Source organism: Bos indicus x Bos taurus, chromosome 23, assembly GCF_003369695.1.
Source record: "Bos indicus x Bos taurus breed Angus x Brahman F1 hybrid chromosome 23, Bos_hybrid_MaternalHap_v2.0, whole genome shotgun sequence".
In the NCBI taxonomy this organism is placed as follows: domain Eukaryota; kingdom Metazoa; phylum Chordata; class Mammalia; order Artiodactyla; family Bovidae; genus Bos; species Bos indicus x Bos taurus.
Window position 1 is genome coordinate 34,082,559 of NC_040098.1, and position 54,320 is coordinate 34,136,878.

The 54,320-nt window shown below is 40.3% G+C and overlaps 3 protein-coding genes across 4 annotated transcripts; 2 read left to right on the forward strand and 1 right to left on the reverse strand.

Moving 5' to 3' along the window:
• The first annotated feature begins 10,526 nt into the window (after positions 1-10,526).
• Positions 10,527-24,522, forward strand: C23H6orf62 (chromosome 23 C6orf62 homolog). Of its 2 annotated transcripts, none has more exons than XM_027524924.1 (5): positions 10,527-12,943; positions 14,628-14,804; positions 15,973-16,095; positions 20,015-20,149; positions 23,137-24,522. In XM_027524924.1, exons 1-5 carry the CDS (start codon positions 12,815-12,817, stop codon positions 23,260-23,262), a joined length of 690 nt encoding a protein of 229 aa, XP_027380725.1. In that variant the 5' UTR covers positions 10,527-12,814; the 3' UTR covers positions 23,263-24,522. The 2 variants fall into 2 exon arrangements, with proteins under 2 accessions (XP_027380725.1, XP_027380726.1); XM_027524925.1 differs by having other exon boundaries at positions 10,549-11,594.
• Positions 23,310-39,139, reverse strand: ACOT13 (acyl-CoA thioesterase 13). Its single transcript, XM_027524923.1, has 3 exons — positions 38,795-39,139; positions 28,993-29,177; positions 23,310-26,698 (listed from the first exon to the last, which is right to left on the reverse strand). The coding sequence occupies exons 1-3, from the start codon at positions 39,122-39,124 to the stop codon at positions 26,503-26,505; spliced, it is 711 nt and encodes a 236-aa protein (XP_027380724.1). The 5' UTR covers positions 39,125-39,139; the 3' UTR covers positions 23,310-26,502.
• A 5-nt stretch (positions 39,140-39,144) lies between these two features.
• TDP2 (tyrosyl-DNA phosphodiesterase 2) lies at positions 39,145-51,372 on the forward strand. The gene is made up of 7 exons (XM_027524922.1): positions 39,145-39,492; positions 39,577-39,662; positions 43,452-43,631; positions 44,373-44,464; positions 46,178-46,296; positions 47,624-47,794; positions 49,612-51,372. Exons 1-7 carry the CDS (start codon positions 39,328-39,330, stop codon positions 49,891-49,893), a joined length of 1,095 nt encoding a protein of 364 aa, XP_027380723.1. The 5' UTR covers positions 39,145-39,327; the 3' UTR covers positions 49,894-51,372.
• The last annotated feature ends 2,948 nt before the right edge of the window (positions 51,373-54,320 follow it).

Here is a 54,320-nt window from a genome sequence, read left to right on the forward strand (position 1 = left end):
TGAACTGATTTCTTATTGACGTCCACTAAATTTGTAATCTCTCTAACAGACCTTTCCTCAAGCTCCCTCTCCACTCAAGGCAGTGGCTATTCATTGACTTCCTAGTAACCCTCAAGCTCCTACAACTATTCTAATCCTTATTTCCTGTAGTTCTTCACAGCCATCTTCCCTCCTAGCTCCCTGGATGTCTAATCCACATTCCTTTCTGAAATAAATTCATCCACAGTGCTCACACCCTGTCGATACAACCCTAGAGGACTTCACGTCTGCACAGGCTTTCTGGTTTTACTGCTTCATTGGTTCCTTTCCCCTTTCATCTTGAACTGTGTGACACCCACTCTGTGGGTGATCAATTCCCACTCCCTCCTCGCTATTCCTCCCTAGGGCAATCTAACCCTTAAACTTGGGATATGTGCCCTGGGGTTCTTTTCTCTCTCGTCCTCGATCTTACCCACTGCATACTTGGCAGTCTGGTTTCTTTCCCCACAGCTACACTGAAACTGTTCCCTTAAAGATCAACAATGACCTCTTTTCAGCTAAATCCATGATTCTTTTCTGGTTCCTCATTCTCTTGACCTCTGTATTGCATTTTTAGAAGACAATTACTCCTACCCTCAAATGCTCTCTTCCTTGGCTTCGTTCTATTTGCTAGCAGTTCCTTCTCTTTTTCTGTCGGGAGATAGTGAAGGAAGGGAAGCCTGCTGTGCTACAGTCTGTGCTGGTGGCAGCATCGGACTCGACTGAGCGACTGAACAACAGCAACCTTCTCTTTTTATTGCCTTTGGTTCCTCCTGCTGTCCCTTCACTGGATATTCCCCTTCCCCAGTCCCTGACTCCCTAAGTTCTTTATTCTTTCAAGGTCACATCAGCTTCTGAACGCAGGATTGGAAAAGAATTTCCAGACACAGAGTATTTCAGAAGGGAGTGAGTTGATAAAGAACGAAGAACAGAGATTAAGTGGGCACTGGGAGCACAGCGAGCTGACAACTCCTGACAGACCAAGGAGAGTTGACAGTTTTCATGGGTTAATAGCCAATTTTTACAGTCTCAAGACAAAGAAAATTTCTGCTGGAAGGTTAGCATTAGGTGATTGCTTGGGACGTTATAGCGTTGGGAGCCAAGAAGCTTGTTAAGTTATTCTCAGGTGCTTTTGGCAAGGTTACAAAGGGGCTCGTCAGCTTCGGAGGTGACCTTGGTTCTGGGCTCCACTTCTGAGGCCTTGGTGCGAGGCCTCGCATCTGTGGCCTTGGGGCAGGACTCAACAATTACTTCTGTGCTAACAAAGGTCTGTGTTACTTTCTCACAGGAATTGTAGTCCTCTACTGTATAGTGTTCAGTCACTTCAGTTGTGTCCAACTCTTTGCAACCCTATGGACTGTAGCCCTCTAGGCTTCTCTGTCTGTGGGTTTCTCCAGGCAAGAATACCGGGAATGGGTTGTCACGCCCTCCTTCAGGGAACCTTCCTGACTCAGAGATTGAACCCAAATCTCCTGTGTCTCCTGCATTGCAGGCAGATTCTTTATTGCTGAGCCTCCAGGGAAGCCCAAAGGCCCCCATGGCTTACTGCTTATTTACTCCTGGATATTTCACTGGTACTTCAATTTGAGCACATCTCTTGTCTCAAACTGGCCTTCCTTCCCATTTTCCTGCTTCTGGTCATGCCACCATCATTTTCTTAGTCTCTGCTGTTTGCCAGAAACAACAGAAATTTAAGGTGGCTTAAACAGCGGTAGTTAATTTTCTTAACTGCTCTGGAGGCTAGGAGTCTGAAATCAAGGTTTTGACAGGTTTGTTTCTCTTGAGGGCTCTCTCCTTGGCTGGCAGACAGCTGCCTTCTTGTTGTGTCTTCATATGGTCTTCTCTGTATCCACACACATCCCTGTGTCTCCCCCTTTTTAGGATATCAGTCCTATCTGATTAGGGCTTACCATAATGACCTCATTTAACCTTAAAAACCATCTTTAAAGGCTTTACCTCCAAATGCAGTCACATTCTGAAGTGTGCTGGGAGTTAGGACTTCCATATGTGAATTTGGAAAGAACATAATTTAATTCATTATAGTCACCCAGGCGATAAAACTTTGTTGTCTTCTTGACTTATCTCCATTATCTTTTATCCAGACATTTAGTCTTCTAGACTTTTCCTATTAAATGTCTCAATCTATTTCTTTACCACCATTCTCAGTGCCATTCTCAGATCCTAATTAATCTAAATTTCCTTGCCTTGTTTTTATCCTTATAATGACTCACCTTATCTTTTCTTTTGGTATTTTTATCAAAGCCATTCATGTGTGTAAGAAACATGAAAGTGAAGTGAAGTCGTTCAGTCGTGTTTGACTCTTTGTGACCCGTGGACTGTAGCCCACCAGGCGCCTCCGTCCATGGGATTCTCCACGCAAAAATACTGGAGTGGGTTGCCATTTCCTTCTCCAGGGGATCTTCCCAACCCAGGGATCGAACCCAGGTCTCCCTCATTGCAGGCAGAAGCTTTAACTTCTGCGCCACCAGGGAAGCCCACGTGAAAAATATAAATACTACTAACAAAAAGGAACAGTCCTCTGCCCAACCCCAGGCCAATCAGCCAGGTGTAGCCTCCATGTTGAGCCAAAGATTGTAACAAGAGTGCATTTTTTCCTTAAGATCCACTATTCTTAGAGACTAGAAGCAAGATAGTTTGTGACACATACGTGTTCCAAAAACTAGGATAGATTTTTTTTTACTGAATAGTGGTATATTCTTGGCATATGTTCGGTATATATTCATCATATATGTTTCTTAAAGGTCCATATGTAATTTTTAAAAAGTGGGGGAAAGGAGCCACTGTTAACAGTCCCTGGGCCATCCGAAATAAAGCGCTCTTAACAGCCATACAAATGCACCCTCTTCTCTGTCACTGCAAAAATCTGCCATACTTTAGTTCACTCCATATTTGGACACTTTCTAATTATTCTTACAGCTCCTAGTGATTATTTTTTCTTTTTTAGGAGGTATACTAGTTTCCTAGGGCTGTCATAACAAATCACCACCAACTAGATGGTGTAAAACAGCGTACATTTATTCCCTCACAGTTCTGGAAGTCTGAAATCAAGGTGTGGGGAAGGGCATGCTTTCTCTGATCTCTAGGGAAGAAGCCTTTCTTTTTTTCTTCCTTTGAAGGTGACCTATTTTCCCTCATCTCTGAGTGCTTTCTGCATCTTCTCTTTTCCTTAGTACATCTAATGTTATCTTGCTTATCTTTCAGTATACCTTTTCAGTCTGAAGATTCATGGCTATCATTGCTTTGGCACATTTTCTTCAATGATTTCTATGGCAACTTCTATGGTTCACTTTCTCTGAGCTTTCTTTCTGGAACTCCCATTGGTTAGATCTTGGATCAATATTGGACTTCTACTTCTTCATTTTTCACTTTATTTTTTGTCTTTTTTTTTTTTTTTTTCTAATGACATTTCTTTCTAGAAAACTTTTCAGTTCGGCAGCATATTTTTAATTTCCAAGTCATTGTTCTTGACTTTCTTGTTTTCCATTGGTTTCTTATTTATAGCACCCTGTTTTTTTTTACATTAGGTATTCATTGTCGTCTAGAATACCTCTGAGAATATTAATTGGAGGTTTGAAAAAAACAATCTTCTCCTGTTAACTAAATTGGTTCTTGTGAGGTCAGCTTTTATTTTTGCTTAGTTAGTTTTTTTTTAAAATCCTAGTTTATGCAGCTAATTTCCCTTGTGTGTCCAGTGATGTGGGGTGCTTTTGTAAAAATATTTGAAAAAGAGGAAATAGGCTGACTTTTTTTCTCTACTGTTATATATCAGGCTGTTAGTTAATTGCCCAGAAAACAGAAGAGATTAACAGGAAGTTCTGTGTTCATGAGCACAGCTTGCTAACCAGTTCAAGGAAAGGATAAGGAAGGAGCCAGAGACAGCAGGGTTTACTTGGTGTCTGCTACTCACCTTAGCATTAGTTCATCAGTATTTACACATATTTCTGTTTATTGTCTTGTTCTCATTTCTCTTAGCTTTTATAGCTTTATTCACTTGAAAAAATTCTTTACTGGTCTTTCAAATTGTGTTTTATAAGGGAGGGGAGACAAAATGTGCTCAGGCTGCTATTTTGAACCAAAGCATCTATCTACTGGGGCTTCCTTGATAGCTCGGTTGATAAAGAATCTGCCTGCAATGCAGGAGACCCCAATTTGATTCCTAGGTCAGGAAGATCTCCTGGAATAGGGACAGGCTACCCACTCCAGTATTCTTGGGCTTCCCTTGTGGCTCAGCTGGCACAGAATCCGCCTACAATGCAGGAGACCTGGGTTTGATCCCTGGGTTGGGAAGATCCCCTGGAGAAGGAATAGGCTACCCACTCCAGTATTCTGGCCTGGAGAATTCCATGCTCTGTATAGTCCATGGGGTCACAAAGAGTCAGACATGATTGAGTGACTTTCACATCTATCTTTTAAAAATTATTTCCTTCTCTTTCTAAGTGGGCATCTTCCATTATATTTAGGTCAATATCCTTACTGTCTCATGGATACACCAATCTAGTATCAACCTTCATGCCCTCAGTTGTGTTTCTTTTCCAGAAACTTCCTTCTTCTCATCCCTCTCTTCTCCCATCTAAGCCTAATGAAATTCCTCCCCATTTTGAAGCTAATTTGAGTACACTTCCTCCATGAATCCCATCTGTTTAATCCAGCTTTCATGTACCCCCACCCCCTCATCTTTCTATTATCCAACTCTGTACCTGTCACTCACAATTCAGCTTTAACTGTAAGTATAAACAAACAGAAGGGGGCTCAGTAATACTTTTGGTTAAAACCTGTAGGCATAAAGCATGAGAAGTGGAAAAGAAAGAGCAAAGTTAGGATAGAGAAAGAAAGAAACTGGGGGAGGAAGAAGAGGTTAAACAATAAAGAAAACCTGTGGTGCAGTATAGGTACTTTCTAACTTATTCCCCTGGTTCTTAACTGTGTTCCCAAAATAAGGATAATGATGGTTACCTGGTCAAATCTTCTTTTCCAAACTTGTAACTCACTTTAGGCCTTCAGTAAATATTCAACTATTAGGCCGCAAATAAGTACCAGCCTCCACAGAGTCGAGCCTACGTGAAATTAAGGTAAGAGGTAGCTCAGACGATAAAGAATCTACCTGCAATGCGGGAGGCCTGGGTTTGATTCCTGGGTGGGGAAGATTGCCTGGAGAAGAGAATGACTACTCACTCCAATATTCTTGCCGGAGAATTCCATAGACAGAGGAGAAGGGCTGTAATCCATTGGACAGCAGAGTCAGATATGACTGAGTAACTAATTCTTTCTTTTCAGGGGAGAAATTAACTATTTCCTTATGCTCCTCTCCACCCCCTGAAAAGGCCTCAAAACGAATAGAATTTCTCCTTTCTATATCATTTCTGTTTAAAACTTATGTAAACATGACACTCTTGTGGATGGGAGAGTTGTATGTACCAAAGTGGGTGCTGTGAATAAATCCTACTGAACTGTGGAATATTATTGCCCCATATTATCAGTTAGCTTAGATGGTACACCTGTAATGTCGAAATCTGGAGACAGACCCATGGTGTGCTGCTTTTAGGATCACACTGGAGAGCTTCAGAACTAGATCTCTAGGCATGGACTGACTTAAGTCTAAACTGGTTCTATATAGATGCTTATCATGCATATTAAACTATCAGTCATACAAATGACCCATACACAATGAAGGCCCATGTCTGATAGACTTAACAGCATTGATGAAGGAAGACAAAATATTTGAGAATTCCTGAAACAGGTAGTATGCTTTCCAGCCATGATTGTAGTTATAGAGAAAACCAAGCCAGAAGTGCTTCCTTCCTCCAGGACACATTGTTGATGTTTCTTGGTCCATCTCAGGGAGACCTAACACAGACCCACAGCACACAGTGTCTGAGGATTTGTTCAGCTTGTGACCAGGTGCCTCCAATTCTATTTCATGGTACCAGAAACGAAAACTTCATTTTTTTTACCTCAACATCTGCTCCATCTTATTTTTTTCATGATTATAATCAGTTCAGTTCAGTTCAGTCACTCAGTCGTGTCCAGCTCTTTGTGACCCCACAGACCACAGCACGCCAGGTCTCCTTGTCCATCACCAACTCCCGGAGTTTACTCAAACTCATGTCTATTGAGTTGGTGATGCCATCCAGCCTTCTCATCCTCTGTCGTCCCCTTCTCCTCCTGCCCTCAATCTTTCCCAGCATCAGGGTCTTTTCCAATGAGTCAGCTCTTCGAATCAGGTGGCCAAAGTATTGGAGTTTCAGCTTCAACATCAGTCCTTCCAGTGAACACTCAGGACTGCTCTCCTTTAGGATGGACTGGTTGGATCTCCTTGCAGTCCAAGGGACTCTTAAAAGAGTCTTCTCCAACACCACAGTTCAAAAGCATCAATTCTTTGGTGCTCAGCTTTCTTTATAGTCCAACTCTCACATCCATACATGACTACTGGAAAAACCATAGCCTTGACTAGACGGTCCTTTGTTGGCAAAGTAATGTCTCTGCTTTTTAGTATGCTGTCTAGATTGGTCATAACTTTTCTTCCAAGGAGTAATTTTTTAATTTCATGGTGAAATGAAATTAAAGTAAGTAGTGGTTGGGCTTACTCCTTGGAAGGAAACGATTATCATAGTAGTATAAAAAAATTTCAGTGGTTTCATAGTTAGGACACGAAAAGCACAAGTAGCAAAATTGAAACCAGATAAAATGGATTTCAACAAAATTTAAAACTTCTGTGTTTCAAAGACCATCATCAAGAAAGGGAAAACCCACAACCTGTAGAATGGGAGCAAATATTGGCAAATTATATATCTGATAAGGGACTTGTAGCTAGAATAAAGAACTCCTGCTGCTGCTGCTGCTGCTAAGTCGATTCAGTCGTGTCCGACTCTGTGTGACCCCAGAGACGGCAGCCCACCAGGCTCCTCTGTCCCTGGGATTCTCCAGGCAAGAATACTGGAGTGGGTTGCCATTTCCTTCTCCAATGCATGAAAGTGAAAAGAACTCCTACATCTCAATAATAAAAAGATAAGAAACCCAACTCCCAAAATGGACAAAATCTCTGATTAGAAATTTCTCCAAAGGAGACAGAAGAATGGTCAAAAAGATGTTCAACACCATTGATCGTTGCTGCTGCTGCTATGTCGCTTCAGTCGTGTCCCGACTCTGTGTGACCCCATAGATGGAAGCCCATCAGGCTCCCCTGTCCCTGGGATTCTCCAGCCAAGAACAGTGGAGTGTGTTGACATTTCCTTCTCCAATGCATGAAAGTGAAAAGTGAAAGTGAAGTTGCTCAGTCGTGTCCGACTTTTAGAGACCCCATGGACAGCAGCCTACCCAGCTCCTACATCCGTGGGATTTTCTAGGCAAGAGTACTGGAGTGGGGTGCCATTGCCTTCTCTGATGATCGTTAAGGAAAGGCAAATGGAAATCAACATTGAGATACCCACTTCACACCCAGTAGGATGACTATAATAAAAAAGACAGATAATAACAATGATGTGGTGAAATTAGAGCCCTTATACACTGCTATCCAAAATGTAAAATGGTGTCATCACTTTGTAAAAATAGTTCGGCAGTTTCTCAACTGATTAAAGTTAACATCTGCCCCTATAATTTTACCCAAGGGAACGGAAAATAAATGTCTACACAAAAACATTTACATAAATGCTCATAGCAAGATTATTCTTAATAGTCAAAAAGCAGAATAACCTAAAAGTCCCTAAACTGATGAATGGATAAACAGAATATGGAAGAGCCATACAATGGAATGTTATTAAGCAATAAAAAAAAGTATTGAGACATGCTACAACATGGATGAACCTTGAAAACATTAGGCCAAGTAAAGAAGCCAGTCACAAGGACCATGTATTGTATGATTCCATTTATATGAAATTTCCAAAACAGGAAAAGCTATGGAGACAGAACATAGAGTAGTGGTTGGGCTGGAAGAGGAAGGAGCCGAGTGACTGCTACTGGGTATGGGGGTTTTTGTTTGAGTGATGAAAATGTTCGAAATTTCTGGTGATGGCTGTACAATTCTGTGAATATAGTGAAATCAATTGAAATGTATAGTTTAAGTCAGTACATTTTGTGGTATGTGAATTATATTTCAAATAAAGCTGTTATTAAAAAAAAAAAAAACTCTTCTAAGGAGCTGATCTTCTAAGGAGCTTTATTTTTGGGGGCTCCAAAATCACTGCAGATGGTGATTGCAGCCATGAAATTAAAAGATGCTTACTCCTTGGAAGGAAAGTTATGACCAACCTAGATAGTATATTCAAAAGCAGAGACATTACTTTGCCAACAAAGGACCGTCTAGTCAAGGCTATGGTTTTTCCAGTAGTCATTATGGATGTGAGAGTTGGACTATAAAGAAAGCTGAGTGTGAAGAATTGATGCTTTTGAACTGTGGTGTTGCAGAAGACTCTTAAGAGTCCCTTGGACTGCAAGGAGATCCAACCAGTCCATTCTGAAGGAGATCAGTCCTAGGTGTTCTTTGGAAGGACTGATGCTAAAGCTGAAACTCCAGTACTTTGGCCACCTCATGCGAAGAGTTGACTCATTGGAAAAGATTCTGATGCTGGGAGGGATTGGGGGCAGGAGGAGAAGGGGACGACAGAGGATGAAATGGCTGGATGGCATCACCGACTCAATGGACTTGAGTTTGAATAAACTCCAGGAGTTGGTGATGGACAGCAAGGCCTGGTGTGCTGCACTTCATGGGGTCGCAAAGAGTCAGACAGGAGAAGGAGCTGATCATGGATACAAATCAAGCCCAGATCAAGAAGACATGAACCTTTGCTATTTTTAAAATGTCTTTCTTTAAAACCAGTGTCCTAAACTACCTGAAATCCTGTTTTATCCTTGTGAGTTTTCTGTAGTTATTACTACAGAAAAATTGTGAAAATCAATTGTGAAAATCAAAAAAATTGTGATTGTGAAAATCAATCAGGGAAGCACTAGCAAAATGCTGTGTTTATTGTTAAGGCTTCTCTAGTAGCTCAGACGGTAAAGAGTCTGCCTACAATGCAGGAGACCCGGGTTTGGTCCCTGGGTCAGGAAGATTACCTGGAGAAGGAAATGGCAACCCACTCCAGTATTCTTGCCTCAAAAATCACATGGATTGACAGCCTGGTGGGCAACACCCCATGGGGTCGCGAAGAGTCCAACATGACTGATCGACTAAAACACACAGTAATAATTTGGAAATCCAGAAATATCATCTTTTAGTTGCAATTTATTTTTAAGGGTGGGTATAATTAATCTTTTGGTTCATGGGTTAAAAGGGGGGGGGGAGTCATTACAGGTAATCTATTTTGATTTTACCAAGTGAAGAGCAATAATTTGGGGAACCAACAGAGTTCTAAAATTTCATCACAGAGTAGTGCATAAAAGAGTATTTTGCTTTTGCTTTCATTGAATGTTGACCTTTGCGGATTTCTTATTTATATAGCTTCGTTTTATAGGTACATTAGAGCTCTGAAAAATGGGACTAATTGCTCTTTGGAGCCAAAGAGGTGTGATTCGAAGACGTGTGGGTCCGTCCAACACATACGCTCTTCATATTTTGCGGAACCACCTAAGGGACAGGTCCCAGGGTCTAAGGTCCTGAGTGGCGAACTGTCATAGAAATTGTGTTCTCCAAGTAGGGTTAAAATGATGCACGGGGCAGGTTCCGCAGTTTTCCTCCTAAGCCACAAGACCAACGCTCCAACGGCGTCTTTGACCTTCTTCGGAGCTTGAGGACCCTCCCCCTCCCTTCTCTGCGCACGTGGAAAGGTGAAAAACAGACAGCCACGTGAGACCAACATAAGCCATTTTCGGCGGCTTAGCCGTTTCAAGTCCAGGTATTGGAAACGAACGCTCAGCTGCAGGAAACCGCGGGGCAGACCCACAAAAAGCCTGCCAATCAGTGGTTGAGAAACAAAACCGCGACGAACTGAAATGAGCGTCTCCACCTCCCCTCGGCACAAACACTTCCCTTTTCCTCCTCCACCCCGCCCCACCTTCGCATTCTCTCCGCCCACCGGCTCCGCCTCTCCCGCGCCCCAGTAGAGTCAGGGAGCACGAAATGAGGGCAGGGCGATTCCATCCGGGTGCTCCGTCGGGGAGGGCGTAAGGGCGTGGCTTTATGACGACTGCGGGGGCGGGGCGAGGAGCCCGCTCGAGAGCCGGGCCCTCCTGACAGAAAGGGCGGAGGGAGATTGGGTCGGCCCTTTCACGCCCCATAGAAACTGCATTCTGGACAAGAGGGGGAGATGTCTAGTCTCAAACTCCTCTTTTGAGGCAGGAGTGTTAACCAAGAAGCTTCAGCTCGGAGAGTCACCCATTTCAAAGCTTGCGTACACCCTTTGCCCCTGCTCTTCCTTTCTCCCTCCTTGAGAACCATGTAAACCTTCCCCCCAGCCCGTTTTCTCTCCCCCTTCGCCCCTGCGCAGATGGTGGCGGCCCGCGCGGTGCGCAGCCGCAGAGCGTTCGGGGCGGTGCCGGTGAGGGGCGGGTGACGCAGCGGCCGTCGCTGCCATTTTAAGTTGTTTGTTCTCGCTTCTCGTCTCAAACGCGACTCTGCCCCGGACCTGGGAGGCGCCGAGGCCGCCGCTGTCGCTTCCGCAGCCACCGGTGGGGGGGAAACCAGGCTGTGCCACCGCGGACGCTCACCCTCCGCTTCGGCTTCTCCCCCCTCCGGGTCTCCTCGACCTTCTTTCCGAGAGCCGGAACTCGATCCGTGCGGAGAAGAAAGACTCCAGAGCAGATGCTTGAACTGAAATAACTTTTTATTTTGGGGGGTTTTCTTCGCTGACAGACCCCCTTTAGCGCAGGGCTCCCCTCCCCTTCCTCTCATCCCTCTCCGCCGCCAGTACAAATCCAACCCCCCCTCCCCCTTCCTCCTCGTTTTTCCTCCTCTCTTTTTCTCTCGCCGTCGCCGCCGTCCCCGCGTTCTTCCCGTCCGCCGCCGCCCGGGGCGCCGAGCCAGACTATGGGTCCCAGGTGGGGGCTGAGCGGCGGCAGCAGCGCGGGCGGCCCGGTCACAGTGCGCACTGCAGCGGGGATGGAGGGGTTCAGTTGGCTGGTGGTTTTCTCTTGACATGGCTCCTGCCCGTGCTGCGAGCAGCGCCCCCACCGCCGCCGCCACCGCTCCGCCCGCAGGCTGCGGCTAGAGGGCCCGAACCCCGCCCGAGAGTCGGTCCGCCAGTCCCGGTCTCCGCGGGGACAGGGAGGGGACTTCCCCGTCACCCACCCCGCCCCAGCCGCCTCCAGTCCATCCCCCCCTGTTCCTTCGGGAAGCCAACTAACGACCCCGCCCTAAACCATCCAAACTCGGGAAACATGGTCTGTTCAACGTGAGAGCTGAATCCGGAATCCGGGAACTTAGTTTTTCTTTTTTTCTTTTTTCTTTTCTTGGGTGGGGTGGGGTGGGCATACTTTAAAAAGTAATTAATATTAACGCAATTATTTTCTTTTCTTCCCATTGATCCTTCCCCTTTACCCTCTCCCGCCTCCTCTACCTGGGCGGGGATTGTTTCCACGATGAAATGAGTGAAAACCCGAGTGATCCAGTGTCTCCCGTGGTGCGAGTGAGTCGCTGCCGCTGAAGGCAAAGGGTGGGGGTGGGACCTCCGGGGGGTGGAAGGCAGGTGGTCCCCGGGCACTGCCTGGGCTTTGGGAGAAAGAACCCGCCACCTTTGCCTCAGCAATGCTTACAAGAAGATAAGTCTCACTCCCCACGATCTTGCACGCGGGCAGATTCATAGGGAACGGTCCCTCGTCGGGGAATGTAGGACTCATTGCAGGACTTGGGGTGTTGGGATCCCGGGCATTAATCAGGTCTAACCACAGAGCCGGAATCATTATTATATCGTGTTATATATACCCCTTTTTCTTCTGCCATCATGATTCTCCTTGGCAGCAGCATTAGCAGCCGCCTGATGGTGAAAATGTGGGTGATGGGGAAATTGGTAATGACTCCGCTGTTTTTTCTTATGGCTCCTTTGGGCAACAGCTGCCCGCCCCCGGTATACACTGTAGTTGATTGCAGGGAAACCCTGAACCTCTCCCCTTCTTTCTCTACCGATTTTGCACTTTTCTCTTTGCTCACCACCAAGTGTAATCAATAACACGCACTGATAATACATAGCAATAGTGAAATCTGAAATAACTAAGAATTAATTAGGTACTACAGCCATGAATCTGGCTGGGTAAAGTTCAATTGGATATTTCAGTTTCATTCACCTACCCTGTTTGGTTTTGGGGGGAGGTTATTTTGGTGGCTTTTTTTTTTTTTTTTTTTTCCTTTTTGATATTTGGAAAGTAAGGATCACAGTCCCCCTCATTTCTTTTCATTATTCCTTTTCTAAAAAGAGGGAAAAAAAGATCCGGATGGATTTTAAGGATTGGACTGGTGTCAACTGTGTTTCATTGCACACCTAAATCCTACTAATAGGTTTATCCGTTCCCCCACCTTTATTTTGGCAGTTAAGCCAAATGTGTTTTCCAAAAAGTTAGTTCAAGTATTTTCTCTTTCCTTCCTTCCTTCCCTTCCCTTTTCCCCATCTGACCCCAAACCATTCTTGTCCAAACATGACTGGACAGCAGCTTTTGTTTCTTGACCCTGTAATATGACAGTCTCCTAATATTGCCAGAAGGTGCAGTTTTTGGGTTGCAGTCGTGATTTTAGCTATACAATCATATTAGCAGGAAAAAAAATGACTTGTTTCTGTTGTACTTGAGTCTTAAGAAAAAGTGCCCATAGTTTAGTGACAATTTCCAAAGGCTTTAGTACCACCTGTATTTCAAAATGGGGGACCCAAACTCCCGGAAGAAACAAGCTCTGAACAGACTACGTGCTCAGCTTAGAAAGAAAAAAGAATCTCTAGCTGACCAGTTTGACTTCAAGATGTATATTGCCTTTGTATTCAAGGAGAAGGTAATTTAAAGTTCTTAATGTGATTTAGCACAAGGTTTTTTGTAAGTGTATATTACATGGTTAGGGTTAAAGAGTGGTGAACAAAAGTCTCCATTTGTGTGCTTTAACTTTGGCACTTTAACCTCAGTCAAAGGAGTTAGGGTGTAACCATGAATGAAAGGCTTGTGTGCTCATTGGTTTGGAAATAACGTAATTCTAAAGCTGAGTATCAGGATCCACTTTTAGTTAACATGGGGTGAGTAGCATTGTAAAACTCGCATTTTTGTTTTATAATAAATTTTATTTACGTGGAGTTATATAGAGAACTTGGTTACTGAATTTAAAGATTAGGTATATAGAATGTTTGAAAGTAGTAATTGAAATCAAAATGTTTACTTGCTGAAAGCTTTCTGGTCAAGCTACATGCTGTAGTTTACCTTTTCTCACAGTACATTTAGTGAAATAGAATGCACTTTTATTTTTAGGAGCAGTTAATTACTGTAACGGTTAATTTGTCTTTAGAAGTACAGCATGACCAAAAGAAGTGTACAGTTTTTTTGGTGTTAGAATTAATCCCACAGTAAAACAGCAAATAATGAGTTGTGAGCAGTCACGGAAAACATGATAAAAACTTCTGGCAACTTAAAATAATGGACAGTTTCTTAGATAATCAATTTCTATTAAACATGAGGTTAGGTTTTGAATATTAAGGAAACACTGCTTTGATTTTGTGCTTAAGTTGTGAGCTAATTTCACATCAAAAACACCATCTTGGCATGGTATATCTTTAATTTGAAAGTTTCTCACGTATTTATTCCCAGTATTAAAGTTATTAGTATTTAAGAACTCTTGTAGCTGCTAGGTACAGCATAAAAAGTGGTTTCGAAAGTGGTTTGTTTTGAAATGATTGTCTCAAGATTGAATATCACAGATTAGCTTTTTTCTTTTTTCGTTAATTGCAGAATTGATAAAGACTAGATTTTAATAGACACTATTACAATGTAGGTTCACTAGAAACATGAGATAAAAATAGACTAGAGCTCTGAATTTAATTTATCAGATGCTGAAAATTATATCATCTAGCTCTTCTCACACCTATGGAAATCTTTGACTGGACCAGTATCCAGACAGTTGTCTTGAGCAGTTCATGAATTTTATAACCTAAATTGATGAGTTCTTGATCTTAACTAAGTTTGAAGGTTTGGTGGACATTTTTTCCTTTCCTTTTGAATATTGACATTTGTAGTTACATAATACCCAGAAGGGATAATGGAAATGGACCCTAGAGCCTTGATTTTAAGCTGCTGAGAGTTTGATTTTGCTGTACGTAGAACCAGTTAAGTGAACTTGGATCAGGAGTAAATCACTGTTTTATTTTTTTAACCACAGGGGTGTCTGGTGTTTGTTTCTCATTGTTTAAGGAATACTGTGCAAAACAAGTTCTTGGTATGGTTACCGTAATGCTAAAAAAACGCAGTTAAACATTCTGATAATAGCCTGTTTGTGTGTGGTTGGGAAGTAAGGGGGTTGAGGGAAGAACAGAGGGATCCACCTAGTTTGAAAATCTGTTTTCTGTATGGAAATGGCTTCAGTTAAGAATTTTGCTGTGTTAGAATAATGCTACAAAACATTGTATTATGAACTCTGGGTGTTAAGAGACAATGTGCTACCAGTAGGTTAATACACTTTTTTTTTTTCCTTTTAGAAGAAAAAATCAGCACTTTTTGAAGTGTCTGAGGTTATACCAGTTATGACAAATAATTATGAAGAAAATATCCTGAAAGGGGTGCGAGATTCCAGTTATTCTTTGGAAAGTTCCATAGAGCTTTTACAGAAAGATGTGGTGCAGCTCCATGCTCCTCGATACCAGTCTATGAGAAGGGTGAGTTCTGTTTTTAGGTCTTGATTGGGTAGGCTTTTGTGAGTTAAACTTGCCTTTTTTTTTTTTCCCTCCTGAGAATGGGTACTGAACGGTGATCGTAAGTCTCTTTAAAAACGGAATTTAAATAAAGCCATGTTTAACTTTTTTAGGCATTACTCTGTTGGTAATGGTGTACATTGTTGTGATTCATGTATGATATTACTTTTGTAATATGTATGATATACATATTGAGAGATTTCCTTTTTCAGGGGAGAATAAAATATCTTGCCCCTTGTAAATAAGGAACTTTTGAGGCGGTTTGTCTAAACTTCTCCAGCTCATTGAAAGTTACTGTGGGCAAAGTAACTTGAACAAGAGGGCCCCATCATTAGTATGCTTGGGGGGCAGCTGGAGATAACCATGTAATGGTCTGGAAGAGGTTAATTGGCCTCAATAATTGGCATATGATAAAAATTGCATTTCACCTGTAATACGGTGAGTTAGAAGTTCCAGGACACCTTTTATTAATTAGGGTCTGATTTTAAGAGTGGAAATAATGGTACAAGAACTTAAAAGACAAAAAATGAGAGGTTCAGTTGGCAGTTTTCACTGTGCACTGATGAGTTTAGATCTCAGTATGATGAATATTGGACTGATTGACTATATGTGAACTCTAAAAAATAAAAATTAAGATTAGGTCATAAACTATTCAGATTGTATACTAGATCTCAATATGATGAATATTGGACTGATTGACTATATGTGAACTCTAAAAAATAAAAATTAAGATTAGGTCATAAACTATTCAGATTGTATACAGTCCTATTACTGTCACCTCTTAAAAGACATAATATGTGGTAGACCCTTAACATGGATTTGCAGCAACTGTCAGGGCCCACTTATAAGTGGGTTTTTTAAAATAAATAATTTACAGTACTACTCAGTGTACAGTTGGTTGAATCCACAGGTAAAGAACTACAGATATGGGGGGCTGGCTATAAAGTTACATGCACAGTTTTCGACTCTGATCGGTGTCTCATTCCTGCCCAGGTTGTTAAAGGGTCAGCTGTATAGTGGACCTTTTGCACTTGAAAATGTTTTTGTAGTCAGACCCTGTAATTTGTGATATTGCTTGTTATGGCTTTGTTTATTTGAAAGTAATGTTTTTTTTGTGTGTGGCATTTTACAGGATGTAATTGGCTGTACTCAGGAGATGGATTTCATTCTTTGGCCTCGGAATGATATTGAAAAAATTGTCTGTCTCCTGTTCTCTAGGTGGAAGGAATCTGATGAGCCTTTTAGGCCTGTTCAGGTATTTTATTCTAAAATAACTGTGGTGAACACATAAATAAGTTGAAAACTCAGAGAATAGGGTCCAATTTAAGAAATTCCTTAGGAATATGCTTTCTGATAGGTTCTCCTTCACAAGTCCCTCCTGGCCTTTCGACTGTTGTAAGAATGGACAGCATTTGGATTATAGAATCGCATGAGATTGAGGTGGTTCTGACTACCCAGTGTGTCTTTGAAATTATGGTCAGAGCAAATGTTTTAAGGTAGACATGGCTTCCCTGGTGGCTCAGACGGTAAAGCGTCTGCCTGCAATGCGGGATACCCAGGTTCGATTCCTGGGTCGGGAAGATTGCCTGGAGAAGGAAATGGCAATCCACTCTAGCACTCTTGCCTGGAAAATCCCACGGACGGAGGAGCCTGATAGGCTACAGTCCATGGGGTCGCAAAGAGTCGGACACGACTAAGCAACTTCACTTTCACTTTCTTTGTTTATAGTGGGGCCCATAGATAAACTTTAGGAAATCTCTTCCCCTCCACCACACTCGCTTCTAAAATACTTTGTATTTAACTCTGGTTCTTAAAGGAATCTCATCTAAGAAATGAATGAAGAAACCCTTTCCTAGGAGTTGATTTGCATATAAAGCTTCATAGGAGAAAAGAATTTAGTAGTGGTTCTTAACTAACTTTCCTTGACATTTGGCTATGTTTGACTTGTCATTTAATGTGCTTGACAATTTCTAATGTTTTGTTTAAGGGAATTTATCTGTGTGTTGATGTAATTTGTCTGTGTGTGCATGGTTGTAAGTACAAGATCCACCAAAATGTTAATTGTGGTTAGTTTTAGGTCAGATATAGGTAACTTTTCTTTTTTTACTTAAATATATTTATGTTTAATAAATTTCTATGAACATACTTACAATCAGACAAACTAAGAAGTAATTAACGTTTATTTAAAGACTAAGTATACCAAGCTAAATTTTACAAGGCTTATTTTGAACTGATTGCTTAGGACAGTGAAAATTGTCATTGAAAAAATTTTGCTTTTATCCAGTCTAACGAAGTGTCTTTATAGTGCTTTTGGGTGTAATAGACTAATTGGTATCCTCCTTCTGTCCCCATGGTAATGTTGCTACACATTAGCTCAAATAAGTTGTCATTTTTCTAAGGTTCATTTGCCGATAGGCTAGAGGTGAACGTCCTCTGTTTGCGTTGTTTTAATTGATGACATCTGACTAAGATGAATGTGCTGGAGAATTTAAGCTGAATATAGAAGACAGAAATGGAAAAGGCATGTTATCAGGGCAGGTCTTACACCTTAATGGTGCTGCTCTCCAGAGCCCTGTTAGGTTTTTGTTTTTGTTTTTTTCAGTTCAGAATTTCCCATTTGAAAAACTTAGATCTGCTTATCGCAGTACGTTTAATTTCTAGTACCGTGTCTTTCTCTCAGACCTTGTTTTTAAAAAATAGTTGTATTAAAATAGTCTTCTCAAGTGTTACTTTTCTTTAAAATCATGGCTGTTATGTTGAGTGTTGACTGCTAGGCTGTCTTTCAAATAAAATTTGATGTATGTTGAATCTCAGTCCTTAAACTAGGTAGATAGGAACCTCCTTTTGCTAAGAAACTGTCATATAGGTAAAAAATCCAAGGTCATGCAGTTAAGTGGTAGTCAAGACTTAAGTCTAGACTGACTATAAAGCCTATGCTCTTAACTCACTACCGTGTACTGTGGAAAGTTCCCTGAATGATAAAACCTTAAATTATGGACTGAATATAAGCAGTAGGATATAGGATTATCTAGGATTTAGATAATATTTTTATAATTAGCAGTGTAAAAACAAACATACTTCTTTGAAGTAATTTTAATATAAATATCCTGAATGAGAAACCTTAAATAAAAATAACAGAGTTTATTCTCTCAAGATAGGTGAAGGAAAGGCAAACTTTAACTCACACACCTTTTTTTCTGACTCAAAAGCATTTTAAAATCAGAATACTTCAGTAGTGAGATTTAATAGAAACCACAGTAAAGATTGTTTTAAAATATTGAGTTCCACTATATTCATAGTACTGTGAAGCACAGGGAGGAACTATTAAAGTTGGTCTGGTCTACTCTTTTCTCTTCATTCCTAATGCTTTTGCTCAGGTTAGCTCTTCATCACGCTCTTATACCATTCATTACTTTCCTTCCAGGAATTGTTTCTTACATGCTGCCTATTAGTTTTCTTTTTCGTGTGGACCATTCTTCCCAAAACTCTGGGAACTCTATTCAAGCAGGATAGAATTGATTTGCCACAGAAACACATGCAGAGCCTTTTTCAGTCTCACTTAAATTTCTTGTCAGTGTGGTATCTACTGGCCTCTTCCATCCACCTTGATATATGCCATAGTGAAACACTTGAAGCTGTCTTTTTTGAGCATCGTTTTGATTTTGACACACTTGTGTTTGTGTAGGTTGTTTCCTAGAATGGCATTTTCCCAATTGCTTACCATTTTTATTTTCCCCAGGGAAAATTACTGTCATCTTTCAAGGCCCAATCCAAAATCATCTGCTAATACTGCCCTCATTGTCTACTGTTAAGTTATTCTTTCTTCTCATGGTGCTTTTAACAGTAAGAACCCATTTTAAGGTTTTTTTTTTTTTTTTTTTTACAAATAACCACATCGTATTCTGGGAAAGGTTTGAAGTAAGTTAGGATTTACGTTTTTATGTTGCTTTTCCTCTTCAGTGTATGTGAGTCCCTTAAGAATGAGATTATCTTATTTATATTTGTCACTATCTAATAACATGCTTTTCGTATTGAGTTCAATAACTATTTGAATTGTGCAAAAGTATAATTCAATATTTTATGTAGAGTCATGTGTAGGGGATACCATATTTTATGTTATAGCTTATGAGAAAAACTGCTGGGTAGTAAAACCCTAGACAGCAAGGTCTGACTTTTTTTCCATGTTAGTATTTTCTACTGTCTTTGACATAATGGGAGAATAAAGATTGTTTGAACCAAATGGGCTAATAATCATTTTTACAATTCACTATTCTAAAATATCAGATTGTGTAAGGTTTCCAGGTTTCTTGAATTCCCTGTTAGCCTGGTCTTTTCACCTGTCATTTGGCTTCTCCATAGACATTTTGTTGGATAATCTTCCTCATGTTAAAAAATCAAAAAAATGTTATGAGTGACTTGATAACTGTTTTTCATAATGTAAAAAACTTTACTAATATGAAAAAAATGTGTATAAAAACATTTTTTTTTAAATTTGAGGGGTTCCTGTATCCTTAGATACTCACCTTTGTGAGGCCTGGAAGTACATTTCAGGTGTGGGTTTTATGTTTCATTTACTCCTCTTAACTGATGGGTTAGAGCCCTTTTATTTTATAGGTGAGGAAGTTGAAATTTAGAAAAGTTAAGGGATTTGCACAGGTCACGTAAGTAGTGAGGTGTGCACCTGGGATTGGAATATAAATAGATTTCTTTCCAAGAGCCATCTGTAGCATTCTTTGTTATATAAGAGAAAGATGGATGGTGTTATTGGACTAAGTACTAAAGTAGGAGTCTTGAGCTGAGTAGGTCTGAACATCTCATTTAATGATATTTGGCTTAAAAGGAGTATTAAAATTTAGTCACTTTGGTATAGTTTTTCTAGAAGGTCAAATTACGAAGTGCTACGCAGTAGAATTTTCTGTGATCAAGGAAATCTTGTGTATCCCAAGAGATTATTTAGAATGGTGGCCACCAGCCACCAAATGAGACTATTGATCATTTGAAATGTGGGCAGTACAATTAAAGAACTGAGTTTTCAATTCCATTTCATTAATATGAATGTAAGTAGCCTCTATTGGTTACCATATTGGAGAGCACACCTGTATGCGTGTGGGTGCAGTAGATGTTTTCGGTAGTGTAACATGCTTGTGGTTACATGTGAATGTCTTATTTCGTAGGCCAAATTTGAGTTTCATCACGGTGACTATGAAAAACAGTTTCTGCATGTACTGAGCCGAAAGGACAAGACTGGAATTGTTGTCAACAATCCTAACCAGTCGGTGTTTCTCTTCATTGACAGACAGCACTTGCAGGTAAACTTTTTTTTTTTTTTTGGTAAACCACACAAGGGCGCATTTTAAAAGTTTACTGGTTAGTAAATTGTTTTCTGTACGTTACTTAATTCTGATTTGCCCCTTCAGTATTGCATTATTTTTGAAGTTACTTAAAAACCAAGAAACAGATGTCCTGATCTTAACCTGGAACACTGGTTCCCAAACTGCTGCATGTTAGATCTACATGGGGAGCTTTTCTAAAAGTCATGAATTCAGTTTGCAATAATCAGAATCTGTATTTTGAATAAAATCCTCAAGAGATTGATAACACATTTATGTTTTGAGAAGTACTGGCCTAGATCTTTTAAATATCTAAAAGGATGAAAGCGTATCTGTATTTTAAAGGTCCACATGTATTTTAAATTAAGTATTTCCAATTTAAGTAGCAGTCCAAGTATTCCAAATTGATTTTTATTGGGTAAAATGTTTATTCTTATGGACCTAAGCCTAATAAATGTCATCACTTAGAATTTATAGTGGGTAATAGATACTTTGTTAATTGTTAAAAATAGCATCATTGTAATTTATTTAGCATTCATTCAACAGATAAGTGCTAAGTGTCAGATATTGTATATCAGTGAACAAGTTAGAAATTCCTGCTCTATGGGTTGGCATTTCATTGTGGGGAACCTAGAAGTAGGTAAGTAATAAATACTAAGAGAAAAGAGGGAATTACACTGTTTGGTGTGAATTCTTAGATAATGTCACCAGAGAAAGCCTCATTGAGAAGGTGATTTTAAATACTTTTTTTTTTTTAAGTACAATATTAACTGCATTGTGCAGAACATTTTTGTTTTTATTTGAGCAAGTCTGTGCAAGGTACTAGAGAATTAGAATTGGGAGTCATACTGCTACCTTCAAGGAGCTGATAGGCTATTTGGGAAGATTGTACATTTTGTGCCTTATAGAAAGTAATTTTATGGTGTAGTTATAAGTAAAAGAAACTGGGAGTTAAGAAAATTAATTTCACTGGAAGCATGTGATAAAGCTGATAGAAAAGCATACAATTTAGGTGGGGTGTTTTTTGTTTTGGGCCTTTTTTGTTTTTAGTTTCTTATTTACCTAAGTGCTCCTGTGGTGAATATTTTTTGGTTGACTCTTTTATCCTTTTTAATTGCTTATAGTATACTTTCATTTGAGTTACTTAGAAAATACTGTAGAGCAGGATATTCAACTAGTGTCTACAGTGACCCTTGAATGACACAGGTTTCAACTGCACTCGTCCACTTATACATGACATTTTTTCAATAAATACATAACTGCTCAGTCCAGTTGGCTGAATTCATGGTTTAGTTAGCTGATGTGGAACTGTATATATGGAGGGAAGACTAAATTATACATGGAGATTTTCAACTGCATTTAGGGTCTGTGTTCCAATCCCTGTGTCTAAGTGTCATGTCATCTGTACGTAATATTTTACGCATTCATGATACAACCTTTTTCTTTTTTTGATACTTTAAGGCTATGTGGTTTATCTGTGAATCTCTTCAAATTTTCACAAATCTCAAATTTTTTCCAATATGTTTATTGAAAAAATTTACTTATGTGTGGGCCCTGAGCAGCCCAAACCCATGTTGTTTAGGGGTCAACTGTATTATGCACGAAACTCAATACTTTCTGTGTATGAGCTCATTTAATCCTCATAATAGTTTTTTGATGTATAGATCTTACTACTCCTATTTTATAGTTAAGGAAATTAAGAAATTTGATTGGAATCATCTAGCAGAGATCTCCCCTTTATGTTCTAACATAATGTATATGATAAGGGCTAGACCAAAAAAATTTTGAATGGGTGGTGGTATAGAAGCTCATGCCTAGAATTCGGATTCTAACATACACGCAGTAACTTACTGGCCATGAGACCTTGGACAAATAACTTCTGTGATCATGTTCTTTTCTATAAAAGTAGTAAATGAAAGTCCTAGGTTTTAAAAGTTAAAATGAAAAAATATATGTATTGGGTTCATTTATGTACATAGGTATATAGACTGCTTCAGACATTGGCAAAGTCCACCTTCTGTTCCTTTTGCCTTTTTTTAAAGAGGTGCTATAGTGAAAAGATGCAAAACTTTGAAGGCAGTTCTGGGTTCAGACTTCATCTTCCACTTACTGCTGCTGCTGCTAAGTCACTTCAGTCGTGTCCAACTCTGTGTGACCCCATAGATGGCAGCCCACCAGGCTCCTCCGTCCCTGGGATTCTCCAGGCAAGAACACTGGAGTGGGCTGCCATTTCCTTCTCCAATGCATGAAAGTGAAAAGTAAAAGTGAAGTCACTCAGTCGTGTCCGACTCTTAGCAACCCCATGGACTTCAGCCCACCAGGCTTCTCTGTCCATGGGATTTTCCAGGCAAGAGTACTGGAGTGGGGTGCCATTGCCTTCTCCGCTTCCACTTACTAGCCATAGTTTTTTGTGACTAGCCATAGTTTTTTGTGGAAGTACCTTGCACTTGTTTATCAGAAGTTAGATGTTAAAATGGTAACTGCTTTTTAAAAATACTCAACGAGTGTGATTTATCTGTTAATACTTTGGCCTTGTCCTTTACCCCAGGATATGCTTAAATCTCTTAACCTATTTCTGATTTCTCTACCTCCTGCTCTCACCACATCTGCTGTCTTTCTGTATACAAATGTGATTGCAAATCTCTATTCAAATCTATCTCCATGATATGCCTTTAATCCTAATTTCTTTTAGCTAGTCTGATTTTCATAACTTTTTAAAGTCTGCATAAATTTCTGTAAACATTTAGTATCATGTTGACTCTTTTTCTGTATTTCGTGTGTCAAGGTTCTGTCCCAACTAGACCAAGTTCCCTATGAATAGGGACCATAATTTCTTGCCTTACTCTATATGCTTTGTTACTGTGTTCTTAAGTGCTTAATAAATTGTGGGAGATTTTCATGTGATAATTGGCCAGTTATGTTGAGGTCCTTCTTAAGAATATTCTAAAAATTTTTTCCCCTTCCAGACTCCAAAAAACAAAGCTACGATCTTCAAGTTATGCAGCATCTGCCTCTACCTGCCACAGGAACAGCTTACCCACTGGGCAGTTGGCACCATTGAGGATCACCTCCATCCCTACATGCCAGAATAGAGTGCTGACCAGCAAAATGGAGAAGATCAGAGAGTGCAGCAGCAATATTTTTTTTTTTTTTTTTCTTACCACTTGATTCTTTCAGAGTTTAAAGAAAAATGGACTCATGCACAGAACACTATGCATTTTGAAACTTGTTCATCCTGGATTTTTTTTTTTAATCATTTGTATCTCAGAACTTAAATTAGATGTCTTCTGCACAGACTGTGTGAAAGAAGATGCTTTGCATATTTGCTGTACTGCATCAGCATCTTACTAAAAATGTGAAATGAAAGGACTATTGTACACTGAAATGCTTAAATGTTTCTGAAAGCACAAGGTGATACTCATTTTTGATGGTCTTTCCATTTGTGCTGGTGTTGGCCTCTTTGACACCTGTCATCAGTATTTGGAGGGTGAGAAGTGAATGTAACAGGTATAAACGTTTTTAAAACTTATAGCTTTGCTATAATCACCGTTGTTCAGAGCAGTGTCAGATTCATTCTAATGGCCAAAAGTGGTTGTTTAAAAAAGAAAAAGAAGATACAACCATGGGAAAGAAATCTTTAAAGAGCATCTCATTGTAGGCAGTCTTGCCTCATATATTACTGGGTCATGTTTGTTTCCTGGTACTCATAAATGTATGTGTTTTATTTCCAGATCTCTTTCCCCAAGTTGCTGTTATGAAAGAGTATTCTGCCGAGTGTGCACAGTTACACACGTAAAAGCAGATCTGGAGTCTGAAGTAGCTAAACGGCTATGAAACTGAGAAATACATTCATAGCTGCAGAAACCACAATAGGTAGAGGACTTTTGGTTTTTGTTTTTTGGTTTTGAAAAGAAGAGATTTTTATTATAAAGAAAAACAATTCCAGTGAATTGTGCAGAAATACTGGTTTTTACACCATCCTAAAGGAAAACTTAGGGTTTTTTTGATGTAGAAAAGTTATTAAAGTTGGGATCTTAAATTGTGCGGGGAGGAAAAAAAACACCATTGAGTGTCAAAGTTCTAAAAGCAGAACTCATTTTGTGCAATGAACATAAGGAAAGACTACTGGATAGTTTTTTTTTGTTTGTTTTATTTTTCTTTAAATGAAGAAAAGCTTTGCTTAAGGGTTGCATACTTTTATTGGAGTAAATCTGAATGATCCTACTCCTTTGGAGTAAAACTTAGTGCTTACCGGTTTCCAATTGTATTTAGCTTCTGGTTGGAATTTGAATAAATGAAAACCTAAATAAAATAGGTGAAAGTTCCCTGACTATTCAGGTGAATACACAAAACTCGAAGTGGTAACTTTTCTTATAAGTCACTTGGGTACCTATTATTGAGACCTTCAGTTCAGTTCGGTTCTGTCGCTCAGTCGTGTCTGACTCTTCGCGACCCCGTGAATCTCAGCTCGCCAGGCCTCCCTGTCCATCACCAACTCCCGGAGTTCACTCAGACTCTTAGCCCATGGCTAAACCGTAAACTCAGAAGAGAAGTTGGGTTTGTAATTTCAACAGGAATGGGAATCAAAGACATTTTGTCAGCTTTTAACAGTTACCATCCTGACCTTATACCTGGCTTCGTGGAAAGGCAAAAATACTCGTAATTCACAGTGCACTTCCATGTTTTCTATCAATTGACAATTGGAATCTATTTGAAATGAACACTTTCTCATGGTCAGGGACTGTTCTAAACTCTTTATCTAACCACCCTGAGTGGAACTAGGTGCAAAGGTTTAGGAACTTGCCCCCATACTCAAGTTTTAAAGGGTTCAGGCCAATTTTTTTAAAAAAACAACGTCCTTATTTGGTATTTGAGTGATTTCCTTTGTGGTTAAATTTGGATTAGGTATCCTGGCCATTGCCCATTGTGAGTGATGTTACACCCCCTGAAGTTAATATCCAGAAACACTGCTCGTGTGCTCTTTATTGATGTCCACGTTCATTGGTGAAGGTGGTGTCCTATTTCCCCATTTGATAGTTACTGTTTTATATTTACTCCTCTACATGTGCCAGCATTCTGTTAACAAGAAAGAGCTCTCCTGTCTCAGCCATTTATTGTTACCTAAACAGTATGGACTCATTTCTTTTCAGTGCTATATAGTTTATTTGTAATTGGAAGATAACTGCTTTACAAGTGTGGGTTCTGCCATACATTAGCACGAATCACCCCTAGGTATACATGTTCCCTCCCTCATGAACTCCCACCTCCCACCCCTCTAGGTTATCACAGAGCACTGGGTTTGAGCTCTCTGCGTCATACACTGCTATTGTTTTTCATGCCTTGTTTCACGCCTTGTTTTATTGAGCACTTACTTTCAAATACAAGATAGTTTCATCTTGTTATTTCCCTATCCCACCCCCAGCTCTGAAATCAGCTCTTTCTCCAAGGATCCCAAGTTACTTTTCATGGGCAATACTAGATGGGTTTCCTATGTGTACACTGCTATTTTCAAGTCTGCTTCTGCCCTTCAGCAAACAGAGCTATGTGTATTCTGATGTGTATACTGTATTCTAATACAACCAAATGATCATCAGCCTTTAACTATTAACTGTTTTCCAACTTCCAAAGGAAATTACTTCCTTTCTTTATGATCATCAGTTGTGAAATATTAGAACTAAGACCCTGATGACAGAAACCAATTATAAATACCACAGTTGACAGAAATTTGAGAAACTGACTAAACAATGTGTGAACTTGGTCTTTCTAATAGCAAGCATTAGGAGATTGAAGATCTGCATGGTTTTATTCTAGGTACTGGAAAAGGTAATTCTGTGCTCTCCCTACTACCACCACTATAAAATATACTAATCATGAACTGGGCTATTTATCCCACTGGGCTGTTTATCACTAATCTGCTTTGCCTTAAAGTTTATTGAGGACTGCTCACTCTTATTTTTCAGTGTGGCCTGTGGTTCATCTGCTTTGAAGTTCCATAATCTTGGAATTGGGTTTTTAAAAAAATGTAGCATTTTAGAGCTGAGAATGACCTACAATTTAAGGATTAATCATTAATTTGTCCTTCAGCTCAATACTAGGTTTTAGTTGTAAGGTAATCTTACCTCAAATGGCCCTGTGAGCTTTGCTTTACCTGTTTTCAAAACACACTGAGCTAAGAGTGTTTTCATCCAAGTATTACGTATGATTACAGACTAAAACTTTTACGAGGCTCGAAATCAAAGAATATAGACAACCCCCGTCCTGCATTCCACTTGATCTTTGGCATTTCCCCAAAGACTATTTCTTGGCTACTTCTAGTTGTGCTACTTTGAAAATTACTCATTGTTGGACTTCTTCACGGAGCCTTCGGGTGGTCTGTTTCCCATGTGTTTGGTATGTCTGCCCTGTGCTATTAATTTTCCCGTGGCCTTGTTCATCAGATCCACAGAAGCAAATGAAAGGGATCTTCCTTCCTTCAAAACGTGTGCTGTAATCAGTATGTCTTCTCCCACTTTAGCAGGTGACATGTACCTTGAAAGGAAATATTTAAATTTAGTTAACAGTAGTTTTTAAGTGCATCTCATAACAGCCTTATGTTTTTTTCCTAGATAGTTCAAGAATAATAGTAAACTTTCTGTCCTTTCTCATTTGAATGGCAGATCCTGACCCAAGTTCTCTCTTACTGATTCCTTACATGCACACAAGTTTGTTTTCCCATAAACAGGAGTTTTCAACTGCTCCCCAGCCCTGCGGCCCTTCTTTGTTTTTAGGTTTCCTACTTCATATTTATCTGGGGCTAGTGAAAGATTCCCCCAAGCTTTCATTTAATTTGCTTAACTTCCAACATGAGGTAATACTTGCTGTTTGGTTATCAATATTCAGAAGTTACTCAGCTCTAAAATGATTTAAAAACAACTATAAGGAATTAATTGAGGCCCTCTTGGATCTCAGGCAGCTCCTGATGGTGGCCAAAACTTCGGCCACACAGACTTTGAAAGGCCAAAATTATGTTTGGCTTATTAAAGATGCTTTATGGTTGTAATAGCAGTATCTTGGAAGATCATGACGTGCAGTGCCAGGTTGGAAGATCTCTGCTCCTAATAGTCTTGAGGCAAAGCAGGGTCGTCAGACGGTCTTAACCCTCATCACATGGAATAAGGGAAGAACTGCTGAATACATGCCTCAATGCCCTAGCAGTTCTTTTTGTTCATCTTAATCTCAAAAGACCCTTTGCATTTTAATCTTGTGATTTGCTTACTGCATGCTCATTTCCATAGTAAAGACAGACTAAATGTTAAGTTAGCCTAAGGAAAGATTTAGATTGAAACCTGATGACTGACATGGTTTACACTGACCTCATGTCAAATAACGTTGGCTTTCCCACCCTAACTTCTGCCTCACCTGCCAACAAAAATCATATCTTCTGTAGCTTAGGTGGAAAAATTGTCTTTTTCAACACCACATTTCAAAAGCATCAATTCTTCCAGTGCTCAGCTTTCTTTATGGTCCAACGCTCATCCATACATGACTACTGGGAAAACCAGAGCTTTGACTAGACGGACCTTTGTCGGCAAAGTGATGTCTCTGCTTTTTAGTATGCTGTCTAGGTTGGTCATAGCTTTTCTTCCAAGGAGCAAGCTGTGGCTGCAGTCACCATCTGCAGTGACTTTGGAGCCCAAGAAAATAAAGCCTGTCACTGTTTCCATTGTTTCCCCATCTATTTGCCATGAAGTGATGGGACTGGATGCAATGATCTTAGTTTTTTGAATGTTGAGTGTCAAGCCAGCTTTTTCACTCTCCTCTTTCACCAGGAGACTCTAGTTCATCTACGCTTTCTGCCATAAGGGTGGTGGTATCTGCATATCTGAGGTTACTGATATTTCTCCCAGCAATCTGATTCCAGCTTGACCTTCATGCAGGCTGGCATTTCACATGATGTACTCTGCATATAAGTTAAATAAACAGGGTGACAATATACAGCCTTGACGTGCTCCTTTCCCAATTTGAAACCAATCTGTTGTTCTATGTCCAGTTCTAACTGTTGCTTTTCGACCTGCATGAAGATTTCTCAGGAGACAGATGAGGTGTTCTGGTATTCCCATCTCTTGCAGAATCTTCCATAGTTCATTGTGAACCACACAAAGGCTTTGGCGTAGTCAATACAGCAGAAGTAGGTGTTTTTCTGGAATTCTCTAGCTTTTTCTGTGATCCAGTGGATGTTGGCAATTTGATCTCTGGTTCCTCTACCTTTTCTAACACCAGCTTGAACATCTGGAAGTTCTCGGTCCATATATTGTTGAAGCCTGGATTTGAATTTTCAGCATTACTTTGCTATTGTGTGAGATGAATGCAATTGTGTGGTAGTTTGAGCACTCTTTGGCATTGCCTTTCTGGGATTGGGATGAAAACCGACCTTTTCCAGTCCTGTGGCCATTGCTGAGTTTTCCAGATTTGCTGGCATATTGAGTGCAGCACTTTCACAGCATCTTTTAGGATTTGAAATAGCTCAGCTGGAATTTCATCACCTCCACTAGCTTTGTTCATAGTGATGCTTCCTAAGGTCTACTTGACTTCCCTTTATCACTGATTATATATCCCTGATTATTTATATTATTATTACTAATATATATTGTACTTAGAAATCCTTTTAGTTCTAGATTCTAAAACCATGGAATGTTTTTAAGGCAAATCTGTAGCTGCACTTAAGGATGACCAGCTAAGGGCAACTCCTGCTTTATTTCTGTTATAAATGTGTGTAGTCTCAGTTGTTTGAAATGAGTTATCACATTGAAAAAAGTTATTTGGGGTACAGTTTGTATACGTACGTTATGTTCATATCAACACTGACTCCGGATATACCCCTTTCTGTGCACAGCAGAGCAAGCGATGATATGACATCCACTAAGGTGGCTATCATGCCGCCATGGAGAGTGCCCATTTTATTGGCATGCTGCTCTTCCACTTTCATTTCACAAATCAGTTTCCCAGGGGCAGCAGAAACGAGAGTCACCTAAGTGTTAAAAAAATTTTTTTTGAATATTTGGTGGTATTAAGAAAAGCACAAACAGCTCTACCAAGAACTATCACTGGATTAAACCAAGCCACCCCCAAAAGTTGATTCAGAAACTGAAAATGAAGTTACCAGTCTCTCTTGATAGAAATGAACTCTGGAGTAAATTGTTTTGAAATAAAAAGGAATATTTAGGGGAAAACAGGAGTAGTTTTTCTTAATCTCCACTACTCTGCATAAATCAAACATTCCATCTGAGCTTCTGAACTCTATGTACAGCAACCTGGCATCTCTTAATGTCTTCTCAGAAATTCTGCACTAAGTCAGGTGGTCCTTGTGATCTGTTAGTCCATTGTAGTTTTAATTTGGATGTTCCCTAGTTATTGCACAAAGTAATTTTCAGAATGACTTCATGATGAATGGTTTAAAACAATGTTTAAAATAGGCTGAAAGAAATTCAATACAGGATGAGAACAAGCTTATACCACAAACCTATTTTAGTGTAAAAAAAGTTTAATAGAATCCAGCAAAGTTAAATTGCTGCTTTTAAGGTCCTGCCCCATTTATAGTATCATAATGAAAAAAATTACATAAAAGATAAAATGTGGAACAATGAATTTAGAATGTTATATCAAACATCTTTAGAAAGGAAACAAAAATAACAGAAATGTGTTTCTTATATCCTATTCAATTTACTAGGAAAAAACACCATAGATATCTAACATTTAGAAGTCAGAACTGAACTGTGGATGGAATGCGTTGCATCCAGTGCAGTAATTCTTGCTGTCACTAGAGGTTTTCAGACAGAATATGGATGCCTGTGTGAGGCGTCTGCTGTATTTGGGGGAGGAAGGGGTGTCTCCTGCATTAAACGATTCGATTCTCGGTAACTACCATTTATTGAGCACTTTCGTAAGTCAGGCACTGTGCCAGTCTGTCCATGCACTATGTAATAAGGGAGAGATGGTTTCCATTTCGTAGTAATTTAAATTCAGACTGGTTTACTCTCAAGATCACCAAGGATATGACAGAATTGAGATTCAGGTCTAAGTCTATTCACCTCCCAATCTCCCTTGTTGCTAACTGTAGAATCTCTAGATATATACAGTGGCTTTTATGCTCCCACCAGGAAGGCATTTTCGAACTTCACAAACTAACTTGAGTTGTTTGCTGTTGTTTATCCTCTACAAGGCCCTGATATAAAACAGAAACAGAACCATAAAATACAAACCATTCTAAATAATATGTTTTGCTTAACAGGTAAATCAATGGAAAAGTGAATGTCAGAATGGGATCATTATCATTCAATAAATGATCTAGCCATAAGATGTCCTCATTAACTAATAATGCACACCAAGGAGACCCAAGATATAAACTCACCTTACTAGGGCATTTACTAGACTCTTTGAAGCACTGCAATCTAAAGATGAACAAGATCAAATCTCTGCTCTTAAGGGGTTTCCAGTCTATAGGAACAATACACGCACACTGCAGTACAGTGACTGACTGCCGAGGGGATAAATACAGGTTGCTGGAAGTAAGGATCTTACTCATCCAAGTATGTTTTCAGGGAAGAGACATTAGAAAGGCATCTGTGAAATTATTTACACTTTGAAGGATGGGCAGAGTTTAGCCAGGTAAAGACAGTTTGAAAAAGCTAGGCAGTTCAGGAAAGCCTCATCGTCACCAAAGGTGGGTGCGTGTGTGTGTGTGCATTTTCAGTCACATCTGACTTTTTGCAACCCTACGGATTGTAGCCCGTCAGGCTCCTCTGTCCATGGGATTTTGCAGGCAAGTATACTGGAGTGGGTTGCCATTTCCTTCTCCAAGTCACCAAAGATAGTTAAGTATAATTTCAAGGTACAATGTATTTAATAGAGGTCAGTTCTTAGTGTTCCATATGATTATCTAACTTTGGCTGGGATGACAAAAAGTAAAACAAATGTCGATTTCACTTTCTACTGAAGAATACTGATTTTAATACTGACCTTCTCCCCCAGCCTGGTGGCGCAGGTGGTTAAGAATCTACCTGCCCAGAGGAACCAGATAACAAACTGCCAACATTCACTGGCTCATAGAGAAAGCAAGAGAATTCCAGAAAAAACATATACTTCTGCTTCACTGACCACACTAAAGCCTTTATTGTGACAATAAACTGTGGAAAATTCTTAAAGAGATGGGAATACCAGACCACCTCATTTGTCTCCTGAGAAACCTGTATGCAGGTCAGGCAGCAACAGTTAGAACTGGACATGGAACAACAGACTGATTGAAAATTGGGAAAGGAGTACAACAAGGTTGTATATTGTCAAGTTTGTAACTTTTGACTCCTTCACTTTTTGTCCACCACCCACTCCTGTCTCTGGCAATCACCAACTGTTCTCTGTATCTCTGAGCTCTGTTTGTCTTTTGTTTTTCTTAGTTCTACATAAAGGGAGATCATATGGAAAATAAAAATGAATCTACCTGCAATGCAGGAGATCCTGGTTCGATCCCTGGGTTGGGAAGATCCTCTGGAGAAGGAAATGGCAGCCCAGTCCAGTATTCTTGCCTGGAGAATTCCATGGATAAAGGAGCCTGGCAGGCCACAAGTCCATGGGGTTGCCAAGAGTCGGACATGACTGAGCGACTAAACCCACCCACCCAACGTGAAAGGCCAAAGGCTATACTAAGATACAAAATTGGCTGAAAATGTATACTGGAATAGAGATACTCTTGCACTGGTCACTCTGATATGACAGAGAAATACTTTTATGTGTTACCAATTGTTTTTTGTTTTTTTTTTCCAGCCCTGTTGCACAGCTTGTGGGATCCTAGTTCCAACCTGGGACTGAACCCAGGCCCTCAGGAGTGAAAATAGAGTCCCAACCATTGGACCATCAGGGAATCCCTAGTGTTACCAGTTCTTGTCTCCCCAAGTAGAATAAGTAAACCAATGGAAGATAACAATGAAGACTGATTCTTCTTTCGAATCAGAAGACTGATTCGCTACCCAACTTCCCAGAACTAAGAAACATGTCTTGTGGGGGAAGAAACTAATAACTACCTCTCTGTTGACAAATGGGGCTGAGGAGAGGACACTGTTTCAAAAAAAACAGATTTCGGTTTCAGTCATGATACAGGCTGTAGGGAGCACATGTATTTCTTTGGTTATTAACTGTAGCTAACTTTGTGTTAGAGACCATGCTCAGAAATGTATATGCATGTCTTACAGGCACTGAGACACCGTCTCAGTCCTCACAAATCTTTCAAGTAGCCAGTGTTTTGGTCTCCACTGGACTCAGGTCCACTAAGTAAACCTGCCTCCCCTGAGTTACTTGAAAAGAACACTGAAAGATAAAGGTAAAAATGGAGGCAGTGAGAGACTACTTTTTGGGGCTCCAAAATCCCAGCAAATGGTGACTGCAGCCGTGAAATTAACAGATACTTGCTCCTTGGAAGAAAAGCTATGACCAACCTAGACAGCATTTTAAAAAGCAGAGACATTACTTTGCCAACAAAGGACAGTCTAGTCAAGGCTATGGTTTTTCCAGTAGTCATGTATGGATGTGAGAACTGGACTATAAAGAAAGCTGAGTGCCGAAGAATTGATGCTTTTGAACTGTGGTGCTGGAGAAGACTCTTGAGAGTCCCTTGGACTGCAAGGAGATCCAACCAGTTAATCCTAAAGGAAGTCAGTCCTGAATATTCATTGGAAGGACTGATGCTGAAGCTGAAACTCCAATACTTTGGCCACCTGATCTGAAGAACTGACTCATTTGAAAAGACCCTGATGCTGGGAAATATCGAAGGCAGGAGGAGAAGGGGACGACAGAGGATGAGATGGTTGGATGGCATCACCAACTCAATGGACATGAGTTTGAGTAAACTCTGGGAGTTGGTGATGGACAGGGAGGCCTGGTGTGCTGCAGTCCATGGGGTCGCAAAGAGTCGGACACGACTGAGCGACTAAACTGGCTGAGGAACCAGTAGAGACTATCAGAGAAGACCAAAAACAAAAGTTAACAAATGGGTGCCATGGGAGGCAAACAAAGCCCTAGGGAAGAGCTCGGAAGAATTTAAATATTCCCTGAAGATTTAACCAGCTGAAGTACCATTTCACTCGTCTTCATTGGCAGGGTGGTGATGGTGATGAGAGATGTGCTAAGCAGGATTATAAGCAGTATTTTTCCCCAAAGGCTGGTAAATGGCAGATTTTATCGAATCATTCTAGAATGCCTACAAAGGTAGATGCTATGAAAGTATATTCACAATAATCACACTGGCAGGGTTTCTCTCAATTACAGCTCCTCTGCTGCCTTCAACCTGGAAAAGAGGGGCTAATAGGGAAAGACCTTCCTCACCACCTATAGACTGAGGACTGGGGTGATGTCTCTTCACTCCTCCAGATCTCCTCTCAAGAGGGAAAGCACAAACTTGGGGAGAATTTTTGCAGCTAATCTAGTTTGGAATGTAGAATTGGAATAGAGTCATTCCCAGGAAGGAGTGATGCCATGCAGGAATGTAAATATGATGAGCCCATTATGATAAAATCACAAATCCAACAGCAACAAAGTCTAAATAATCTGTTCCCCGAGCAACAGTAGTCTAAGTATACCTGTTGGCATATCACGTTGATAAACTTTAAGTAATAACACTGTCCTTTTGTGGTAGAGCCAAAGCTTCAAAGTTTTTCGAGTAAGTGTAAGGTCTATTCTTACTTTCCTAACCACGTCTATAGTCTTCAAAGGCTACTTACTGTTCTCAACCCTGTATGTCCTCGGGGTTCAGTCTTAAATCCTTAATGCTTCTCTCTAGTCTGTGCTGTTCCTCTTGAGACAGCTCATTCACCTATACTTTACCTCTCATTTCCACAAGGATAACGTGACACAATTTAACCTGGCTTCTGAACTGCCTGCGCTTATTTCTTTGTGTGTTGGATTTCACCTGGTATTTCCAGATCTCACCTGAGACTCCTGAAGTATATACTTTCCCATGTGTTATTGTGGGGGTGAGAGTTCCATTGGCAAGTAACTTAAACATCATAAGGTGAAACATGTTTCTTTACTGCTGAACTAGTTGAAAGCTTTCAGAGAAGGCAATGGCACCCCATTCCAGTATTCTTGCCTGGAAAATCCCATGGACGGAGGAGCCTGGTAGGCTGCAGTCTATGGGGTCGCTGAGGGTCGGACATGACTGAGGGACTTCGCTTTCACTTTTCACTTTCATGCATTGGAGAAGGAAATGGCAACCCACTCCAGTGTTCTTGCCTGGAGAATCCCAGGGTCGGGGGAGCCTGGTGGGCTGCCGTCTATGGGGTCGCACAGAGTCGGACACGACTGAAGCGACTTAGCAGCAGCAGTTGAAAGCTTTAATATATAAAAGGGATGCAATGGCTTTATTCATATGAGGTACACAGAGTAGTCAAATTCAGAGATACAGACTATAGATAGTGGTTGGCAAGGCTGGGGAAAAAAGGGAATGAGCAGTTATTGCCTATATGGTAGAGTTCCAGGTCTGCAAGATGGAAAGAGTTCTGGAGATGGATGGTGGTAATGGTTGTACAACTATGTGAATGCAAAAATTACTACTGAATTGAATACTTGAATATGGTTAAGATGGTGAACTTTATGTTGTGTGTGTGTGCGCTCAGTCGTGTCCAGCTCTTTGTGACCCCAAAGACTAGCTGGCTGGCTCCTCTGTCTGTGGGGATTCTCCAGGGAAGAATACTGGAGTGGGTTGCACACCCTCCTCCAGGGGATCTTCCCAACTCAGAGATTGAACCCAGGTCTCCTGCATTGCAGGCAGATTCTTTACCGTCTGAGCCAACAGGGAAGCCCCATGTGGTAAAATATGTGTATTATACCACAATTCTAAAAACGGGGATACATCCATGTTTTCTGAAATTATTTGGAGGACTTTTTTTTCCCCCCTCAGGGCACATCTGATAGTGTCGGGAGCCACGTTAGGCATTGCTGACAAAATGGAGGCACAGCCCCAGACCTGTTTCCTCATTCCGCAGGCATGGTCCCGGGATGAAGGAGTTAGGCCTTGTAATTCTGACTTGTCTTTTCCTCTCCTTGGCTGAGTTGACTGAAAAGGAATATTAAGGTGCTTATTGTTTTTGAGAAGAGCATGAGAAGGCACAAAGTCTTCTGCAGCTGTGCTCAGAGAATAATTTATAAAGCTAATCACTGACATTTGTTCAAGGACTTTTACAAAAAAGTGTTCCAGGGTGAGCACACAGGCCGCAGCTTGAGACCATGGGAGGGATTGCTATCTGAAGCCTATTTATGAGGAAAGTGTTTATGGCAAAGGAGTTTGCTGAATTTAGGGCTTAGGAATAATTAAAATAGAAGCTAAAGATTTAAGGGATGCTGTAATGTTAGCATATTCTTCTATAGCTTATAGAAATTAGGGACTTTAGAGATATTATTAGCTAGAAGCCCTTTCTAAGAAATAGTGAGCTTAGGATACTAGGGGCAAACAGGACTTAAAAAGATAAGAAATAAACTGAGGAATGTGGTATGCAGCCCAGACATTAGCATGAGTTACAGTGTATTCACAAGGACACATGAGAAAAAGTAGATAAGAGAATTGCTGAGGCAGAAACTCCTTTTGAGGGGCAACAATGATTTATGGAGACAACAAATCTGGGTCAGTGGGAACTGAAAATATCAAACCTCTGACCTAATGCTTTTGTCAAAGTATAAAAGAGAACCATAAGCTTGAAATAAATAGGCAGTCCAAGAAAACTGAGAAGCTGCCTTAGGTTCTCGCCGACACTGCTCACCCCTTCAGGTTGAATCCCTGGCTGCTGGAGCTGGATTCTGGCATGATGGGACTGTTCCTTGGAACCTACTTTTTTCTTCTCCTCGATGATAAACTCCTGGAGGGTGAGGAATTGTGATGGGGAGTGTGTGGTTTGTGTGTGTGTACATGCACACAGTCGTGTCTGACTCTTTGAGACCCCATAAAATGTAGCCTGTCAGGCTCCTCTTGCCCGTGGAATTTTCTAGGCAAGAATACTGGAGTGGGTTGCCATTTCCTCCTCTAGGGGATCTTCCCAACTGAGGAATCGAACCTGCATCTCCTGCAATGGCAGGTGGATAGTCTACCACTGTGCCACCTGGGAAGTTGATGGGTATTTCTTTATAATCTCATAGTACTTTGTTGACTTATTTAAAAGTGATCTTATAGCAAGATCAGGACTTTATTTTGAGTGTTAGTCTTTCTGTATCAATGCTTTATAAAAGATAGGTTTTGTGGGTGTTTATAAACACTGATAAAACAGAGGGTTTTTTTACAAAGAGGACAGGCTAAAATAAAGAAGTGCAATGTATGATCTCATGCATTGACTTGACATCTATACCAGAACTAATTTTCAATTTGCTTTCTTCAACAGATCATTTGTAGAGGGACAAAAAGTCACCATCAATTATCAGATTCTATATGATATCTCCAAACAACTGTCCAAAAAACAATATTTGGAATTGGAATATTATCAGCCAGATTTTCCAGTGTTTTTGTATTTGATTCATTGACTTTGTGGGAGTGGGTAATGGGGCAGACTTGACACAATAGTTCTGTACACCTCACTTGCTTCTTACACCCAGAAACATTATTCCTTCTAGTCTTCACAAAAGCAATGGGGTAAGAGGATAAGTGTGTCTGAGAGACCGTGTACATCTTTTACTCCAGTTTAATTTTAACAGTAATCTTGCATTTTAAAATCCTGTACTTAGAAGAGCATTTCTTGCCTTGAAGAATATCTGGTGTCATATTTAAATCACCAAAGGGACAATTTTTTGAAGTAAAATGATTTTATCAGTCAAGATCCCGTAAGGTACAAAAACTACACTTCTTTTATTAAGAAAGAGACTTTAGAGAATTACTAACCAGAGATTTAGAGAAAGAAATCATATGATTTGAACAGCCAACTCTAAGTCCAGTGCAAAGACATGGTTTATATGTATATAGCCATGGCAACCTACTCCAGTACTCTTGTCTGGAGAATCCCATGGACACAGGAGCCTGGTAGGGTGCAGTCCGTGGGGTCGCTGAGAGTCAGACATGACTGAGCGACTTCACTTTCACTTTTCACTTTAATGCATTGGAGAAGGAAATGGCAACCCACTCCAGTATTCTTGCCTGGAGAATCCCAGGGATGGCGGAGCCTGGTGGGCTGCCGTCTATGGGGTCGCACAGAGTCAGACATGACTGAAGCGACTTAGCAGCAGCAGCAGCAGAATAAGAGTAGCAATTTATCTAGTTTTGACCTAGGTCAAAGTGAATGATTAAGAGCATGGTTTAAAGTCAAGTTTTCAAAGTCTCAGCGCTTCTGACGTTTGGACTGGGCCATTCTCTTCTGTGGGGACGGGGGAGGGAATCTGTGCACTGGGGATGTTTGGCAGCACCCCTCCACTCTCTCACCATCCCCAATTGAGAACCGCCGGTCTAGATCCCATTATCTTAAAACTCACAGTAAAAGAAACCATGTTCATGACTAGATTTACAGATCACTATGCATAAACCTCACCCCACTCCAGTACTCTTGCCTGGAAAGTCCCATGGACAGAGGAGCCTGGTGGGCTGCCGTCTACGGGTCGCACAGAGTCGGACACCACTGAGCGACTTCACTTTCACTTTCATACACTGGAGAAGGAAATGGCAACCCACTCCAGTGTTCTTGCCTGGAGAATCCCAGGGATGGGGGAGCCTGGTGGGCTGCCATCTATGGGGTCGCACAGAGTCGGACACAACTGAAGCGACTTAGCAGTAGCAGCATGCATAAACCTATTTAGCCTGAGCAAATCTGCCCACACGAAACAACTGCAAAATCCATTTTTGATCAAATTAACACACAAAGCATCTACCATGATACCAACCTGTGCAGTTAATATGATAGTCACCTGTCAGTAGTGAGCACTTGAAACACAGCTAGTATGAACTGATATATGCTCTACAGTTCACACGAGATTGCAAAGTACAGAAAGTTAGCCCTCTTTGTATTGACTACGTTAAAATATTTTTGATATGTTAAACTATTTTACTAAAATTAATTTAACATTTCTTTTTAATTATACAATGTTGTGATTATAAAATTATTATAAAACACCTCCTTTCTAAGGCGGTCGTGAAGCCCTAAAGGGGGAACTTTTCCCCCACTTAACACTCCTCCTAGTTTACTTTATAAATCCCAGCAGGAAAAACGAAGATTTTATCAGCAACAAGCTAAGATACCTCCGCAACTCAACCAATGAGACACCACCACAAACCCGACTCTCCTCTCCTCCAAGGAACTTGTTCAAAACAGCCCCTCTCAACTGTCTCCTATTCTCTCTATAGAAGAACAGCTGAGGACTTGCCCATGGTTAGCCTCAGTTTGCAAGTCCCAAGGTGTAACTCCTCTGCCATTCCTAAGATAAACCCATTTTGCTGACTTATAAAACGGACAGATCAACGTAGGCACACCTACCACATAACTACTCCATCAAAGCAGTAATCATTACTGCTAGGGTGAGTTTAGGGATTCAATCCAAAAGAATCTAGCCAGAGAACTTATGAAGCGTTCACCCACGAACCAAGAAGGGCGCTTTCTTTCCCTTCGTTAGAAACCGCGCCTTCGCCTCTAATACCTTTTCCAAGTTTCTATCGAAACCGTTAAATTTGCCTGAGTGCGTTAGCCACTCCAGCAGAGTCTTTGCCTTCTTCACCCAGATCATCGTGGACCGTTCGCCGGCTCCCAGGCCCCACTTAAGACTGAGTCTTGGAAGAGCAGGGGAGCCCTGAAGTTCGCAAAAGAACAAGGTCAACAGCCTTCTGGGACCCGAAGAGCGTTCCGGGTCCGCGGCCGAGCGCACAACTGTCCCTTCCCTGGCAGCTGGCGCACTGACGTCTAGCACCTCGTCACTGACGTTCAGCCCGCGTCGCGACAGCGCACGCATGTGCCGTTTGGCCCTCGCCATCCCGGGCCGACTTTCTTGCTGCGCATGCGCTCTACGGTCTTCCGAGAGGTGAGCGTTTGTTTCCCCGCCGGTGGTTGATAGGCTAGCACCGCGGGCGCTGGGCGCCTGTGCAGAGTCTGGCGCCTGACCGTCCCCGCCCTTTCCACCACCCACCCCACCAACTCCGGGCCAGGTTCAAGGTGCAGTGAACTTGCGGGGAACCGATGGAGCGGAACAGCGGTCCGGAGGCTGGGCCGGAGGCGGAGCTAGAGGAGGGGGAGCCCGAGGTTAAGAAGCGGAAACTCATGTGTGTGGAGTTTGCTTCGGTCGCGAGTTGTGACGCCGCTGTGGCTCAGTGCTACCTGGCCGAGAACGACTGGGAGATGGAAGTAAGCTTTCGCTACTTCTCTCTTGCCGGCTCTTCACTTTGGTGATGCAGGCGTACCTCCCATCCCTGTGTTTTTGTTTTGCAGAGAGCGCTGAACTCCTACTTCGAGCCGGCCGTGGAGGAGAGCGCTTCAGAAAGCCGTCCCGAGTCCCTCTCTGAGCCCGGGTCCTGGTGAGTGACGACGGGCCGGGGACCCGTTCGGGCGGAGGCGGTCGGGTACCAGGTTGCGTTGGGCATGCGGGACCTGCCATCGAGTTAGGCGGCGGGTCTGCGCGGAGACGGGCCTCGGGTCTGAGTAGCCGGAGACGAAGGGTTGGTGGAGATGAGACCTGCCCCAGCCGCGGGGCTCACGCTTCTCCCGAGAAGTCCAGGCTGTGTCACTTCGGATGTACTTTGGAGTCCGAGGGAGAAATACCAGAAATGTAATTTTTTACTCCAGGTGTAGGGAATACGTAAGCGAGCGTTTCGAAATGGATGAGACACAAAATCCTCTACTAAAGAATGGTAGCTTGGTGGTCTCCTTGCGTCCTGTTGTTTGTTTACTCTCTGCTGGCCGGCCAGGATAATGGTTTTTATAAAATGCACATCCGCCCCTGTTATTCCAGTGCTCCCTCCCCAATTCCTGCACTTCTGCTCTTAAAGTCTGTGTGCCTTACAGGTTTCCCCACGGTTTGACCACTGCCTGTCTTTCTGGGTTCGTCTCTTGTCACTCTCTCTTTCCTACCCCACAAAACTTCCAGGCATGTCAGTCAGTCGGTTCAGTCGCTCAGTCGTGTCCAACTCTGCGACCCCATGGACTGCAGCACACCAGGCTTCCCTGTTCATCACCATCTCCCGGAGCTTGTTCAAACTCATGTCCGTCCAGTCGGTGATGCCATCCAACCATCTCATCCTCTGTCGTCCCTTTCTCCTCCTGCCTTCAATCTTTCCCAGCGTCAGTCTTTTCCAGTGAGTCATTTCTTCTTATTAGGTGGCCAAAGTATTGGAGTTTCAGCTTTAGCATCAGTCCTTCCAATGAATATTCAGCACTGATTTCCTTTAGGATTAACTGGTTGGATCTCCTTGCAGTCCAAGGGACTCTCAAGAGTCTTCTCCAACACCACAGTTCAAAAGCATCAGTTCTTTGGCGCTCAACTTTCTTTATGGTCCAACTCTCTCATCCATACATGACTACTGGGAAAACCATAGCTTTGACTAGACAGACCTTGTCGGCAAAGCAATGTCTCTGCATTTTAATATGCTGTTTTGGTTGGTTATAGCTTTTCTTCCAAGGGGCAAGCGTCTTTTAATTTCATGACTGCAGTCACCATGTGCTGTGATTTTGGAGCCCAAGAAAATAAAGTCTGACACTGTTTCCATTGTTTCCCCATCTATTTACCATGAAGTGATGGGACTGGATGCCATGGTCTTAGTTTTTTGAATGTTGAGTTTTAAGCCAGCTTTTTCACTCTTCTCTTTTACCTTCATCAAGAGGCTCTTCTGTGCCTCTTCACTTTATGCCATAAGGGTGGTGTCATCTGAGGTTATTGATATTTCTCCCGACAGTCTTGATTCCAGCTTGTGCTTCATCCAGCCCAGCATTCTCATGATGTACTCTGCATATAAGTTAAATAAGCAGGGTGACAATATGCAGCCTTGACGTGCTCCTTTCCCAATTTGGAACCAGTCTGTTGTTCTATGTCCAGTTCTAACTGTTGCTTCTTGACCTGCATACAGATTTCTCAGGAGGCAGGTAAGGTGGTCTGGTATTCCCATCTCTTGAAGAATTTTCCAGTTGTGATCCACACAGTCAAAGGCTTTGGCGTAGTCAATAAAGCTTAAGTAGATGTTTTTCTGGAATTCTCTAGCTTTTTCTATGATCCAACAGATGTTGGCAATTTTATCTCTGATTCCTCTGCCTTTTCTAAATCCAGCATGAACATCTGGAAGTTCATGGTTCACGTCCTGTTGAAGCCTGGCTTGGAGAATTTTGAGCATTACTTTGCTATCCTGTGAGATGAGTGCAATTGTGTGGTAGTTTGAGCATTCTTTGGCATTGCCCTTCTTTGGGATTGGGATGAAAACTGACCTTTTCCAGTCCTGTGGTCACTGCTGGGTTTCCCAGATTTGCTGGCATATTGAGTGCAGCACTTTCACAGCATCATCTTTTAGGATTTGAAATAGGTCAACTGGAATTCCATCTCCTCAGCTAGCTTTGTTCATAGGCCCACTTGACTTCATATTCTAGACATGTCCAACTTTTCTCCAGTGGGTCTTTTTTTTCTTGCGTTTCAGCTGTTATAAAGGTATTTATTACCTCTGCCTAGAACCTTTTTCTTCCTCCTTTGTTACTTTTCTTATAATTGTACTAGGGTATATATGTGTGTCCTTATCTTTAGGTGTGTGTGTTTGAGCACTCAGTCATGTCCGGTATATATGTATGTCCTTATCTTTAGGTGTGTGTGTTTGCTCACTCAGTCACGTCCAACTCTTTTTGACCTCATGGACTGTAGCCCGCGGGCTTCTCTCTCCATGGGCTTCTCCAGGCAAAAATAGGGAATGGGTTGCCCTTTCCTTCTCCAGGGGATCAGTGCATTCAAAATACTTAAGCAAATATTTCTGAATAACAAGTAAAGCAGGTAAATGTTAAATAAGTAAAATGTTAACGTTTATTTGTATGAAAGGTGAATAGAATTCTTTTTACTGTTTTCTGAAAGTCTGAAATTATTTCCAAAGAAAGTTTATAGTTAACTTAGAGTGGCGAGCATTTTGCAGTGTATACAAATATTGAATCATTATATTGTGTACCTGAAACTGGTATGATGTTTATATACATTATACTGTGTGGCACAGAAGTGATAGGGTGTCGTCCTCAGTGCATTACATCAGGAGGCACCTGATATGGATTCGTCCCCAATCCTGGTTAATTATATTTCGATTAAAACGAAAAATAGGAGAGGAGTTCCCTGGTGGTCCGGTGGTTAAGACTTGGAGCTTTCACTGCTGTTGCTGGGGTTCAGTCCTTAATTGGGGAGCTAAGATCCTGCCAGCTGCGTGGCAAGGCCATAAAATAAAAAACAATTTTCTAAAAGAAGTTAAAATACTGGCATTAAATACATTAAAATTATAAATACAAAACCCTAGTTCTTAAATTTGTGTGTATTTTATAAATGTTTAGGAGTCACCTTTTAGTAATGTTTGTCCCTCCACTCAAATGTCGAAGCCTTGATGGGAGAGGTGGGGTCAGGCTGGCCTGAGGACTGGAAGCCACACATGTGGTCTCTCCAGCATGGCAGTCACAGAGCAGTCAGACTGCTCTTGTGAGAGCTCAAGGTTCTTGGACAAAGGTTCCAAAAGACTGGAGTGAAAGCTGCAAGGCTTCTAATGTCCAAGCCTCAGAAATCCCAGAATATCCTTTTCACTGTGTTCTGTTGATCAAGTAAGTCACTGAAGCCCAGATTCAAGGAGAAGGGTGTTCATTGGACTTCACCTCTCAGTGAGGCGAATAGCAGAATTGTAGCCGTTCCTTATCTGGCACAGTGAAACCATATTTCAAATATGGTTTAAAATGAATCCAAGTAAATGTGGAAATCTTACGTACTCAATCTAATTTGGGGTTGTAGTCTATAAAGTTACTTTAATGACCTATATCATTGAGGGGTATTAAGTTGGTTCTAAGTGAGCAGACTTTTGCATAACACAGAATCTAGTTTTCTGTAGTCATCAGACTCTTGGTCTTCCATAGGCAGATAGTCTTAGGACTCTTAAAATGTACTTACCCCTGCCCAACTTCGCAATGAGGAAGACTAAGAATAAATGTGAAATCCAAAATTGATCATGAATTGCAATAAAAATAACGTAAATACAATTTCAGCAAGAGAATTTTACTTACCTGTAAAATGAGGGCTACAAAGATTTGAAAAATGATTTTTAAGTTAATCAGATTATTTGCAGAGTTGTGTTTCATTCTGCTCTTGCCAGTGTTGACCTAACCAAGGAAGAAACAAATGATTCCATTAGTTCTAAAACCAGCACATCTGAAGATAAAAGTGTTCAGCAAGAAGATGGCAGTGTATTGTCTTTCATTACCTGGAATATTGATGGATTGGACATGAACAATCTCCTAGAGAGGGCTCGAGGGGTGTGTTCCTATTTAACTTTGTAAGTATTATTACATCTGCTTCATGATAGTGTGATAATGTGTCTTACCTGCCTACAAGGAGGGTAGTAGATCAAGGTTATGGGCTTTGCAGTCGGTCCTAACTTCAGAGTCCAGCTCTCAGAGGAAATATCAGAAAGAATCAGGAGTGATTGCCTCTGGGAGCAGGACGGTGGCTTGGGGTTCAGAGGGAACACTAACTTTTGTTTGAAGCCTTCTGGTACTGTTTTACTTACTAAATTTGTTATATAATTATTACTGTGAAAAGAAAATTGCCAGTGTGATCCGAATCTGATCCACACACTGGCTCTGTGACCTTGTGGAACCACTTGAGAGCCACTTCAATTCTCTGGAGCTCGGAGCTCCATTTTCTTCATCGTGGATAATAACTGTTTCAAGAGGACAGAAAGAGACAACTCTTCAGGCATCTATTAGAGTATAAGACAGTTGGAAGCTCTTAATATTACTGGGTGTCTACTGTCAGTGATTCCAGTTCTTCTGACTTTAAAGGGTTGTCATATATATGTTGTTTTTTTTTAATTTGACCTTTACAGTATTATGTGTTAAGTAACACAGATCTTTCTCATTTTATAGTTACCAAAGATCAATGTAAACATCAAATAGTAGGTGTCCTAGAGGACTATAATTCTGTGTTTCTTTTATGCTGTAATATTTTCCTAATAGGTAGCTGCAAATGGTATACCTGGTACTGGTACTTATCATGAATTGATGTGTTTAATTAGGTACAGCCCTGATGTGATATTTCTACAGGAAGTCATTCCCCCATATTATGCCTACCTAAAGAAGAAAGCAAGTAGTTACAAGATTATTACAGGTAACAATTTTTCTGTTATTTAACTGGTTTTTTTTTTGAAAAACAAGTCAAGGAGAGAGATAAATCAAAGTTAAACAATTGGAACATAGCGGGGAAAAGCACAAATAAAGTAAGCTTGAGAAAAAGAAGTCACACTCTTTGATACTAAAAAAATCATAGGAGAAGATGTTATATATGTGAAGAAGAGGTTAAAATGGATGATTTTTCAGAAAAATGTAAATTGCCAAAATTTAAGGCATGGATTAGCTTTTTGGTGAAATCAGATTGTTAGAAAATGTTCAGGTGTGATGATCTCATTGTGGTTATGTTTTTCAAAGAGTCTTTACCAATTTCTTTTTATTTATTTTTGTTCTTTTTCTACCTTTTTGCTCTTAATATTTAAGTTTTTGACTTTTCATCTATTTTGTTTTTATTTAAGTGCATTTAGTGTACCACTTTGGCTTCATTTCATGATTTTTGGCTAAATCTCATGTTTTCTTTGACTTTCACTTTTGCCTAGTATATGATTTCAATTTTGATTTACTTTTTAATCCGGAATTGCTGAAGGGAGAATTCTCTTTGTCTTTCTGTCTTTTTGTGGGACAACTTTTCTGCATTCTCTTGGGGATTCCTTTTGCCTGTGTTCTGTTATCTTGTTTTCTGAATCCCACGCTTTGTCCCTTCTTGCCTTACTTCCTCATTTTGTTGGAGCACATTCCTCTAGTGACTTCCTAAGAAGTAGCAGAGGGGAGTGAAGTGTTGAATCCCATCCTGTTTGCATGTGCCAGTATTTTATCCTCAGAGTTCTTTGATAGTTTAACTGGACGTAGATTTCTGGGTAGAAAGTCATTTTCCTGCAGAATTTTGAAAGCCTGATTTCAGTATTTTCTGGTTTCCATTATTGATGATCTGAAGTCTGATGCCATTCTAATTCCTGTTCAGGAAACTTTGAGCCTCTTCTTTCTAAATCCAGTGTATTTTTCATTTATTATGCTTAACACTTTGTAGGACTTTTCAGTCTGGAGGTTCATAACCTTCGGTTCTAGAAAACTCTTTTTTCTCTCTCTCCATCCCTCCCTCCGTCTCCCTCCTCCTTTCCTTAGGCTGCGTTGCCCAGCTGCTGTCTTCCTAGTCTGCTGCCCTCCTCCCTGCCCCTCCCTCTCCAGCTCTTCCTCCCATCTGTCCCTTTTCTTTTCCTGGTTTCCCTCTATTCTGATAAACCAGTCACCCCTTCTCCATCTGCTTTGTTTTCTGAAAAACTTGGAAGCTTTTATTCACTGCCCCTCCACTTCTGTTCTCTTTTCTTCTTGCAAGCTTTTACTTTCTAAATTTTTTATTCACTTACTGTGATTTTTCTGGTGCTTTCAGAGTTAAAAGTAACTTCCTATCAAGTTGCCTCAATTTGTCTCATACTCTTGCCTTTCAAAATTTTTTCAGATTTTTATATTTGGTATTAGCACTTTTAACTGTTTGGGGCATTTATGTAAATTCATTTTTATTTTTGTATTTCTTCATATTTCCAGCTACATTTTTGTATTTCTTCCATACTTCAATTATGTCGGGACTTGGTTGGCCATCTTCAACTATTCTGAAGTAATAGTTTACTCTTAACATGTAGATCCATTTAAAATCTGTACCTGTTTGTTAAAATAGAATTTTTAGTAGGGGAACTTGGGGTAAACTGCAAATACCCCTGACCTCTCAGCCTACATTCTTTTCCACAAATACCTGAAGGTCGTGAAGAAGGATATTTCACAGCTATAATGTTGAAGAAATCAAGAGTGAAGTTTAAAAGCCAAGAAATTATTCCTTTTCCAAATACGCAAATGATGAGAAACCTTTTGTGTGTTCATGTAAGTAATTTTTTTTAATTGACTTAAAAAGAAGAATGAACTAATTTTTTCACAGCTCCCTGATGATGGCTTTAAAAAAAATAAAACATTGTATTTAGAGAAATATTTACTCCTCACTTACAGATTCTTTTAAATAGTCTTAAAGAACTTTATAAATTAAATTTTTAGACACATTTCAAATATAAACAAATTAGCAAAAATAAGATCCTTGATTCATTGATATTTTCTTAATATATGAGTTTGCTAACATTCCACATTTGCTTTCTAGTTTTTTTTTTAATTAAATGCACTGTAATTGGTACTGTGTTGCATTCTGTGAGTCTTTCAAAAATTAGTCAAATAGGTCTTGCTCTCATAGAATTCCTATATTAGCAGGGGAGAGATTATATGTATAGTAACTAAAATAAAGGAAAGGCATAAATGCTGTAGGAGAGCTGTAATCATGTGCCTTGAAAGCTTAGAGAAAGAAGAGATGACTTTCAGCCGCATTGTTTAGTGACGGTTTCATGATGGAAGTTGTATTTGAATTGGGCCCTGAAAAATATGTAAAATATAGACGTTAAGAACAGTGCTGGTGGCAGAACCACCATGAGCAAACTTGTATAAATTGCCAATAGCAGAGTATGTTTATATGAAAGAGGGCATGTATAGCTCGAAATGAGCGTCTATTCAGTTGAGTGTAGAGAGTACAAAGAGGGGTAGTGTGATGAGAGGCTAGTAAAGTAGGTTGAATCCAGATGATAAGAGATCATGAATGCCCAGTATGAAAGAATTTGGACTTGACTCTGCGGGCAATTAGTTGAAATATTGACAGGTCTTACATTGTTGGTATCTTCATTGTAAATGGTATGTGATTCTCATTCATTCATTCATCATTTAACTGACATTATTTGGAATTACCTATGTGCCCAGCTCTCGATACTATAGTAGAAAATAAAAGAGCCTTCTTTGCTTTGAAATGATTCAACAGCTTTGTAGGAGAGAGGTAATTGTGCTGCAATTTAATCTGCGGGACCTCATGAACAGTCTACAGTGTGCTGTAGGAGGATAGAAGAGGGAGCCACCGAGACCTGGGACATTGGGAAAGGGCTCACAGTGGAGTGGACATTGGGGTTAGGTCTTGCAGTATTAGTGGGTACTTGCTCAGTATTCTTTGGGAGTCTTCTTTGACCTTTTAGAGATAAGCCCAGTGCTAATGATACAGTTTCACTTTAATAAATCTTAATATGTAACCAATCAATTGAATAATTACTGATTCTAGTAACAAAGTTCAGTGTTAATAGTGGATCATTTTCTCAGCTCTCATCATTTATTTATCTTGTTGCAGGTGAGTGTGTCAGGAAATGAACTTTGCCTTATGACTTCTCATTTGGAAAGCACCAGAGGGCACGCTAAGGAACGAATGAATCAGTTGAAAATGGTTTTAGAGAAAATGCAAGAGGCTCCAGGATCAGCTACAGTTATATTTGCTGGAGATACGAATCTCAGGGATCAAGAAGTGAGTGATGAAGTCAGTTCAGTGTTTATGGGCAGTTTATTGCTGTGGAAATTCCTTTAGATTTCTTGTGTTTTTGGTATGTTTTTTTTTTTTTTTTTTTTAATTTTGTTCGTGGCTGCAGTGGATCTTCGTTGTGGCATGTGGGGTCTTTAGTTGCAGCATGCAAACTCTTAGTTGAGGCATGTGGGATCTAGTTCCCTGACCAGGGATCACACAGGGGTCTCCTGCATTGGGAGCGCAGAGTCTTCGCCACTGGACCACCAGGGAAGTCCCCTACGTGTCTTTTGACTAAAGCTATTAAAACTAGGACCTTCATTTGTTCATTATTTGTAAGTGGCCTTGCAGATGCAGTTCAGTGAATAATTATTTAGACTGTACTATTTGCCTTGCACAGGGAAGGCAGAGGCAGAAGAGGCTGTTACTTTATTAGTGAAATATATATATATTGCATATGAAAAGGACAACACAAAACAATATATATTGATTAAAAAGAGGGGTGTAGAGAAAATAATATTAGAAGAGTTTAGCAAAGGTCGCTTTAGTTTCAGTTTCTCTAGTTGCAAGGTGAGAAGAACAAAGATTGAACCAGCCTAGTTTTCCCTAACTCTTCCTACTGAAATTTTAAAAACCTTTTTTTTTTAACCTTCATAACATTGGATTTGGTAGTGATTTCTTAGATATGATACCAAAAGCACAGAGAACAAAAGAAAAAATAGATAAGGTAGACTTAATCAGAATTAACTTTTGTGCATTAAAGTATAGTATCAGTGGCGTGAAAGACAACCCATGGAATGATAGAAAATATTTCCAAGTCATATATCTGATGAGAGATTGATATTCAAAATATACAAAGACCTCCTACAGTTTTAAAAAAAACCTCATTAAAAAATGGGTAAAATGCACATGGAATTCTACTCAGTGTTATGTGGCAGCCTGGATGGGAGGCGAGTTTGGGGGAAAACGGATACATGTATATGTATGGCTGAATCCCGTCTCTGTTCACCCGAAACTATCACATTGTTAACCGGCCAAATACCAATACAAAATAAAAAGTTAAAAAGGCAAAAGATTAAGATATTTCTCCAAAGAAGACATACAAATGGCCAATAAGTACTTGAAAAGATGTTTAATATCATTGGTCATGAGAAAAATGCAAATCAAAACCATGATGAGATACCACTTCACAGTCATTAGCATGACTATTATTTAAAAAAAAAAAAGAAAATAACAAGTGTTGGCAGAAATGTGGAGAAATTGGAACCCTATGCCATAGAACTGTAGTGTTAAAGTCATACATTTTATGTATACTTTACCACAATAAAAGTTTCTTTTAAATCCTAGAGTGAATGGGAGGAAAACTTAATGTTGTTAGTAAATTTCAAATAAAACTGCAGATATTTGACATTATTAGATCGTATAAAATGGTATACATCTAAATTTATAGCTTAGAGTAACAGTTTTGCCCTCTCTACACTTACATTCATTTTTTAAAAACTACTAATAACAATAACTGAGGCCATAGGTTTTCAGTCTCCTGGGTTTTATCTGATACCCAAAATTAGGAATTTATTTATGTCAGAAGAGAAAGGGCAAATTTCAGACCTCTCTGGCTCTCTTGATATCTTTATTACCTACTTATTATCATGCAGTAAAATACTTTTATAAAATATCTAGTTGTACCCAGTTTTGCATTTGTGCATCAGCAAATAATCTGGGGCATTCTGATTGGAAAAATTGTACTTAGATGCAGTCATGGTAAAGGCCTTTTTAACTTAAGGGAAAAAAGACTGAAAAGAGTTCTTTGTTTTTCTTTTCAGGTTACCAAATGTGGTGGTTTACCCAACAACATTTTGGATGTCTGGGAGTTTTTGGGCAAACCTAAGCATTGCCAGTATACATGGGATACACAAATGAACTCTAATCTTGGAATAGCTGCTAATTGTAAACTTCGTTTTGATCGAATATTTTTTAGAGCTGCAGCAGAAGGTGGCCACATTATTCCCCAAAGTTTGGACCTGCTTGGGCTGGAAAAACTGGACTGTGGTAGATTTCCCAGTGATCACTGGGGTCTTCTGTGCACCTTAGATGTAATATTGTGAATTGCTTTTCAAATATGAGTTTTAAATGTTTGAAAGGATTTTGTTCTGTGATTATAATTTCAATTATAATTTCTATCTGTCCTGGAAAGGTAGTTTAACAAGGAGGAATTATAAACTGGATCATTGTAACAGAAGGAAAAACTACTGTGATTTTATTTTTTGTATTGTGGCCTCAGATTTCAGAACTAAATCTTAATGTTCATTTAAACTAAAGCATACCTGTGTTGAAAACATGAGGCTTCTTAATGCAAGGTCACAGTGGCTACCAGAGCTTTTAATAGTGCTCGTAGCTGCTGGCTGGATTTCAAGCAGGGCCACATTTTGTCTGTGGACTAGCCTTTATATTAGATTACTTTTTAAAATCAGGTACCAAAATAGTTATATTTTAAATAAGTCTTAAAAAAAAAAAAGATTACAGGGTCCTTGGGATTGGATCTCTTAATACTATTTCATAAATCCAGATTATCTGATAGTTATTGTCCATCAGATTTTTTGTCAGTTAACAGTGCCTAATTGGTAAGCTAGAAATGAACTCATGATTTAAAATTCCTTAACTTTAAAAAACTTGTGTTTGTAGTTATGTCGCCTAACAGAGGCAAAGTTAGGCTTGATAATGATTAAAGTCAGTTTTCCAGAGGCATTGGGCTTTTTTTCTAAGAGAAAAATGTGTAAAGAGAAATTCAGGAGGTGAATAAGGAACACTTCTCTGCTTTAAGGAAACATTTTTTTTCCCCCATAAGAGAGTATACTCTAAATAAAGAATTTTGCTTGTTTATAGTTTGTTTTAACATGCTTTTGTGCTCATGATGGAATTGAAATCATTACCTGCTTCCTACTTCTGGCTCCACAGCTACTGCAGCTTCACCTTTGTGTGGAAGAAAGCAGCTTTCTACATTACTTCTCACTCTGCCAAGTATTACCAAGAATATATTGACTTCCTCAGTATACAGAGAGGAAAACTGGTGGTAAATAACTGGAAAGAGAAGTGGCAGAACCTTGTTTTCATCAGGAGGGTCAAAATTAACAAGCAAAACACCTGAAAAAAGACACACTGAATGTATACATATGGTTTGTCATAATGGAAAAGAGGTGTATATGTTAATCATTTAAGAAAATGAGAATTAATGCTAATCTTTTAGCATATATTATGGAAGCTATAGTTCATTTTTGTGGGAAAAGGATGTTTGGGGCACAAACTGCTTATTCACTTGAAAGAAGAATTAGGAGAACTCTACCACACTTCATATTACCAAAAAAAAAAAATCTGGATAAGTGACAGGCTAAATATTAAAAAAAATGTACTGTGTATTAGATTAAATAATTACCAAATTGTTTTAAAAACTGGAAAGGAATATCATTTCCTTAATATGACTCAGCATCCAAGTTAAATATCCTCCCATTTACTGCTTATAGTGACAATCTAGGAAACAAGTTGGAAGTTAAAAAAACAATAAAACTACTTTTCATCTGCTTTCCATAGGCAATGGTTCTTAATGCAAGAATAAAGACACTACTACTACTCAGTATCTTTTTTTAATATTAATTTTTAGTTGATTGGTTTACAGTATTGGTTTGATTTCTGTCCTACAACAACATGAATTAAACATAGGTATACATACGTCTCCTCCCTCTTAAATCTCCCTCCCACCTCCTGCCTATTCCCACCCTTCTAGGTTATTACAGAGCCCCTGTTTGAGTTTTTACTTTGAATCTCAGGTTTTCTCAGTATAGTAGCTTTGTGTACCTTATTTCCGGTCTTGTTGAAATTCCAACTCAGAATCTTAGGTATCAGTGTGGTAAGCAGCATCTTTGCCACTGATATGGAAAGTACTTGAATCATGCAGACCTGTTGGTCCCGCCTTCAAAAAAAATGTATGTCCTTGTCCTTTATTGTGCAGTTCAGTAAGAACAAATGTCCCAACCAACAGCATATAAAGATCAGATAAATCTGGAAAGCTGCACTAAAAATACATCATTTTATCTTTAGTATTTATGATAGTGTCTGGCGTGTAGCAGGAGCACAATAAATGCTGAAGAGAAATGGCAGTGGCCTCTCATCTGTGTCTTAGAGAGGCAGCTAATATTTTCATAATTCAGTATGAAAGTAGATATTATATGTATTGTGAAGTGAAGTCGCTCAGTCGTGTCTGACCCTTTGCGACCCCATGGACTGTAGCCTACCAGGCTCCTCCATGGGATTTTCCAGGCAGGAGTACTGGAGTGGGTTGCCATTTCCTCCTCCAGGGGGGTCTTCCTGACCCAGGGACTGAACCCAGGTCTCCCGCATTGCAGGCAGATGCTTTACTGTCTGAGCCACCAGCTAAGTTCTCTGATTATATGTATTACATATATCAAAATAGATATTCATTGTAATGACTCTGAGTTTAGAAGTCTAGGCTAAACTTACATGTATATGTAAGCATATATGTAAAGATTTTTAAGCCCATATATTAATTACTTAATTTTTATCTAGAGACTCCTGGGAATAGCCTTATTGTCTGAGTACATCAGATTTCTTGATGTGGGGAGAAAGGGCACTCGGGGGTACAATGGAATGCCACTGTAAGAAGAGAAAGGACGGAGTGTCTTGTAAGGTTTGGGTTCCTTTGAAGGAGGGTCTTGGAATCAGATTGGTCCTGTTGGGTTACTCTTTTTCAGAGGCAGGTTGGGAGAAGCAGGGATTAACTATGGATTGGGCGCTGTCATGGGGGAAGGAGAATTCAGCAATGGGGTATCACTAGTTGCTAACAGAAATAGTGAAGCAAAAAGGGGCGGCTGGTAGGAAAGCACTCATTCTAAGAGGAGGTTGTTATGTCATTTTACAGCTATTGCATGACTTTGGCATAAATATTTCCTGTTAATTTCACTTCTGGGTTAATCTGTACCTGTCCTCCCAGTCTGATCAATTGGTGTTTCCACTCTTTCAGTCCTGAATAGTTTTTGTTCTTTGTGCACTCCTCAAATCCCCACAATCATCTTATACAAATGCTATTACCATCTGTATTTTATAATTGACAAGAAAGGTTTAGCAAGTAACTCATTCAAGGCCCAGCCATAGCCAAGGGCATAGCCTAGAAGGGGATTGTTCATCAAAAACTACTCAGGACTTAAAGAGTGGAAATACCAGTTGATCAGGCTGGGAGGACAGGTACAGATTAACCCAGAAGCAAAATTAACAGGAAATATTTCTCCCAAAGTCATTGCTTCCAATAGCACTGCTCTAAACTTAATAGTCATGGGAATGTACAAAGAAGGCCTCAGCAGTGCCCTGGCTTCATGTTCGGTCCTGCTGCTACTGCTGCTGCTAAGTCACTAAACTCATGTCCGACTCTATGCGACCCCATAGACGGCAGCCCACCAGGTTCCTCCGTCCCTGGGATTTTCCAGGCAAGAACACTGGCGTGGGTTGCCATTTCCTTCTCCAATGCATGAAAGTGAAAGTGAAGTCGCTCAGTCGTGCCCGCCTCTGCGACCCCATGGACTGCAGCCTACGAGGCTCCTCCATCCATGGGATTTTCCAGGCAAGAGTACTGGAGTGGGTTGCCATTGCCTTCTCCATTTCGGTCCTATATTAACCCAAAAAAGATGTCCTTTTCATTATAGGGGACTGAAATGCAAAAATAGGAAGTCAAGAAACACTTGGAGTAACAGGCAAATTTGACCTTGGAATACGGAATGAAGCAGGGCAAAGACTAATAGAGTTTTGCCAAGAAAATGCACTGGTCATAACAAACACCCTCTTCCAACAACACAAGAGAAGACTCTATACATGGACATCACCAGATGGTCAACACCGAAATCAGATTGATTATATTCTTTGCAGCCAAAGATGGAGAAGCTCTATACAGTCAGCAAAAATAAGACCAGGAGCTGACTGTGGCTCAGACCATAAACTCCTTATTGCCAAATTCAGACTGAAATTGAAGAAAGTAGGGAAAACCACTAGACCATTCAGGTATGACCTAAATCAAATCCCTTATGATTATACAGTGGAAGTGAGAAATAGATTTAAGGGCCTAGATCTGATAGATAGAGTGCCTGATGAACTATGGAATGAGGTTCGTGACATTGTACAGGAGACAGGGATCAAGACCATCCCCATGGAAAAGAAATGCAAAAGAGCAAAATGGCTGTCTGGGGAGGCCTTACAAATAGCTGTGAAAAGAAGAGAAGCAAAAAGCAAAGGAGAAAAGGAAAGATATAAGCATCTGAATGCAGAGTTCCAAAGAATAGCAAGAAGAGATAAGAAAGCCTTCTTCAGCGATCAATGCAAAGATATAGAGGAAAACAACAGAATGGGAAAGACTAGAGATCTCTTCAAGAAAATCAGAGATACCAAAGGAACATTTCATGCAAAGATGGGCTCAATAAAGGACAGAAATGGTATGGACCTAACAGAAGCAGAAGATATTAAGAAGAGATGGCTT

What these genes read in the sequence shown, in the direction of transcription:
- C23H6orf62 (XM_027524924.1), top strand. Translation starts at nt 12,815, where the DNA reads ATGGGGGACCCAAACTCCCGGAAGAAACAAGCTCTGAACAGACTACGT. An exon ending in CCTTTGTATTCAAGGAGAAG is followed by an intron (nt 12,944 to 14,627) that starts GTAATTTAAAGT and finishes TTTTCCTTTTAG; the next exon opens with AAGAAAAAATCAGCACTTTT. An exon ending in AGCCTTTTAGGCCTGTTCAG is followed by an intron (nt 16,096 to 20,014) that starts GTATTTTATTCT and finishes CTTATTTCGTAG; the next exon opens with GCCAAATTTGAGTTTCATCA.
- ACOT13 (XM_027524923.1), bottom strand. Translation starts at nt 39,124, where the DNA reads ATGGCGAGGGCCAAACGGCACATGCGTGCGCTGTCGCGACGCGGGCTG. An exon ending in TCGATAGAAACTTGGAAAAG is followed by an intron (nt 29,178 to 38,794) that starts GTATTAGAGGCG and finishes TTTAACACTTAG; the next exon opens with GTGACTCTCGTTTCTGCTGC. An exon ending in AGTGTTGATATGAACATAAC is followed by an intron (nt 26,699 to 28,992) that starts GTACGTATACAA and finishes TTTCCTTTCAAG; the next exon opens with GTACATGTCACCTGCTAAAG.
- TDP2 (XM_027524922.1), top strand. Translation starts at nt 39,328, where the DNA reads ATGGAGCGGAACAGCGGTCCGGAGGCTGGGCCGGAGGCGGAGCTAGAG. An exon ending in GTGTGTTCCTATTTAACTTT is followed by an intron (nt 43,632 to 44,372) that starts GTAAGTATTATT and finishes GTGTTTAATTAG; the next exon opens with GTACAGCCCTGATGTGATAT. An exon ending in GAAACCTTTTGTGTGTTCAT is followed by an intron (nt 46,297 to 47,623) that starts GTAAGTAATTTT and finishes ATCTTGTTGCAG; the next exon opens with GTGAGTGTGTCAGGAAATGA.